General features: G+C 49.1%; 1 protein-coding gene across 1 annotated transcript; it reads left to right on the top strand.

The window, feature by feature from the left end:
- Positions 1–28,764: 28,764 nt before the first annotated feature.
- LOC129382542 (chitinase-3-like protein 2) lies at positions 28,765–55,476 on the top strand. The gene is made up of 6 exons (XM_055066687.2): positions 28,765–28,778; positions 34,664–34,950; positions 37,020–37,378; positions 41,568–41,804; positions 43,244–43,624; positions 54,886–55,476. The coding sequence occupies exons 1-6, from the start codon at positions 28,765–28,767 to the stop codon at positions 55,120–55,122; spliced, it is 1,515 nt and encodes a 504-aa protein (XP_054922662.2). The 3' UTR covers positions 55,123–55,476.
- Positions 55,477–72,089: the final 16,613 nt, after the last annotated feature.

Here is a 72,089-nt window from a genome sequence, read left to right as displayed (position 1 = left end):
GGGGATGGTGGAGTGGGGGGTAGAGCAGGGGTGGAGGTAGAGAGGGCTGCCTTGAGCTGCCTTACCTCATCCCGCAGAGCCTTCACGTCCAAGTCCTGGGAAGTCATGATGTTCGTCTTGGCAACCTTGGAAGCCCATGTAGAGGTAGACGGGAGGGTCGTGCTAAGCGGGGGAAAGTCCTTCTTGGTAGGGAACTTTGACTTCTGGGGCGGTGGGCTAAGTCGTTTGGTGGCGGTATTTCTTGCCTTGCACGAGCCTGTGCCCGTGAGGTGCTGCCCCCCACAGAGAATGCAGATCGGGATGCAGGAGGGAACATCTTGCAGCTCATGCTTGTCCCCGCACCGCGGGCAGAGACCACTCTTGGGGTGGGGGCACACGTCGTGTCTGTGGCCCGGTCGACGACAGTTTGTGCACGCGTCTGGACTTCCCTTGTACGCCGTGCATCTATGCACTACACTCATGTAGCGTATGGTGTGAGGGACTGGGCCATGCGCAAATGTAATCAATATGGAAAGGGTCCTACCCATTCTGCGGGCTGCGATGATATCAGCTTCCGGGTTGCGAGTCTGGAGGTCTTGTAGCATCTCTTCCGGTGTTTCCGCCCAGTAGGCTTGCGAGATGACTCCGCGCGCAGCAGCGGGCGGCGGTGCGATGTAGGCGGCGACGGGGTAACTGGTTTCTTGAAGGATCACTTCCTTGATTTGGACGAGGTGAAGGGCCGTTGACTCGTGAGGTGTAGCGACCGTGAAGGTGTTATTCGTCGGGTGAATCCGGAGGTGAAACTCTCCTAGGTCCCGGTCAGCGGCGGTGACTCGCAGAGCTTTCATGAGTGGCTGCGCCATGGCTCCGTTCAAAGCGAGGCCTCCTCTTGGTCGGAAGACTACCCTTATGGTGCCGGGAGGGAGTGAAGCAAGTTGCTTACTTCGCAATGCGATTGCGTGCGTCACGCGCAGCTGTTGTTGTTGAGCACGGTATGTCGGCTTGAAGGTCGCAGGGGCAGTGTCGGCCGGAGCACCGACGGCGGGCGCGGCAGGCTTATCTCGAACAGGGGCTGCATGAGGAGGCACAACCAGCGTTTCCGGGCTTGGTTTGCCTCCCTTGTACGCGCGGAGTATCGTGGTCCACTCACTGGGTCTGAACGTTGTCGGGTCGAGGTCTTCGCCTTGCGATTGCACCTCCATGGCTGTTGGGGGTGGGTGCGCTACCAGTGATTGGCCTAGCCTCTAGCGAGGCAATACCCAGTGCGGCGGCTGGCCAGGAGCAGACTTTCCGACATCGATACGGTCCAAAAAAGTTCGGATGTAGGTTTAGCGGTCGGCAGCGGCGCAAACGGAGGGGATTCGTGCGTATTCCGTGGTGACTGGCACACACAGCGCACGGCACCTCGGGAGGCCCGGGCGGGGGGCGACGGGCAAAGCTCGCGCCTCGGGAGGCCCGGGCAGGGGGCGACGGCCAAAGCTCACGTCGGATCGGCTCGGAGTGCGCGCCGACGGCACGTACGTTCTCTTCGGGCAGATTTCGGGGTCCGGAGAGCGCCGACGGCACGTCCGCTCACTTCGGGTGGCTGTGGTCGAGTCCCGGTATAGCAGAATCCGTCCTCGCGCGTAAAGCAAGTACTGGATGGCTGTACTGGGCGGGGAAACGTTCAGTTTCTCCGTTATGCAGCTTATTCAACGTGGGCGGCAAATAGGAACAGTTAGTTTGGCTCTTTCCTCGCTACAACGAATAAAGAAACACTTTGGTTGAAAGGGTTAACGAATAGAGGACTTCGACACATGTGCTTTAAGCAGGGAGTGTTCTCCGAAAATGCCGAGACGACGACGACGAAGAGTCGCATTATATATATATATATATATATATATATATATATACCTTGACACACCGGCTTAAGTGGACAAGTGGTGGTTCCCGTAGGAGCTATACTGTTAGAGTCGCGCAAGCGCACGGAACAATTACAGATTACAGGTCGATCTGGCCTCACTCTTTTGAGGTAACTGTGAAAAAAAAGAGAACAGCGAGAAACGAACGAATAGAATCTGCACACTTATCGAAAGTGGGCGTCCTCTGCTTGCAGCAGTGCGATCGTTGTGAGCAGAAAGCTCGTGGTACTGGAAGGTGACAATGTATACCACAATAAGTAAGCGAAAAATTAAGACGTCACCGCACTCGGAATGTTTTTCTGTGTAGTACTCGTGTTACTCACCTTTCAGTCAAACTAACAAAGAAAGTGAAAGAAAAGAGAAAAAGAAATCACCGATGATTACGATACTCTCTAACTCGAAATTTGAGCGCAGCTCTATTACGTGTTTTCATTTCGCGACATATTCCCGAGGCATCGCACCGATCACCGCACCGACTACCAGAGCCGCAACGCGCGGCGCTATATAAACACTGGCCGCACAGTTGCCGCTTCCCGGCGATTGCAGCTTATGCAACCGTAATCTTTAGCGAGAAACGCTTGCGAAGAACGTTATGCACGAAGGCGAACTTTCTGGTTCTTTTTTTTTTCTTTCCTCTAGCGCGGCCCGTGCCGCCGCTGAAGGGGATACGTAGAGGTCCTCGATAATTTCAAAGTACCGCCACTCTTTGAACTCTGCCGCCGCCGCGTGACCTCCTCGCCTCCTCCTCGCCTCCTCCTCGCCTCCTCCTCGCCCCTTACGCCCCCCCCCCCCCCCCGCAGCAGGAACCAGTTTTGCCGCCGTTTTCTTGCACAACGATAGGTGTCCTTTCCGTTGCCCTTGGAAACGCGCGGATCTTGCATTTTGCGTGTGTTTTTATTTTTTGTTGGCGCCATTTTTCTCCTTAGCTCGCGGCTGGCTCGCTGCAGCGAACGTTGCACGCTGTTTTTTTTTTTTTTCCTGCAGTGTTCTGCTGGCGCTATGCCGGGCTGCAGCGCATATAACTGCAGCAAGAAGCCTGAAGATGGTTATGCAGGTTTCTTTTTTTTTATACCAGAAGTAAAGCGTTAGGGCTTGCGCAAGAACCACTGGCTGCACAACATTGGCCGAAAGAACTTTGTTCCGACAAAGACCAGGGTTGTATGGGAGACAAAGCGCCTTTCTTATGTATCTCTTATCAAACAACCCCTAACGCTTCATTTTTTTTTCATTCTTCCGGCCGACTCATCAGCGTTTTCGCTGCGACAACTTGAACATTGCATAAAAATGGGGGGTGGGGGGGGGGGTGTCCTCAGTATGCTGAATATTCTGCTGGGACGCATCTCGGATGTCGTCAACTGATATTCAGTCGGAAATGCAACACTGTAGGTTCTGCTTTCCTCTGTGAACAATTATGCGTGAAGATACAGCCTCTCGGTCGATGTTTTAGCGATTGTTAAGATCCGTTGCCTGTTTTACTGAAAATCGAAACAGCGGCTTGAAGAAGAGATTTCTTTCCAGCTTACTTCGATGTGTGGTCATTCACTTAGATACAGTGAATGCAGGCCCTGAAAAAAAATTAAAGGCAAGTATACCGGTGGCACTGCGGGTGATAGGGCGCCTTAGAAAATGCACGGGAAAGCTTATAGTAGGGGTGATCCAACGGGAAATTTGGAGGTCGGGCAACTGAAATTTGGGTGTGGGCCAACTTATACTTGTGGGTTGCACAACTTAATCTTGGGGATAAGCCAAGTTGAAATGTGGGGGTGGGCCAACTTGAAATTTGGATGTGGTCCAACTTAAATTTCGGTGTAGGCCAACTTGAAATTTGGGGTGGGCCAACTGAAGTTTGGGGGTAGGCCAATTAAAATTTGGGGGTGGGCCAACTGAAATTTGGGAGTATGCTTACGGACAGTTAGGCAACTCCAGTAGAGTTTCTACATCATTTTTCAGTTCTTTAATTTGCTTTGAATTGGACTGCTACGAACGCACGAATTTGTGACGATTATTTGGTTTTCTCACGAATACGAGCAATGTGCAAGGGAGGGGAGGGGGGTTCGCATGATCGCGCACGCTTGCTCGCCCTCAAATTGCAGAACCATCCTATTCAGTTTCACATTGAGCTACATAGCTACTTTCACATTGATAAGGCAAAAACATGGACGGACGATGCACTCGCGACCAATTCATTACAAGAGAGCACGCTGAATACCTGAAGTGCATAGGCAATGAAAAAAAAATCCAAAGACAGAGGGATGTGTCACAAGCAATACTAGATCAAGTGTACAAAGTATATCACCTGATTATGTAGCAGAAAAAACGTCTGCAGAATAGAACTCGCCTCAAAGCTCCTTTTACATCGGTATGCCCTATTCATACGGCTTTAAGAAGAAACCAACCTCCTGATAAACGTTACCTTCAGCTTTCTCGATGCAGTTATCATCCTCTTTCGAAAATTTTTTACACTGCTGGAGTGCGCAAGTGGCCCAAAATCTGGCGTCTCCATGGAATACTGCAGCCCGACCCCAGGAGCCAAGGAGAAAGAGCGTGCCGTGCGCAGCGCGCGCTTCTGGGGCATGAGGGAAATGGAGGACGAAAGAAGCGCCGCGGGGGCGAGAGTGTCGCTACTATCAGATTATCAAAGGGCTTTAGGGATGCGAGGTATGCGTAAAGCCTCTTAAACTTCGTAAAGTAGCGCCACGCTTTGAAAAATGCCGCCTCCTCCTCGCGCGCGCTGGACGAGGCCGACGCCGCGTCGCTATTGGCCTAATAGCATCACGTGTGCCCTCGCTATGTGCTTCAGCGCCATTTTCGCTCAAGAAGCGTCTGCGGAGTGGCGAGGAGCCATGTTGGCGCCGTTGCTACGCTCGAGCAGTGTAGGCGGCGCCACGGTCGAGGAAGGAGCCTGAAAGAGAGAAGAAACGAGGAGGAGTGAAGGCGGAGGAGGAGAGTGTCGCTACTTTACGAAGTTTAAGGGAATTTAGGGATGTGTGGACGTGAGCACCGTCTGGGGGCCCTTCAACACTGCTTCCTCGGCTTTCCATCTCATTCTTCCGCTGCACCCTCTTCCTCAACACCCCCTCTCGCGCTCTCTTTGCTCTCGCCGTCTTTCATCCGCCGCTGCGCTCCACGTTCGCTCTTCCATCGTTCGCTGTGATCTTTCGATCGGTTAAGGTGGCGGGGGACGAGGCACGCCGGCGCTCAACGCAATAACGGGCGCCTAAGTGCTGCGCTCTAAAAAGAAAACGTCCTATGTGTGGTTGGAACTAGCCTGACCGCTTTCAACCGTATGCGTGGAAGTTAAAATACTTTGCCACTTAATCGTGCGTATTTTTATCGCTGGATATTTCCATGATACGGGTATGCAAGCGAGCGCTCGTAATTTGCAGCTTTTCAGATATGGCAACCACGATGACGACTAAGGCGGCGACAAGCGCTTACAAGAAAAACAGCGTCAGCAAGATTATTCATGTGTTTATGTATTTAATAAACATACTATGAGGTCATGAAGACACAAAGGAGTGGGATAATATACATTAAATATGCAGTAAACCACTGAAGAATATCACAAGACATCTTGTGAGGCGATCTTGAATTTTTCGGCGTTGGTTTTAGCAACGATGGAGGCGGGAAGGTGGTTCTATCCAGCACTGTTTTCTGGCGCAAGATATTAATCATACAAGTTAGTACGACCAGTTTGCAGAGGTACATTTTAACCGGGGTCACCTCGAGATAGTTCAGGTAGATTCAAGATTCTTTTCGTTGAGGAAACAGTAGAACGACGAGTGTAATTTTGTCAAATTACTCTAGTCAGCAATCAAGACGCGACAGGTCAGTAACTAACACACAGCAGCAACCAAGACAAGAACAATGACCACGGCAGCAACCACAGCAAAGACGACAATCAGTTACTTTTCAATGGCTAACACTCAGCTAAAGCAGTTCACATCTACCTCCGAAGAGCTCTCACAAAGAAACTACGATGTTTCAATTTACGACCTTCAATTTATTGACCAATTCTCACTTTATCGAGATGTTAGGCCATTAAATTTCTTTTCGTTGCTGCGAATCTCATTCTGTCCGGACTTACAATTTCCGCACACTTCCGCGCGACTCATTCTTAACTGTACCAGAACGCCGTTCAAAAAGTTAGCGGCCATCTTGCAACTATTAAGCGGCCCTAATGAACAAGTCCACAGTTAAGAGCTACCGAACACTGCGCAGGAAAACAAAAGAAAAAGAAAAGAAAATTTCTCCACACTCAGTTCCGCATGCGTTCAGTACGGCGAATTATTAAATTCAAGGTCAATTCTCATTACTACGGAACACACGCGCACGAGGGGGCATTTGCATAATTTCGAGCGCTGCGGCGTCGCGAAAGCCCGCCTGCGCAGAAGAGATAAGTCCGATCGCGGACGGTACCGTAGAAAAAAGGCTCTTCGTTCATATGTATGGCACATCCCGATTATTTTAAACGCATACCTGTCGAATTCGAAAGTACGCACCGTGACACTCGAACGTCGAAGCAGATGCGCGCGAAGAGCTCCGTCCGGCACTTCCCGGCTCGTTTTGAAATTAAATGCACGCGCCGCGTTAGGAAGTACGCCTACTTAAGCAGCGCGCCAGCAACGTCTGTGCCCCGTTTCTTATGCAGCATAAAGCGCTTGTCTCCGCAGGCCTGACACCTGCATACGCAGCTGCGAAACACTCTGTGCAGGAAGTAGGGAAATGGGGGATGGGCGGGTGAAAAAAAGGAGGCGGGTGGGGATGGTCGTAGGTGCATTAGGGAGTCGCCAGATCTTGTGAGGGAAATTTTCGATTAGCTCGAATGCCTCTCGTGTGTCCCGAGGCGCAATTATACATTGGCGGCGTGAAAACGGTTCGAGAGAAAAAAAAAAGTGGGCTCGCTTATCGAGGAATATTACATGAGGGGAGAGGGAAGGGGTAGCTGTAATGCGCGCTGTGGGATACGTTGGATTCAACAAATGCGACTACTATATTCGGCCATGTGCGGGAAGGACCTTGAATAGGGAGTAAAGGTAATAGAAAAAGAATGCTGACTCTTCCGTAATCGAGAGTAGATGCAAGCATGAAATGTGAACTTGCAAAGCAGATTGGTTGGAGACGATACTAGCCGCAATATTGAAATGGGTGTAGTACGTATTGACAACGGCACACCCCACCACACCGCACGACACCGCACCACACCGCACTGTGTACTGCTCCATATGGATGCTGCTAAGCCAGAAGAAGAAAAAATTGGCAGTGGCTTAGCTCGGGTATGCCAGGACATACGTAGCGAAAGCTAAGGCATAGCATGGTTAGCCTCGGTTAGCCTTGGTTAACAAATTGGCTAAATCAACAAAATTCCCGGACAAACTTTTATTATACGATGTTCGATCTCTCAAACAATACTGTCCACCTGACTGCATACAGTGGGCATCATTAAAAAAATCTTCGGGAGCTGCAGAAGCTAGAGGCTTCTCAGCTTTTGAAGTACAGCTATCGTCTTTCTTCAAAGGCCTTAAATCTTAGCAACTTTAAAAGGCGAAATGTTAAGCTAGTTCTACAACTCTTCAATGATTTTGTGGCCGAGGCGCTGGATGCCCACGGCAACTTTCTAGCTTTATGGCATGCCAAAGAAACTGCAAATTTCATCAGGGTAACTCGCCGCTGGTGGAAGATTCTTAATGTTAAGACACCACGCAAGGGCTATCACCACCGAGATGTTTACGAAGAGCCAGTTTTATGCCTTAATGGTGACCCTAAGCTGCTGTTTCTCGATAACTTCGTCATTTGATTAGATGTGTGGGTATCATACAAGTACGACAACGGCATTCTTACAAGACAAACTCATAATGCTCTAAGGCATTCTGCATATGCACTATGTGAATTCTCCAAGCACTGTCTCGGTTATAAATATATCCTGCTCGGCAAACTGCAAACAGATGGCCTGGAATATACATTTGGTCAGTACAGACAAATGGCAGGTGGTCATTACCACATTAGAATTAGACAGCTGTACGAAAGTGAATTGAGGATTCGCCTACAAAACACTCTTCGTGTATTGAGTAGTGATGACCCCATTAATATTGAGGCTCCTCCATGAGCCTCAATATTAATCAACATCTTGTGAAGAAGAGCCTGCCACAACTTGAGGAACTTGTAACCTCTGGAAACAGACACGAACCATATTTGGTGATAAATATGTTGACAAAACTCCCAACAAATGTAATGCTAAATAATTATTGCAAAGAGAGGAACGACGCTGCCGCTGTTGCTAAAGCAGATGCAAAAGCTGTTGGAAAACCGCGGAAATTGAGAACTGTTGTTCCAAAATAAAATGCTCCTGAATCACTTGTAATTGTCATTTCTATGTTTATGTACTTGAATTTTTTAGGTAATTACCTTGTGCTCTTTATTTCGTGCGCAGATTTCGAGTAAACTAAGTTTTACTACCACATTTCCACGTCATGCATGCTATATAGCAATACTCTATGCTATGTCTGCTTTGAAGACAGTCAAACGCCAGAGAAAACAATTTTGCCGAGAGCAATTTCTTCGCGTGACTGCATGCGATGTCGCGACACAGCTGCCTCACTGCGAGAGGAGTGCTGCAAGCGGAACGCCGCCGCACGACCGGTCGGAGGGGGAGTGATGACGTGGCTGACGTCATGCCACGTGATGCGCCAAACTGCGTGCGATGTCGCGACACAGCTGCCTCACTGCGAGAGGAGTGCTGCAAGCAGAACGCCGCCGCACGACCGGTCGGACGGGGAGTGATGACGTAGCTGACGTCATGCCACGTGATGCGCAAAACTGCGTGCGATGTCGCGACACAGCTGCCTCACTGCGAGAGGAGTGCTGCAAGCGGAACGCCGCAGCACGACCGGTAGGAGGGGAAGTGATGACGTAGCTGACGTCATGTCACGTGATGCGCAAAACTGCGTGCGATGTCGCGACACAGCTGCCTCACTGCGAGAGGAGCGCTGCAGCGGAACGCCGCCGCACGACTGGTCGGAGTGGAAGTGATGACGTAGCTGACGTCACGTCACGTGGTGCGCAGGCCTGAAAAATCTTTAGGAGGTGTTGGTTCAACCGCGGTTCCTAAGGCGCTGTGCCTTCGGGATTTTCAATATGTCTATACGCGCACTAATATTTACTTCGTATTCCTCAAGTGCCGCCGTAAAGACTAATGCCCGCAGTGTTTCTGAAGAAAATCTGCAGAACTTGCATGAACTATGAAAATATACCTAAATATGTGTGGTCAAAGTCAAATTTGCGTAATAATTATATCGAAAACTTCCCGCCTATAAAAGCGGCAAGGCCAGAAAACGAAACTAAGAGAATTATAGCTGATGTCATTTCTTGTGTCAGAGCTACGCGTGAGTTATGACAGATGCGTAGTGGAGGTCCACGCGTTGTTTTTACCCATCTGCGGTTCTTTAACTCCTTGTAATGTTTTCATTCCAAAATACATTGCTCACTTGAATTTAGCTATACATCTTGCCCGCGAGGCACTGCGACCATATATCGAAGAAAACGTGTAACTGGAAAACTAATACAGCGAGTACGGACGAGGTAACAGAATCGTAATAAATTGTGGAGTCCCGAACTCGCTGCGTATATATATTACGGGCATTGCATTCAACCTGACGATTCATTTCGAATCGATTCGCATAAGTGATGTATGCTACACACCAACAGCTGCGGCAACAATTTCGCGTCACTGACGTGACCATTCGCTCTCATGCTACAAATATAGGAAAGGTGTACTTATCCCTCATTTGCATGTTGCTCTCACTGTTCCTTTTTTTAATGTTTGACTGGTATTCTGTTGCGCGATATGCACTCAATGTGCATCCTTACAAAGTGTAAGTTTTTTATTATTCATTGTAAGTTCAGCCTGCGTTCTTTTCACTTACTCGTCATTATTTTGCAGATTTACAGCGCTCATGGTTACAATAATGAATTTAGCTGCGGTTGCTACAGCGAACAGTCAGGTAATTTTGTATCTTTTGTTTCTTGGTACACTGTTCGTTGTGAGTGCGGCCTGTTATTTTCTATTTCTGACCCGTGAAATTCTCCGTTCTGTAGATGAGATGGTGACAGTTGTGCGCTGCTAATGCGAGAGTTTTCAAGCACCCATCTGCAGGCTGCCTAGCGCAGAAGACCGCGCAGATATTTCTGCGAAACTAAAGCTCGAGTTTGAAAACTCGAACTCAGCTGGGCTACGCCATCTTAAACTTTTTTCGCAGAGATGACTGTGGACGTCTCTGAGCGTATGTACAACAACTGAGAGCGGGTGCGGAGAGCAACCTTACGCGTGTCTGGTTTGCAACCTCACCCACGGGGAAGGGCTTTAAGACATCCGCACAAGTCGCCCAAGGGTATGCTGCGCCTGCTATTCCAACAGCGATTCAGTTTGTTTTTCGTAAAGCCACGAGACGCCGCTGCAGCCGCTGTAGGTATAACTTAGTCTTGGTTAGCGTTTTCCACTTGATCATTCTTCTTGCACCTTCCCCACTGATATCACGGAACGTGTGAAGACGCCCGGCGTATCTGCTGGCCGCAGGCAAGTGGCATGCGCAAACTGAGGACGCTGTCAAGGCTGAACGATCGCGAGGTGGGGGGCGGGGAAGGGGGAGTGAAAGCAGGGCGAGAGCGAATCCTTTGCTGAGTACATTTTGCGGGTCGCGACTGCCCCGACGGGAGAGAGAGGACGCGACGCTTGAGGCTTCCCAAACTGCTCGCAGGCAACCTGAACCAATGGCAGAAGCCACTTCTTATCTTCGGTGTCTGTCACACAACGCCTTCGGGTCGGATTTTATGCGCAAACATCTGAGAACGACGGTGACGTGGGGGGCAGAGGGACAAGGATCGAGGCGTCTCGGATACTTTCTTTATTTTTCTCGCCTATCCGCAGCCGCGGCTTAGCCATTGTGATGCTTCATCGCACAGAACAAAGTCGCGAGTTTCATTTCCGGCAGCTCTGCACTCTGCTACGGTCGCTTTTACCCATGTTTTTAAAACCCCAGCCTAACCCATGCCTAACTTCACCCGCATCTAAACTGTGCTCCGCTAGCTCTGCAACTGAATTGATCAAAAGTGAGAAATGGGCTAGTTGTTATTAGTGGCCTAGTAACGGGGACTGGGGTTGTCATATATGTCTAATAAATATGAAACAAGGCACCAGTGAGGTGGATCCCTCTATCCTATCCATTACAGTGCAGACAAAGAGTAGCGCAAGCTTTCGCTGGCACTAATTTGATGGCGGCCTTCTCTCTCTTTCTCTCTATTTTATTTATTTATTTTTTTGCATGGTGGCGTCAGGAATGGACGCGAAGTGTGCTCTATTCCGTTCCCAACCTTGTGGCGGTACCGCAGCTCGCATAATCACGTTTGCCAACAGTAGCAAATAAAGAAAGGCTTTACGGATCAGAATGAAGAGAACTCGTAATTGTCAGAACTGGCGCCCGCGCAGTAAGGAAGCAGGTGGCGCTTTATAATAGGGTGGGGAGATCAGCGTCGCTGACGCGTTATTTAATTTTCGTTTGGGTTCGGGGCAGCACACAGCCAAAATAATGCACACAGTTGTACCTACGACGATATTTGTGAAGTTGTTGTTGGGAAACATACGACTGTCGGGCTTCAATTTTGCAAATATAATATCGCCTCTAAAATCGCCAATTAAAACTTTATTAAAATATTTGTTGTGACTTGCGAGCCATATTCTCCACGAATCCGCATTTGTATTGGCCGCAATACGTTAAGTCTTGCAGCAGCTGTGTATATGCGCTTATCACAATTTATAAGTGCAGCACCCTGTGTTATTTGGTGCAGAAAATAAAACAGCGTGTATACCTGCTGCATTTGCGATCTCTGGGAACGAAAGCGAAAGGGGGGGGGGGAGGGCAGATGGAGATGCGCGGTATCCAAGGCGGCCGTGCTGGTGCGGAAACATCAATCCCCCTCACCGGAAACGTTCGATATCCTCGCCTTCTAGACTACACCCGGCGGGGGGGGGGGGGGGGGGGGGGAGGGGTCGACAGAAGACCTATGGGCCCCGGGCGCCAGACGGCCTAGCTACATAACTGGTTGGTATCGCCCATGTTAGTATCGCCGTGTGCTGTCTTTTCTTGTTCCTTGGCTTGTGTACCCAGTAGTTCGCGCTCTGAATTTAGCCATACTCAGCGAAACGCTTCTCAACATGAAGCTAAGGGTGCCGCACGTAGCGATTCCCCGTAAAGGAGTCGCTAGCGTTTCCTTTCTTCTAGCAGTGTGACAGATGCACTCTCATGTTGCGCAGAGCGCCACAACAGCGGTGTGCTACATTTCAGTGGTCTTTAACAAACCCCGAACTATCTCAATTACCCGGGAGCCTTCGATTACGGCTTGCCAATCAAGGTGTTAGATTTGGAAAGTGAAAAGAGAAAGAAAATGTAAAGTCCATCACTCAGACGTTTCGGCTTTGATTTACTGCGCCCACGCCAAATGTTCATGTCGGTATCGGAACCGCAGTGTCTTGACTAGTCCACGTTTGATTCAGTGCGTTCTCTGCGATTTTCCACTTTCTTACATACGAAGGCGAAGACTTGGGGCCCAGACGTCACAGCCTTGGGGCACATACCTCACATATCATATACACATGAAATACCCAAGACGTGGGATCGTTCCCCACGTGCAGCAAGTTGTTTTTTCATCCACTTTCAATTCCAGTAATTTATAATTTCTTTATTTCAATTAGTAAATACAAATAATTTCCCCTGTGTTGTCCTTGATGCCCTTTTTTGTTAGCTTTACCTTTCCGTGACTCCTAGTGGAGGTGCTCGGTAAATCTACTCTATTACACAGTTATAAAGCAAATTTGCACCATTAGACGGTCCAGTATACGTATATATTCTTAAAAAATATTTCTATTCGCTCTACTTCAGTGTCCGCTGGAATTATGCGACAGCTTCCAGCCGTACAGGACACCCGACGCGTTCAAACAGGCATAGGCTTAGCGATATAGAGAGCTTCGTTTCCGCAACCGCCGAGGTTGGACACGCACAGCGAAGCGTCCACGTACGTAAACGCACAACGCCAGCTATACAGACACACACAACATGACACAGCCATCGCAGAGAAGTGCGCGTAGGGAGGGGAGGAAGGGAGAAAAGGGGGAGTAGCACGAAGACCCGCCGAGAGAGCCCAACGTAAAGAGTCGTGCCAGAGGGCGTTGGGGATGGGAGTGGAGGGTAAGAAGCGGAGAAAGCAGAAAGTAAAGGCGTGTGTGTGTGTGTGTGGGGGGGGGGGGTAGTGGAGTAGAAGTTGAGCGTACAGGCGTACCGAGATCGATGCACTTTGGATGGTCCGCTGACAGATTTATCGCGTGCCGCCCGCAGCAGAACCGACGTGCACGTTATTCGTCGACGTCGTCACCGCAGCCACAGCGCGTGGCTCTATGCGTGCGTGCGCCGGACCGGCCGAGATTGAAGAGCCGTGTTGCTCGATTTGTCCGCCGCGCATACACGGTTGGCCGGCAACGAGCAGGCACTGATAAGAAGGAAAAGAAGTGTAGTAACGAAAAGCAAAAAGACGGAAAGGAAGAACGATGTGCTCTTCATGAGCGGTAAATGCATGAATGTATAACGCGGCGTTGGTACGACGGTGATGATGGCGTGTCGATTGCGAGCTCTCTCTCTCCTTCTCTCTCGCTCTCGCTGTCGCAATAAAAGCCTCCCCGCCTTACGCCCATCTCGTCGACGTCCGCGCGTCCCCTGAGAACGGACGCGAATGCAAAAAGCTGTCCCGTGATATGCTTTTCCCCCACGCCGTAAACAGCCCGCGGGGCACTCGCGGTACGTCGTGTATGTCGGCCGCTCGAAGTTGGCGGCCCAAATGATGGCCCATGTTTGTTTTTTGTTGTTGTTGTTTTCGCGTCGTTTTGCCTTTATGTCTCCTTCGCTTGTTTCGCATCACCCCCGAACGAGCACGAACTGCGTTGGAAGCAGGTCGAATTTGCGAGCGCGCCAATATGGCTCTCGCGAGTAAGACAGGATCGGCTGCTTCACTCCGCGGTCTTCCTCAATTCTGCGCCGTTTCCTTCTCGCTCTCTCCTTCACGGCGATAGTAGTGAAGCCAAAGCTATAGCCGCAGTGACAGCTACAGTGATAGCGGAGTATTCTTTAGAGTCTGCGGTAGGCGGCATGAAGACAGCCGTCGTGCTGTCGTTGTGCCATCACCAAGTTCATTACTGTCGCTGATACCGACTCTAAGCCAGATACCGGTGATATTAAGTGGCACCAGATGCTCTCCTTAGAGCCGCCATGTATAATTTCTTCCTTTTTTTTTTCGCTAGAGGATTAAACTGGACCGGCAACACGTAGCGTTAACCCACTAAGAAAACAAGACCAATGAAACCATCTTTCTTTTTCTTTTAGAGCAGTTCGTGTCACTTAATCTCTGTCTTCGTCATCCTAATCGCTAAACCATTTGCCAAATAGTAGTTCCTTTTCCGTATTACAGCTACAAGCGTCGTTGTTTAACAGTTCGCATAAAAAGCTCCCTTGCGTCCATGAAAGCAAACACCGTGCAGAATTTCAACACGTTGAAGAACCGACAGCGGTGAAATTGTGATATTCCCGTACTTCTGTCGTGCTGGTTCGCATCACATTAAGCTTCTCACTGCCATTTTCTTTTGGAAGCGTGCGCGTACTATATATAAAAAAAAGAGAAAAAAAAAAGCCGCTCTTGTCACTTATTGTGTACGCAACGAACACGGCAACGTGACCACCAGGCCCCGTTTTTCTCAGAAACCGAGGTGCCTCGAAGACATTGAGGAGACAGTCCCGAGAGCGGCGGGCTGCATGCCTGCAGCCTCGCCGCCACTCCCGGTTCGACCCCCTTCTCTGACCGCAGGCATCTCCCTCCGCCTCGAGCCCCGCGTCTTACGACCCTGGCGGTGTACAGTAACCTGTGTCGATGAGAGAGTGACAGATTCGAGCTCGTGCTGCAGGGACTGGTGAACCATAAGCACCACACGCCTTAGCTAGCTACGCCACGCAGCCCACAAGTTGCGTTCCAAAGAGAAAGTTTGTGTGTCTGTTTGCTCCCCCAAGTTAGCGAGGCACCCTTTTTGCGTGGAGCAAGTGTACGCGTGTGCCTTACTTTGCGTCGCGTGCTTCTGGTTCACAGTGGCACATTCGCAGGCCGCTGTCGACCGGAGCTAGTTTTCTAACCAAGTGCGCGGTTAGCTAGCCGAGTCCGCGGTAGAGAACTGCTTTTTACCTTTTTTTTATTACAATTGTCGTATTTAGCAAACGAACCAAACGAGCAAAAGATTATCATTTCGAACATTAGTTTGAACTTTTGTTCGAACATACTTCAAAACGCCCGTTAATTAACATTTTCACTGCCGCAATTTCTTCACACTGAAGCGAAACTAATCTTAACAACGCCCGAAAACAATCAATACGAAGTCATGCAGCCTGAAGTGACCGCACTTTTCGACTCTCAGGGCTTTGGAAGCGCAGGACCAAACCTCTAAACACGAACGCCACTATATACAAGCCTGACTTCTATTTAGTCATCTATAATTAGGTGGACCACTTTTATACCTCATTTACCGTTAGGAAATGAACGCGTTTTCATGTTTCAGACATCACGTGTGCCGCTTGGTCGCTCGTCGACCAAACAGAGATATGTTTACTTATGCATTTACGGAAAGCGCGCTTTTCTGTTAGGCAGTCAAGTACAGAAATAGAGCCGAACGCAAAACCAGCGGCTTTCTGAAAACGGATATCGCTGAAATCTGACGTGGAAAGCCTCATATGTTTGTCTTAGGCGATACAGTTACGGCTATAAACTGCAGCAGTTAGCGTAACTGGCAACGCCCAGCGACCCTGAAAGAGTCACCAATGATGGCTTTCTTTGGAGAGTCTCACGCATACCACCATCCTTGACCAAGGCTGGTTTACGAGAAGCAGGCTTTTCTGTCAGACAGAATAGTGCACAGGCGGAGCCGAACCAAGAGGGGAGTAGTTATTGGTTTCTTTGTCGAGGTATAATAGTAAGAGTAAAGAGTTCCATTTTAATAGGTAGCCTTGACACTGGCTCAGATTGTGAGGAGGTGCCAGAAGCACGTGCATATGTATTCTGGATTTGTATTCGAGTGCGCGCGCGAATGACCGAAACTGGTATATTCCATCGCACACGTTGATAAAAGACCGCTATCAGATGAGTTCGTATTCAGCCCTTGGCCTGACGGAAACAGCGCAGACGTGATTAAATGAGAAGCTATAATCACTCTACAACCTACTAGGCTAGACACACCTCTTTAGAGATGCCGCAACGTAGGTGACTTGTATTATCATCTTCAACATCTTCAGCCTATATTTTGTGCACTGCAGACCGAAGGCCTCTCCCTCCGATCTCCAATTACCCCTGCCTTGTGCTAGCTGATTACAACTTGCGCCTACAAATTTTCTAATTGCAACACCCCCACCAAGTATTCTGTCGTCCTCGACTGCGCTTCCTTTCCCTTGGCACCCATTCTGTTGTTCTAATGGTCAAGAGGACCTACCCCACGCATTATATGACTTGCCCAGCTCCATTATTTCCTCTTAATGTCAACTATAATATCGGCTATCCCCGTTTTCTATCTAATCCACACCATTCTCTTCCTGTCTCTTAACGTTGCTCCTAACATATTTAGTTCTATCGCACTTTGCGCAGTCGTTATCTTGTTCTCGAACATCTTTGTTAACCACCAAGTTTCTGCCCCATATGTTACCACTGGCAGAACTCAATACTTCTACATTTTTCAACGATAGTGGTAAGCTACCAGTCAGGATTTGACAACGCCTACTCTATGCACTCCAACCAATTTTTATTTTTATGTACATTTCCTTCTCATGATCAGGGTCCCCTGTGAGTAATTGACCTAGATAAACGTGCTCCTGTACAGACACTAGAGGCTCACAGACGACCCTAAATTCTTCTTCCGTTGCCAGGCTATTGAACATTATCTTTGTCTTCCACATATTAATCTTCAGCCCCACTCTTACACTTTCCCGATTAAGGTCATTAGTCATTTGCAATTCGTCCCAGGTGTTTCTGAACAGGACGATGTAATCTGCATACCTACGGTGGCTGTGATATTCTCTGTTGATTCTCACTCCTAAGCCTTCGCAGTCTAGTAGCTTGAGTACTTCCAAGCATGTAGTGAATAGCATCGGGGATATTGTGTCTCGTTCCGCCATTTCTTGATAGGTAAGCTTCTACTCTTCTTGTGGAGAACCAAGGTAGCTGTGGAATTTTGGTAGCTATTGCCCAAGATATTCACGTATGCCTCCTCTACTTCTTGATTACCCATTGCCTCTATGACTGCTGGTATACTGCATCAAATGCATTTTCACAGTCTATTAAAGTCATATAGAAAGGTTCATTGTACTCCGCACATTTCTGATGACTGATTGATGACATTGGTGTGATCCATTGTAGAATAGCCCTTCCTAAAGCTAGCCTGTTTTCTTGGTTAATTGAAGTGTTGCGCTGACTTATTTAAAATTAACTTGATGAATATTTGATACAATATTGAAAGCAAGCTAATTGGCCTATGATCCTTCAACTCTTGAACGCCTCCTTTCTTATGTAAGTATAATGTGGAGATTCCTCTGCGACTGACTGTGAATGGCTGACTATTATTTTTTCTTTTCTCTCCTTATCTGTTCTGTCATTTTCTCCTCCCCAAGTGTAGGGTAGCCAACCGGGCACGCCCTTGGTTAACCTCCCTACCTTTCCCTCTTCGTTTCTCTCGCTCTCTCTTCGAGCTTCCTGGTAGATTACAAGTCGTGAGGCATTGCGTATAAAGGGCCGCAAGCTTTTCAAGCATGATACCTCCTCCATCTTTGATTAAATCGACTGTTACTCCATCTTCTCCTGCCGATTTTCCCCGGGTCATGCCTTGCAATGCGCTCCTAACTTCATTGCTCGTTATAGAAGGAATCTCTGTACCCTGTTCATCACTACTTCGAATAAGGGTAACGTGGCTGTTCTAGGTACTACTGTACAGATCAGTATAGAATTCTTTTGCTTTTACTATATCATCGAAATTGCTGGTAGCATTAAGCTGCTTATCTTTCAGTGCATACTGTTGCGACGCCTGTTTCTCGAACCTCGACCGGCGTTACTATTGGGTAGCGTGGCGATGTCGGCAAGCTGCAGCCGTCCGGTAGACCATGGCGACCAGGCAGGGACGAGATGATTTCTAGTGTGAAACTTGCACTGTTTATTCAATGGTTGGTGAAGGATAAGAAGAAGAGGATGAATGAAGTCAAAAAGTGCATTGCGGGGCCCCTTAAATAGGCCCACTAAAATTGTAGGCGGGATCTTGCTCACATCAACGTCACGTGACATGCACTGAGTCTGGTCGGGGATAGGCGGCTGATCCCTTCTCCCAGGTGACGTTGCACGTGCTTGCATCCTCTGTCGGCAACCTATGGAGTCTAGTCGGGGATGGGCGGTTGATCCTTTCTCCCAGGTGATATTTTCACGTGCTTGCCTCCTCTGGCGACAACCCGCGGGTCCTGTTTGGTTCGCGGAAAGCGCTCTGCGCTAGAGTTGGACAGTTCGCGGAGAGGGTTCTCCCCTTGGTCGCACACACACAAAAGGGTCCCGAAATCATTGCGGGGCGCCCACCAGACCGGCAACCACGCGAAACAACTATAGGAAATTAAGAATCCATCTTCCGTTTCGATTAGGCATGGTCATTGAGCATCCTTTTTGCCCGACGTGTTGCACGCCAACCGTAACAATACATCTTGCCTTATCCTATGCGAAGTTTCTTCTTTTTTTTTCATTGATTTCATGCTGCGGCCATCTATTAGTGCGTTCTCAGTCTTTCCCACTCTATAATTTCGAATATCCCTTACTTTCTTCATGTTGATTAGTTTTGGCAGTTCAGCGAGTTATATCTGACCTCTCGAGTTAGACACTTTCATGCTTGACCGTTTCTTTATTAGGTCCCTTGTTACTTGGGAGAGCCTACAGGGTAGCCAACAGGAAATAATCTCTGGTGAACCTCCCCGTCCTTCTTTTGCCTTTCTCTCTTACCTACTGGTTAACTTGTATTACATATACGCACTTCCTTCTATCATCATTCCTTTCCATTCATGTCCTTTTTCCCAGTGCAGAGTAGCGGGCTAGAGCAAGCTAAAGCTCAGGCTGACTTGTATGTTTTTTCTTGAAATAATTTGACCCCCCTCTCACTCTCTCTCTTGGGAGAAGCAACTGAGATGTCGTCAGCAGGGTGTGTCCCGCATGCCTTAGCAGAACGCGAAAGTTTAGCCTTAACACACCTAGCCTTAGTAAGCGCCGAGTCAAGAGTAGCCGCGCTGTGGTTATCTCCTGAATCTAACTCTGGCACGCAGTCGCAGACAGCAGCCAGGATAGGCAGTGTCCTTCGCGAACGCGGTGACAGCGCACGTAGCGGGCGGTATAAATATCTATTTGCGCACGTCGCGTCGAGCCCATTATGAAGGAAAGGGAGCTCGCAGCGCTCGCAGAAGAGAGCGGGAAAGGGTGAAAGGAAGCCCGAGACTTCTTGCCTCTTTTCGCGTTTACGCCCAAACTTTTTCACCCTCTCGGTGTTCCCTCGGAAGGGTGCGCCTCAAACCACGGACGGGAGGTCTCATTTCTCTTAACAATTCTCTTTGAAGTCGATCGTTTGGGTTTGCGACCCCTTTGGTTCCCGAGGTCATGTCGCAGGCCTTCGCTTTTTTTTTCTTCTTTCCGCTTCGCTTACAGTTTCATCGCTGAGTGTTCGAATGTAGCGTAAGTGTGCCGAATAGCAATTAACTTACGTGGACTTCGTATCCCGCTTTTTGACTTGACATTCGATCACTTCGCCTATGGGCGTTACTTTCTGTTTTCTGCTAGAGAAATATCATCAGAAGCACGGTAACGAGAACATGTTATTTAAGTTCTACCCTATTTCTTCTAAGGAATGCAGAACAGCGACGAGGGCACAGATACATAAGAAGGAGGGAATAAGAAGGAACATAGCGGACGCTCATGGCACTAATATTCTTCGACCTTAGCCTTCAACTAACTCACCCAGCAACAAGTTTTATAGAACGTTTTCCTTCCTCTTGGATAACCTTCTATCCATGCGAGCCATGGTGGAACATACGGACCTGGTTCGGGCAACTTGTGCTTCCAAAAGCGTTAAATAAAATGTAAGAGAACATGGTGCATTGCAACTTCCATTTTCACCGCAGTAGTGACCTTGGCGTCATCGTAAAACATAAATCAATAAAGCATAACGCGAGAAAGCTGCTAATCCTGAGTAAATACAAAAAACGCTAAAAAATGACGGTGACAAATTTTAGAACCGAAAGGATGAGTAGCTCATACGTGTATCTCATAGGAGTATGAATAGCTCGTAAGAGAAAAAGGTAATCAACAAATGTTAGCATTCCGTTGGGTGCCCTGGATTCATCGAAGTGAGCTATCAGCGAAGAAAATTGAAGGGCTGTGCAGCTGCCCGTTCAGAAGGTTTTTCAAAAGCCAACCTCAATGTTTCCTGGCCGGCCACGATGAACTACGCTTGTTCGTTATTTTTTTTTTTTCTAAAAAAAGCTTTCTTGTGCGACGCCGTCGCATTTAAGACGTCGTTCTTCTACATGCGCAAGTTGGCCGAAAATGGGATTGAAGGAAATAGAGAGGTGCTCACAAAAGAAAGATAAAAATTAATTTAGCCACCATAAAGGAAAAAGAAAACATGCGGCGGTTCAGCACAATGGCTTGTTTGGTAGATTGCTCTTTCATAACTATGTAAAGCAGTGTGCATGTCTGTGTGCGGACCTGTGCGATGGGGGGGGGGGGGGGGGGGGATTTTTTCAGTGTGGAAAGATAACTTACAGTTGAAGAAAATAACGAGTTAACGTCGCCGTCCCTGATTCATAGGCTTACCAGCCTGCGGCGCCGAGAATGCAACTGTCAGATTCCGAGGTTTTTGATAGTTTTGCATGTTTGTGTTGCTCTACGAGATAGGTCTGCCCATCTTTCTTTTATTTTTTACAAAGTGCAACGTCACAGCTTTTAAGATAAATGAACAGAACATTTCTGTTTGGGCGCAGCCGCATGTTATGGCAACAAGGAGGGTGGGGCGAGAATATTCAAGGTGGCGTTAGCACTAGTCTTTCCATTTTACGTCATCTTCTGGCGTACCAGGCATCAGCTCCCAATGCAAGCAGAGTAGTTTTATGACCTAATTGTCATCCAATCACTGTTATTTGCTACCCTGGTTGAAATTATTCTTTCACTTATGACAGCAAGTTTCACTTTCTGGAAAAGCTTCCTATTTGAGCCTCTCGCGTGCCATAAGTGCCTCCGAAATGCGTCACCACGGAAAACACCAATTGCGATAGCGAGTGATATTCAATGTTTACACGGGTTTTTTTCATCTTATATGAACGTTCCTGCGCGTCGCATCTAATGACAATGGTAAACGAAACAACAACGAAAGTTGGAAAAGCCATAAAGTGCGCGTACAAACCTTGGAAGCAACAGCCGTCATTTCCCAAGATAAAGCTAGATGGCGTCACAGTATCGCCTCGCCGCAAATTTCGCTACAAGGCTTATCAAGGCGCTTAGCATCTGCTCCTTGCTGACGCAAGTTAGTTAACCTGTGCTTCAAGCGACGATCGTTGAACAAGAGTGCATACTTTCAGGGGTACCACGTGCAAAAGGTACCTGAACTTGCTATCGCAAGTCTTCCTCGCATTTCTATGCAATGTTATGACCGACCTGTGAAGTTGTCAGGCGTACGTTTCCATGACAAGCTTATTTGCCTCGTCCCAGAAAAGGCTGTGACGAAAAGCCTGGACATCGACCTGTCAAGTGTGAGAAGCGTTTAAACGGGCGTCCCCCATGTCGACATAATTGCCCTCTTCTCCGAGACAGCGTCAACCCTTTTATTCTCCGAGCTGACACAAAGGGAAGGAACAAGGGAAGAAAATCCTAAGGTCAGGAGCTTGACGGCAGAACCTGACGAAAACACTAATACTTCCACAGGCTCCCGAAGAAAACGTCGACGACCACAAAACCGCAAGGGGTTATTTAAGGCCGTCCTGGCGCCCGTGTAAATCAGAAGCGCCCAAGACTCGGATGAGAGTCACAACCATGTACCAATGAAGTGAATACAATCTTTCCGACTTTTTTTTTTTTCATCATCACGATGCTTGGCTTCGTCGTCGTTTCCCGATGCTTGCGGTGAAGTCCCACCTCAACCGGTCGAGATTTTATCCGCAATGAGCCGTTAGTTTTCTGCTTTTACCAAACTGACTTACCAAACTACTTTGCCAAGCTGATGTCACAAAAGCGCAAACGAGCTCCGCACGGGATGTGTGTGTCTGTGTGTGCGCCTGTCTGCCTGTCGTTCTCGCTTCCTCCACGCAGACGCCGTACAAAGAACAGAGCCGAAGCTTGCGTTCGCACGCCCGTAACCCGGGTCTCCGACGAACGGTTGGGGCTCGCACTGCCGGCAACAGAGCACCAAACGTCCCGGGGTCTCGACTCCCCTCGCAGAGCCGCGGACGTGTTCGGAATCGGAAAGAAGCGACTTCGGGAAGCACCACGTCGAGGCCCGCCGAGGAGGCGGCGGATCGACCGAACGTATAAGGGTTGCCACCGGAACTTTCTTTCCCGCTGATATAGCGGCGCCCGCCAGTTTTAATGCTTGCGCTCGCACATGTGTTCCCTCTGCGCCTCGTCTCCTTCTGCGACTGTTTGGTCTTTTTCTCATCGCGTTATTTTTTTTCTTTCTTTCTGTATTTCCTCTTAACTCCTCTTTCGCGAGAGATTTCGCGTTGCAAGCTGTAGCCGTTCCGAACGGCTGAGTTCGGTTTTTTTAAGGGTTAAAGTGAATTTAGTCGCCGACGACATAGAAGGGTGAGGGTGTGAAACGCTCTTTACGGACTTACAGACTCGACCTCTATCATTATTTTTTAAATACTTTTTTTTTTTTTGGCTCGATGCTGCAGCACCGACGTCGGCTCAGCCCGCGCGGCAGCTGCTTTGACCCTTCGCCCAAATTCTAACGGATAGCAAAACGTACAACGATGCGTCCTCACCGCAGTTCCACGTGGCAATCCGCAGTCGAACATGGTGTTGTCGTTTTGATTCTGGACCGCGCAGCGTCGTATCGCGATGTCGGTGCAATGCGAGGATGACAGCGTTCGAATACTTCGGTGCACCTTGATTAATACCGACCTTCGACGGTGAGTATTAATCTCCAGCGTTCCATCGGCGCACCTATACAGTCCGCAGTGGAACCATTGAAATTAAAAGCAAGTATAATTTAGGTAATCTTAGAAAAGAGTAAGAACGTCGAGGACAGAAAAAAGAAAAGAAGGAAACAGCATCAGGAAGAACTAGAGTGGAAAACTTCGTCAGTGATACGTGGATGTCACTTTGTGGGAGGGTAACTGGTCGCCCCGGCACCTGGAGCGACGAATCTAACATAACGATTGAACGGCCGGCACAGCTGCACTTGCGCGAAGAATTACATTTATCTTAGTAATACCTTTATGAGGGCTGTTTGGTTCATACTTAGAACTGAGGTTTCACGGCGCGAATAAGACAAATACCACAGGCAAGCGCTGTCTGTGGTATTTGTTTCCTTGTCTTATTCGCACTGCTCAACTTCTGTTCTAAATTACATTTATGTTTGATCACTTTATATCAAGCAAACAGTTCCTAGTCGGCGCCTGTCCATTCGTGTACGCCTGTTTTGCACGAGAATGCACTTCATTCAATGTAGATTTACTGATCCCTTAATAGATCAACTGATCAGTGAACCGAAATTAAAGCGAACAATTCTTTGAGGCGGGCCATGCAACTTGGATCGCGTTCTTCAGCTACAAACTTGGTGACATCAATTTACGTGTGCTACAAAGCTTAATGCTCGTAACGACAATTTTGTCGTATGACGCGCCCTGGAAAAGTACCCTCATTCAACTCTGTAATCTAAGTATGCAATTTTAGGCATCGTGGTACATCCAGCCTTTTGGAACATTGTTGCAGTGCTCTTCAGGACACGGCAACATATTTTCTCGGCGAGTCAAATAATTCTGCTGCGATGAAATTCAAGGTCAATCAGCGACTTCTTGTAAGAAATATTTACAGAAAAATTCTAATCTTGTGATTTAAACATTTCATGAATACTAAGCGCACACCAAACATACTTATTAAACACTAATTAAATTATGGTGTTTTCCTTGCCAAATTTCCGATCTGATTATGAGGCATGCCATAGTGGGGGACTCGGGAAATTCGGACCACCTGGGGTTCTTTAACATTCACATAAATCTAAGTATACAGGCGTTTTCGCATTTCGCCACCATCGAAATGCCATCGCAGTGGCCGGGATTTGATCCCGCGACCTCGTGCTTAGCAGCATAACACCATAGCCACTAAGCAGCCACGGCGGGTAACATATTTATGCATACGGCTTACTCACTGGAAGAAGGAAAATAAAGGTTGCGAATACGTGAACAGTTTCAAGTATGTTCCTTTTTTTTCAATATTTTTCTTCTAAGATTTCCTGGCTCTCGTAACCTAATCTTTATCGCAACACCAGACTAACTTCTCTTTCTTCTTGTGAGTTGCTGACCGGGACAAGACTGGCATAAGTAAATGTAATTCCTAATCTTTATCGCAACTCCAGACTAACTTCTCTTTCTTCTTGTGAGTCGATGACCGGGGGAAGACTGGCATAAGTAAATTTTAAGTGATCTGTCTCCTGGAGCCCTCAGGTTGTATGCCCATTTGACGTCCACGCCTTCAATTTCATCGCCGGCAAAACGGAGTCAACATTGCGCCCGATGTCGCAGTTGTATCAAGCACTTTTCATCGGATTCCTACGTTATAGCTCTGCCGTGCTTTCTAAAACTTGCAAGTAGAATTCGAGCCCTTCAGAGCGTGCAAGCACAGGCACTGCGCATTTTCCTCAGCCTTCTGCGGAGCGCCTGAAAAGCAGGAACAGTTACAATGGCTATAGAGACTGTCCGAACACGAGTTACATTACCACCGACACGCTTAGGGCGCATATTTGCCACATTTCCCGGATGCACTCAAGCTATCTTGCTTGCCTGCCAGTACGGCGACCGCAGACTTCATTTTCCAACGTGTTCATCCGTCATCGCGGCCCCGTACCATAGGGATTCACACCTTCGGCACGTTTACCGTTGGTCTTGGGGTGTTTACAACAACCTGAAGCGCGCCTTTCCATTCTAGGGATAAGAAAGACGACTGACCTGCCTGCGTTGGCCTCAAAGCAAACAACTCTGGAATATTTGCATACTTTGTAATTTTACAGAGTCCACGTATTTGCGGATGGCTCGTCCGCTCAGACCAGCTTCACCGGCGCAGTGGTTATCCCATCACGACCAATAAACATCAGATACAAGATTTATCACGTCGCGGCATCGACCGGTTCGGAGCTTGCTGCCCTTCTAGGTGCCGTTAATTATGTTAACCACCAACCAAATAATCGGTGGGCAATATTCTGCGACTCAAAGGTGGCTCTACAATGTCTTTGGTAGCGCTTCGTCGCGGGTCCTGTGAACAGCTCGTGTAGGAGATACGAAAAACGTACCATCATGTGATCGCGAAAGGACACGACTTCGTGTTTCAGTGGCTACCGGGTGACTGCGGTATCTTCGGTAACGACCGTGCCGACGAAGCTGCTAGGAAAGCACACGAAAAAAACAACCCTTCTTTCTGTAGCTATATCGAGGACTGACGCAGCCCAAAGCTTAAGCAAGCTAGCGCACCGTACATTGGAAAAGTCGCACACACCTGAATTCACTCACGATCGATTGCATTCTCTCGACCGATCTATGCAACTGCGGCTGTTACCTGGGCTTCCGAAAAGTGAGCGTTGCACTGGGCGTTGCACTCACTCATGCATATACTAACTTGATTGGAATTGCCGATAGCGCTGTTTGTATTGCCTGCGGTATCGAGGAGACTATAGAATACCTCCTGTGCTACTACTGCCCGTACTTTGAAATGAAAGACATGCTCTCTGCACAGCTCTAAATCAGTTAGACACAAAACCATTCACCTTGAACAAGATATCAGGGCCATGGCCTCGCACATCGCAGCTACAAAAAGCCACAAAAGCGCTGCTTCGATTATTCAAGGCTACCCGACTGAGTGACCGTGTGTAATGCGGACTGAGTGACCGTCTGTAAAGCAGAGAAGAAAACTGTTACTACATCGTCGATACCGACAGCGGACTTTCGCCGCTTCTCTTAACCATTCCCTCCCATTTTCCCTTCCCCAGTACAGGGTAGTCAACAGGGCTCATTCCTGGTTAGCCTCCGCGCTTTTCATATATCACTTTCTCCCTCTCTTCTCTACCACATAGTACGGGCATGCGCAAGCACACCCAAGCTCACACTCATAATATATCTTACCACAAGACACTGGGAGACAGTGCAGTCCACCTCCGACTCGAAGTACCGGTTCAAACTGTTCGACTGAGCGAGAAGGGCAACTAAGGCCGCTGGACGACTGAGAAGACCACCCACAGCAGAGCGGAGGAGCCAGCCACTTCACCCGCGTGCTGTTCAAAATAAGGTTTACTTTCTCTCTCTCTCTCTCTCTCTCTCTCTCTCTCTATCGCGCAAAACCAAACGGTAAGCTAGAAGTAGCATCAGTATATTCGTCACCGTTGCCATTATTTCGAGCAAACCACAGACTAACCAAAAATTATTTGCGACTCCCTCTGCAGCGCGCTGTCGGTACTGCACCGTATCGTTAGCCGTCTCTCAGGTGCATCCCTCAAATAAGTACCTTGACGAAAACCTTACGGTGCAACAGACAACAGCAAGAAGAAGAAGAAGACCAGAGTCTCTTGCTGGAAAGCACTCGATGCCCAATACAAAGCCGTGACCTTTACTCTGCACAAGCACTCGACGAGGCCCTAATCCCGACCTCACTGTTTGCACCGACTGTATAGTCTCGGCACGCAGTGGCGCGAAACGATCGTCTGCAATTCGCGAGTGTCTGCTCCGGGCCGAGCAAGCGGCGCGAAACGATGAGAAGAGAAAAAAAAAACGAAAAAAAAAAGAGGCCGACATGAAAGAAGGAAAGCCTGAAGCAGGCGACCTTAATAAAGCGAGGCCAAGTCATCACGGGCGTCCGGAGCACGAGCCCTCAACAAGTCAGGCCTGCAAAAGGTAAAACCCCAATTATCTTGCGAAGAAGAGGAACTCATTGACCATTGCACCGGGGTGGGAAGGAGAGGTCTTAGTTCAGCCAAGTGAGGGCTTAGCTTCCGAGCCCGAGTCGGAGTACAGAAGGAAAAAAGAGAACATTGAACGAAACAGAAACTGAGGATACAAAAAAGGAAGAAAGAAAGGTGGGTTGGAACGGAACTCAAAGGGCCCTCAATTCAGCGAGAGGTTATTAGGAGCGAGGTAGGCAAGAGAAGAAGAAGAAAAGAAGAATCTGCTGCCGAAGGCTCATCTTCGTTCCGCCGTGCCAGCAACACTGGAAGGGGCGGAAAGATACGAAGGCAAAACACGAGATGTTGTTCGGCCATCTTGAAGCGGTGTTTCCTGGTCGAAGCGAGCCGTGAGGTTTTCGGTGCGCGAGCGGTGCTCGAAACCCGAGGATTGTGAAAGGGAAAGCCCATAGCCCCGCTTATTACGCGCATAGATCTCTTCCATAGCGCGTCTGTCGATAGACGTCATAGAGCCCCGTGGGCTATGCGCTTCACCGTGTAGCCGCCCCTCTTCCTACCTGCTCTACACCCCCTGTTCGTTCAACCCTTGCGCTCGATTGGGGAGTATTAACTTTTCCCGCTCTCGCACTTCTGATGAGGCCCACCGGAATGGCTCCGAATATCTCGCCGGCGTTTTAACAGCCATTAAAGTTTGTATCTCCCAGGTCGCCTTTGAACCCAAACGGCTGATAGGATACTCAACCATCTTCTTTCCCAGACTACAGGCCATCATAGCTGGAGAAATAGGTAACATGGCTTCGTCGCTTTCTTTCCTTTTATTTTTCGTTTTTTCGCACGCTTTCACGTCGCCATCGACCTACCGCCTTGAGGCACTTCAGGTCGTTAGTGAGCGCAACGTCGAGAAGTACTGGAAAGGGAGCGAGTAAATATCGAAGAGCTTCTATACCGCTACCAAAACACTAAGCAAGCAGAATTCAAGAAAAAAGGAAACAAAGATAGAAACAGAGTGGCGTTGTTTATCACCACTCTGGGATTTCGTTGCAATATATGGTTGCCGTTCGCCTAAGCTGGAACGGCATTCGCAACGGCGCCCTAATTAGTCATCGATATCTAGAAAAAAAAATATGCAGAAATCCGAGGCTGAAAACGCGTATCTAGAACACACTTTATCTAGAGAAACCGCGAGGAAGCCGCGGCTGGAAGAAAATAATATTTACCCAACGACACGGCGTGGCCAATCGCGCGGGACGAAGCAGGTTCCAATTCCAGCGGACGCCAGAAACTCCGCCGCCCCGCGCTAATGCGGTCTCATCTGTCTCACCGAAATACCTCGACGCCCATCCGCTCGCGCATTTTTTTCTCTCATCGCGCGGACACGGCATTCCGATTACAGCTTCATCTCGGGCGCTTTCGACATTTATGCCTCGCTGATCCAGAGAATAACCGACTCGAACGAACAAACAGAAACGTCGAGATGGATTCTTAGCTGGTCTGGCGCGGCGCAAGCCACGCGACCGCCGGACCTTGACGCACCCGTCGTTTTCATTAACGCGTCCCAGAACATCGCACGGCGGAGACTACTATCTTCGAGAAGTCCCGTTGCTTTTGCTTACAGCTTGATCACGATCTCCATCTTCGCACGCCATGGCGAGCGCCAAGTATGTTAGAGACACGAATCCCGTTCCGCTACTTTGCACTTGGGCGAACGAGAAATCACTGACCTTCCCTTCCCACTTCTCCCCCTGCGCCTTTCCCCCGCTTCTTACAGCATCCGACTTTCGTACATCTCTCACCCACACGGCTCTCTCTCTCTCTCTCTCTCTCTCTCTCTCTCTCTCTCTCTCTCTCTCTCTACCTTCGACCGTCAAGCATGCGCTAACTAGAACGCGAGATCCGCGAAGCAAGCAAGCGCTCACCACTTTGCTGGCGCTCGCAGACTCTTTCCGCGAGCAACATAAGCCGGGCATTAGTGAAACACGGGCACCCGCGCGGACCGAAGCTCGACCAAATCGAGTAAGCACAAACGAAGTCGTCCTGCTGTCCCCAGCTGCCGGGAACACGCTGCGGTCTCGCGAAGAGGCAGTCGCCGCGCAATCAAAAGCAGAAAAACCGCGAGCTGGTGGTCCCTACAGGAAAACCGAGCCGGCGCGGCCAAAACAAGAATTTGCGTGTTGCCGCACCGTCGCCAGGTCGTGATTACAAACGGAAACCCGTGGGTCGGGGCCCTCGTGCCCGCGACAAGCTCCAGCACACTTGAGGAGAGAGAGATAGAGAGGGAGAGAGAGAGCACGCTGCTGGGGCGCGGGCAGGAATTATTACGCGCGGTCTGAGCTAACAGCGGCGGTGGCATCGCGGGTTAGTGAACAAGCTGGCAGGGCGTCGCGCGCCGGCACCGCCACCGTGCACCGCGGTAAAGCGGGTGAGTAGTGCTCCAGGAGAAGCATTCAGGAGGAGCGTGGCGAGGCGACGGGTCGGGCCAAAACGCGCTGCGTCATAATTACGCCGCGCGCGCGGTGCCCCTCGACGTTCCACTCGTAGCGGCAGCAGCCCACCATAAACAACCGCACCCCCCCCCCCCCCCCATTTCTTCCCAAAACGAGAATCTCTTCTTTCCAGCTCCTTCGTTGCTCCCTTGTTTCGTGGCAACGTCACGCTTTTTCGCTTACGTCGCGACATCGCTCTTCCCGTTTTGGGACGGCTGTTTCGGGAAGGAAAATGGAGGCAAGAAAAGCTGCTCGCTGCGGGCGGGCTGTAATCTGCACTCCTAATCAAGAAACTCGCGCAATCTTCGTTTAGGTTCGAGGACCTTTCCTGGCTGTATTTACATCGGCGTTCCGCCTTCTGCTTACTCGGTCGAGCCGAGCAGGTCAGGAACGCTAGCCCACGCTTTTATTTACGCGTTCGTTCATTCGCGACGTCGCAATCAGCGGTTAAGGGAATGTTGATTCCGCTGCTGGAGCCAGGCTTAATTCCCAATCCCGAATGTCTCCCTTGTGTCCCCTCCCCCCCCAACCTCACCCCCCCCCCCCCAAAAAAAAGTGACGAAACTCGGTGCCAACCTTTCGTGGTTGATTGCTCAAGAGGATGGGTTTCGAAAAATACAACTGGATTGCTTCCTCGCCGATCATGTTTGAGGCACATCCTGATAGATTGAGGTGCGCCTCAAGCCGCGATGCAAGCGCAGCAAATATTAATACGGGCAATATGTGGGAACGTACCCACAGGCGTCATCTTGGCGCCACGTTCAGGATCGTCGCTCCAACAAAAACGCTTCGAAGAGAGAGATTCTCGATGAAATCTGTCAGAAGCTGGTGTACCGAGGGAGTGTCAGTGAATATTTCAAGTAACTAATTCCCTAAAGACACTTATGCAGGAATTACGACGTTCTATTTTCACGCCACACATTGTTATCCTTTGTCAACGCGAAATATCACGGAATAATAACTGATTAATTCTTTAGGCTACCTCCCTAATTGTGTCACGCGTGACAAATTTAACCACAGTGTTTAACTAGGTTTGACATCTTACAAGGCAAGCTGGTGCGGGAACTTCACAGGGGCGTCGCCACCTGTCTTTCTTTCTCGCGCGTTTTCCAGGTTATGAAGTCTCTTCTCATTGGCTTTCTTTGTATTGCCGAAGTACAATTTACCAATAGAGTACGAATAATATTTCGCTTCAGCCTCGCCTTAATTGCTTTCGCAGTAAAGAAACAAAAACAACACTATTGCGCTTTCATTGATTAATACATATGTATATATAAAAAATTGCTAGACAATAAAACGATGTTTAAAAATTCCCCGGCGGTTACGATACTCCATAATGCGAAATTTGAGCGCAACGGTACACTTGAAAGAGGTATGCGGGTCAATATTTTGTATTAGGATTACGTAGGTACACGGTTTAAATTAGAAAGAGAACGCGTGGATAGCGTGGCTGGCGCAGACCATCTGTCTCGTGCGGCACACTGCAAACGGAGCGAAGTGTGGCGCGACTGGCTCGCTAATCAGGAGATCGCACGAGGTAGCGAGTAGGTGACATATACACACACACACACACACATTATATATATATATATATATATATATATATATATATATATATATATATATATATAATGGCGGTTGTCGCCGCAGAGCCCGTCTTGCGCGGCACTACGCTTTTCTCACGCTTTCGCTGCACCCTCCTCCTCCACTTTCCTCCTCCCGCTCTCTTCGCTGTCGCCGTTTTTCATCCCCCGCTGCGCTCGCAGTTCGCGCTTTCATCCTTCGTTGTGCTCGTTCGCTCGGTTACCCCAAGGGACGCCGAAGCTAAACGCAGGAACAAGCTCCTATGAGCTGCGCTCCAAAGACAGGGAAGCTATAACGCTGAAAACTTACTAGAGGAGCTTACCTGAAAGTTTATCTCCTTCATACCTTGAGGAAGACGAAGCAGCGGTGGCGGTTATAACTTGAAATAATACACCCATTTCTACGCCAACGCCCAATAGTGGGTGCGAGCCACTTGCTCGATAGGCAACAACGTCAACAATAGCGTTGACAGAGGCCGCGGAAACCCGTTTTACGTCCATTGCAAAACGAGGGCCTTTCCCAGTGATCTTCAATTACTTCTGTTTACCGTAACTACCACAAGTTACTTGGAATTCGCTGAATCCACGTCACGAAGGTCACGAAGGCGTCGCATTCTTAGGATTAGTATATGATAAAGTTTTATAGGCAAGCGTACCCTTCATCCTTACTTTCACGGATACCTCGTGCATAGCCTGTAAGCAATATGTTTTCATTAGGCTGTTTACCTGTAACAAATGTAAGCAACTGCTCAATAATGCTTAATAAATTTTCTCGCCTCATACGTTACCTATTTCCTTTCTCTTACATTCTTTTTTTTTTTTGTTCTGCCGTGCAGCAAGTGGTGGCTCAGTGGCTATGGCGTTCTGCTGCGGAAAACAAGGTCGCGGGTTCGAAATCCAGCAGCGGTGGCCGCATTTCGACGGGGCTCTAAACACAAAAATCTAGGCAGGTAAAGCATCATATATACATTACGACGTCTGGACAGCTGCGATCCCCGTACGATAGGACGAAGCGTTCTATTGCCCCTGTGCATCCTCCCACGTGCCCTCAGTGCTCACTCTCTTCCTCTTTCTATTCCCCTTTTCCCTCCCCTGAGTGGTGTAGGGTAGCAAACCGGATGCTCGTCTGGTCGACGACCCTGCCCTTCCTCTTACTTTCTCTCTCTCTCGGGTGACTATAAGTGACCTTTCCCTTCCTCGTATCTTCCGTCTTTTACAAAAAAATGCGATTTCGTGCCCACTGTGAAGCGCTCGCGTACGCTCAACACACCCTAATTTTCTGTCTGATGCCTCTAAAGTGGGCGAACGCTACAAAGAAACGCTTGACCGATGGAAGCATGGAACCTATGTCTCCCGGCACAGCCCAATGCTCTAACCATTGGGCAACGATCGCACGCAGGCTTCTCTCATGCCAAAGTAACTCTTTCGAACGTCTGGCACGCGCGTCACGTGACAGTTTCTCGCGTTCTTCTCTCGTGGCAGCTGGCGCTTTGAGACGCTGCCCCAGGTTGCACTGCATTCGGTGTCGGCCCATAATTTTCTTCAGACGGATGCCTAAAATGTGGGTGCAGTCTGTCTATAACGTTATCGCATTATAAAAAGAAAAAAGAAAAGAAATGCGAATCCCGCGCGCTGTGGCAATCGATTGAAGCGAAGCTCTCATTGCTATTTAACATAGTTCTTGTTTGGCGACCACTTGCTAATATACCAGGTGGTTTTTTCTTTTGCTGCACTAAATTTTTAAGAATTGCCTGTGGCAGTTACAACAATTATAAACATTGAGCTATATTACTCGATGAGGCAGCCATTACTTCTACGAGAATTCAAAATGTGTAATCGAATAAATAATTGCACTATTTACCTTTCTAATCAATTACTTTACGGCACATAGTTCAATTCGCTAATTGAAGCCGGCGAGTTTGCAAGGCGTATCCACTTCGATCGAGGTCTTAGGACTACACCAGTTTCAAACTATAAATTTTCAAGGTGTCCGACAAAATGCATTGGCGTTCCAATTACTTTTGCACTTCAATGCATAAAACTACCATTTGCATAGAAAAAGATAAGTGGAACAAAAGTGAATTATTACCGCAAGCTTGATGCTGCATATATCGAAACCGGTGCCACACTCGGAATTAGTTCCAAGTGGATATGCCTCGCGAGAGCACTATTTACAATTCGTAGATTTAAATACGTGCCGCAAAGTAATTAATCAAGAAGTTAAATAATATGATTACGTTGATTACCTACACGGGCAACTTTTTTTTAATGTGGTGCTGCTAAAACAAACAGCCTATAGAGGGCACGATTAGGTTGAACACATCTTCACAGGGAAATACCTCACCCAGCTTAAACACTTCGCCGCGCGAATTCTACGAATGTTGAGGACGGTATGAAGACGACGGTATGGTGACAATGGAATGCCGACATTGCAGCGATGGCATGGCAACTACTGTACAACGATGACGGTATGATGATTATGGCATGACGCCAATGGCGTGACGACCGTGGTATGGCGAAACTGGAAACACAAGGATAGACTGATGATGTAATGATGACGACGGCACGACGCCGGTTGCATGACAATGACATAGTGACGATAGGGACATGACGATGGAATGAAGACGACTGTATAACGACGACGGCGTAGGAAAGACGACGGCATGATGACACTGGGTGACGACGTTGCAATGACAGTGATGTCACGAAGATGGTCCCGATATGATGGCAATGGTGTGATGCAGACGGCGCGTGATGATAACGATACGACGACAATGAGACGACCACGCCGAAACGACGATGACAATATGACGACGATAACGACAAAAAAACTGCGAAGCTGTAATGACGACGACGGAATGACAACGCTGGAACAACCGCGACGGCGTGACAATTGGATGACGACGCTTGCGTGATAACGGCGGTATTACAGTGACGGTATGACGGCAACAAGATGACAACACTGGAACGACGACCACGGCACGACAATGGGATGACGATGCTGAAATGACGATGACGGAATGACAATGGTGGAACGACCGCGACGGCATCATAACCACAGTATAGGAATGCACGGTGACCACTGTATGTCGACAACGGAATGACCACGACGGCATGATGACGAAGGAGACAACGGAATGATGACGAAGTAATCATGACGACAGCGCGACGATGGCGAGAGTGACGGCGGCGTGACAACAAAGGAATGGTCACATGAGGGCGTTGAAAGGATGATGACGGAATGACGGTGATGGCGCATTTGTGTTGGAGCTCATGCCCGACCTTGCGTGCATCACGTGCCGCCGTGGACCAGGTCGGTTGCCCCTATATCCACTGGTTGTTTGCACTTTATGTCCGTTACCGGTCAATCATGCGAGGCAGCAGGCAGAAGCTGAAAAGTTGGGCGAAGAGGAAAAAAAAAATAAAGGTTCGCTTTAACGTACCCCATTCACTCATTCGTACCCTCTCCTCTCACAGATTGCCTGGCCAATCACCCGTAGTGGGTGACCTCCATGGTTTAAGGAGAAAGCAAGCAAGCAAGCGAGAGGCGGCCAAGGTTGAGGAAGAGGAGGAAGCACAAGGACAGCAGGCAGCCGCCGCTGCCGCCGCCGCCGCCGCCACCACGGCGTCGTCCGAGGAGCAGCTGCTGCGTCGTCGACGCCACCTTCGGATGCGAGTCGACGACCATGTCCTAAGGACCTCGCTGCTCTACATATGCGGTTCCTGCCTGATACTCATCATTGTCTTCCTCACGCTGCTGCCCGGTCAGTGCTAATTACGCTGCCTCATACGTTCATGTCTCGGACGCAGCTTTACGTGTTGCTTCGCTTCAGAATGACAACCAGAACTTCATTAGAGGTTTCAGTAAAGTTACAAGCTACTCAGAATACAGAAAGAGGACCCGTGGTTAGGCACATAGGTTTGGGTTTTGATTTCAATCGGTCCTTTTGAGAAAAAAGTGTATGCAAGGATGGAGAACCGGGCGAGCTGGAATTTAGCCATGATGACAACGCGGAGGGAAAAACAACAAGGAAAGGTAAAGACGGAACAAGCGTGATCCAGTCTTTCTGCGTTGTCGTTTACGGCGCACTGAACATCACGAACATTTTGGCAAGTTGACACTGTCGTAAAAGCTGTGCACACTTACTCGCGTCTTTTGTATCCACCCGCGCCATTACGACGCGTGAAAAAAAAAAATTGAGAGACGAGAACAACGCCCTGTGTCGCGTAGCAGAGCTCGTCCATTTACGTTAGTCAATGTTAGGTGAAGATTGCAGCGGCAAGTGCAGTTCAAAGGGAACGTACATTTCCTTATCTTTCTTTAAAGAAAAGCTTTCTTTGCCGCTTCTCCAGGCTCTCCGGGCGGTGATGCTGTGCCCTCGCTCGCGCGCACCACTAGGTTCCTTGCAACACTACCAGATGGCGCTCGCCTCCGCGCATCCCTGCCCGCGCCACCGCAGCAGCATTTCACAGTTTGTGCGCACGGCATGCACTGTGCTTGCTTTCCTATGCGACAAAAATGCAGGTGCTGGGCTGTGGATGCCGCGTACTGGGCTGTGAAAGTGTAAAGATTACAATCGTCCATGGCCTGAAGAGGGCGCTTGTGTAGTTGGCGTTTCAACAGCGTGCTGGCCACGTAAGCAGAAGAGCACGTAAAGACGGGTCAGCAAAATGGCTACAAAGCGCGCATCATCGCCTCCTCTAGGAGGCGATGCGTGCATTCAGCGTCGAGGACGGCAGTGTAGGCCAAGAGTAGAGCGCTTGTGCGTAGTGAGGGCCGATCGGAACGCGGGCGTCATTGAAAACTACCGCCAACCAAACAACGCCCGGAAACGCCCGGCAACCATGGGTAGCACCTAGTTCCCAAAAATCAACGCGCAGATGGTCCTCAAAATAAAGGCAGAACGAGACAAGGGCAGCGTGAAAAGTTGTTGCCATGTATGTATGCATGTATGTATGCATGTATGTATGTATGCATGCATGCATGTATGCATGCATGCATGCATGCATGCATGCATGTATGCATGTATGCATGCATGCATGTATGCATGTATGTATGTATGTATGTATGTATGTATGTATGTATGTATGCATGCATGCATGCATGCATGCATGTATGTATGTAGATGGACGATGTTATCCTTTATCTCATAGATTCGCCACAGGTTTCGCCAGATTCTGGTCACAATAAACACATGCCGAGCATTGCGTAAGCAGGAGAGCCAGGTATACAGGACTAGTACAGCGAAACCGGATTGCCGATTTCCGCAAAGTTTCGAGCCTTCACATTTTGCAGTTTTAACTTAGCAACACGTTTGTATCATTGCTTCCCTTCTCGTTCGAAACAAAGCTGAACTGCGTGTCATCTATGGCGACGCCTCTTTAAAAAAAAAAAAAAACTCCAGGTGTCTTTAGCGATCGCCTAAGAGACGCGAAGGCGAAAGTTTGGTAAAGCCTACTGCAATTCCCCTTAATCCAGCTTAGTCTACCTTAATTGACCTTAATCAACCTTAATCCTCCTGAATACACCTTAATCCACCCTAATCCACTTAGATCAAATCACTGATCAATCATGAATGAACTTTGCTAATCATTAATCATCTCTTATACATGGCTTGACATGCTTTGGTTCGCTTCTGGCCTTCCTTCGGTCAGGTGATATTTTCTGTACCTCACAACGCGACCATGAAACAGGTTTAAGGCTTTCGCCTAAAAAAAAAATTAGATTACGCTGCAACGAAACAGCGGTGCCATCTGACACAGCCAGCTACGTTAAAGAGACGTCTGTGTCCGCGACATCTCTTTTTTTTTTCCTCGTTCCCGCGGCACGCAGGGGCCCTGCTCAACTACCTGCGGCGCATCAACTTCCTCAAGGACGTGGTGGCGTCGGACATCGAGATGGACAGCGAGGTGGCGTTCCTGGCGTCAGCGCGCGGCGGCCGCGCCGCGCTTCTGGACAGCGGGAACCCGGCCGTGTTCTGCCACCTGAACCTGAGCGCCTTCGCGAGGCCCGGCAATTACCGGTACACGGTGCACGACGTGCCGGCCAACGTGTGCACCCACGTGGTGTTCCCGCTGCACGCCCTGGACGACTGGTTCGACGACATGCTCAACTACGACGCCTACCAGCGCGCCCAGCACCCGAGCCTGTACGCGAGCATGGAGTATCTGAAGAAGAGGAAGGCCCTGCAGGTACGGCCGAATGAAACACGTTTTCTTCTTTATACGTTCCCCTGCGGTGTGGGAAGGAAATTAATGACTAGAGCACCGGTGACGTGTCACCGCAATTTGAAGAGCAAATGTGAAGGAAAGGCTAGTTCGTCATAGCTTTACAGAACAGGTGCCAATGGGAAGGGAAGCGCAGCTCAGGCTGACCGGAGAACTAGGTGGTGTGCCGAAATTAGGAAATTTTCGAGCCCGATGATGGAATTGGTTGGACACGAGATCGGGGTATAGTTGGAGATTCCTGGGAGATGCCTTCGTCCTGCAGTGGACATTGTTGTTATCTCGTAATTAGGAGCTGAAAACCACGCAGCGAGCGATTGAACGAGAAATCATGGACGTAATTGAACAGACAAGGAGACAGGGTTATGTAATAGAGAGCCAATGAGTGCAGCCGATATTCTAGCGGAGATAAGAGGAAGATACGAAGCTGGGCATCGTCTGATGCGTAGAAAAGATAGCCAGTGGTCTGTTACAGTGATTACAGTGTTACAGGGAAGGGGAACGCAGCCGTGTACAGCGAAGAATTAGGTAACATGATGAAATTGGGAAGCTTGCAGGCATAGTACGTAGTCGGTTGACCACAGGCAGGAGTGACTGGAGGATTGCTTGACGACGCGTCGCGATGGTCATAAAATTCCCAAATTAGACTGATGATCAACGATCTCCAGACCGTTCAAAATTTCTACTAGGCTGACATCATCTCGAGCAGTGATAGGCCTCAACTCCAAAATCACAACAGGTTTCTCTGAGGTCATCGCTTTTCCTTCGGGCAGCTTTAGGGAGAGTAAACGACTGGCCCTTTACCGAAGATCCTGGTACCGTGGTCATCGTACGTGTGCGCTGAGCACAGCCACAAAAGCGCTTCTGCGTTGCTTGAGATACACCGGCTTGTGTGACAGCTTGTAACGAACTCGGCCATTAAGGCGCCATTGCGCGTGTCCGTGCATAATGCGATCTCTTCCTTCCCATATTTCAGTCCCATTTGATTCTTACCCAGTGCAGGGTAGCCAATCGGGCTCAATCTAATCAGCCTTCGTGCCTTCCCTTATAACTTCTGTATATCTCTCTATGTAAATAATCAGTTAATCAGCGGTGGTCGCACATTTACCGGTGTGAGACGGCGTCGCAACGTCCCCGGCCCACAAATAGGCAGTATATCTACACAGCTGTGTTTTTTCAAGAGAAGTGATTCTTTCTTTTGCAAGCTGAGTGAGCGACGTGACTTGATGGCGTGCGCCATAAAGGTGCTGTGGCCAGGTTGCAGGATGCATCTGTATAATCAAACTTGGCGGCGTGTCATCGAGTCATGCACCGACTACATGTGCCTACACTGCTCTCTTCTAAAGGGTCGGTATACGTCAGTTCTGCTAGCAAAAAGCACGTGTCAGACGAGGGTATTCAAAGTGAGAGCACATCGAAAGACTATTTTCGAACTTCTCCACCAAAGTCCTACCAGGTGAAGGCTCGGAGTTGGACAAAGAGAAATGTATACACAGAATACGCACGTGTAGCCATAAGTGCATCGACTGGGGCGGAACTCGGGCCGACCTTTCAATAAGATTGGCCGGCACGGCTTTAAAATGCTATTCGAAATTATCGAAATTGCTTCGCGCACGCACTCGCCGGTACATTCTTGGGTGCAAGAGAGGCACGCGCATAATAATAATCCTGGTATCCTATGTGACGTTCCATTGCCGCAATATATATATATATATATATATATATATATATATAAATGAACAGTTGACTTTCCAAATGCGTCTTCTGGCTTTGTTGTCCGCTTGCTACTGTGGCTGTAAGAAACAAGTCTTTGTAACGAATATATATATATATATATATATATATTCGTTACAAAGACTTGTTTCTTACAGCCACAGTAGCAAGCGGACAACAAAGCCAGAAGACGCATTTGGAAAGTCAACTGTTCATTTAAGTTATTGTGTAGAAATAATAGAGAACACGGAAACGAAATTGAACGAAAAAAAAAAAAACTTCCAGCAGCTGGTTTCCCACGTGTCTTGCTCTGCGCACGCGCGGCCTTAATATTAAGCAATCTTCGGCACCATCCTTCCGTCTACTTTCTTAGGTATTTCTGTATGTCTACTACGGCTACATAGCTCTGGGAATGTTAACCAGCGCCTCTCGCGGCCCACACGGCGGTCGTTAGCGTGTGCGAGAGTCTTAACAAATGCGTGATTGACGTCGTGCGCGCCGCTTCGCGCAACACAGCATGCGTAGCCGAATAACAAATCAAACACGCGCGTACACAAATGATTATCAGACTGCTTGCGGGAAAACCCGCATGTCTCCCGACCACAAGCGTAAATTTCGCGAAAGTCCGACCTCACGGAGCCGCGGCCTCAACTTCGATTTGATCCCAACCGCATAATGTGTGAGGCAACGTTGGCAAGGCTAGATATTTTGCGAATGACGTCGACAATTTTGACCTCGACCTCATCTGCGGGTTTGTGGTCGCGTGAGGCCAAATGCTCGGGGATGTCAAGTTTCCAGGTTAGAGATGGCCGTGGTTGCTCAGGAGTGCCTTTGTTCTTAATGTTTAGATGAGTCCACGTTATCCGCGGTATCTTGGAGACGTTATTTTGTCTGTAGAGATTGTTGTCTCTTAAAAATACGTGTACATTTAGGTGTAGGTTACCCAAGCTACAAGAAGTCTTTACAAAGCATGCTTTGCAGCCGAAACATTGTACTTACCAAACGTTTCACGAAGAATTGCACTTATTCCGCTGAGTGACAGCTGTAAGCCTTCTGCATCAGCGGCATCAGAACACACAACGTTTTATACGTAGAAAGGAAAGGTAACAAGTTATATTTTGCATATAGTTTCAGGCCCCGAACTCGAGAAATTAGCTTAAACTATCTTCCGACCGAAATCTCCACATAGAGGTTGACATTCAGTATCACGAATAATATTGAATTCTCATAGAAATCTCAATAATTACGGTGAGATGAGGACGAGATGAGGTCGTTGTTAGCCGTTGAAAGCTGAAATTAGGTCTCATCAACGCCTATTAACCTCGTGAGATGAAGAGGATCAGTATGGCCCTCAAGTAATATTGAAGGCCAAGCCTTGTAAGGTCGTTCACCCACTTTTGCTGCTGACAGCACGGTTTAGTCATCGGGCACAGTTCTGCTCAACAATGTGTGCGGATGACGCGCTTAAGTGTAGCGCGTTAACGCGATTTGTTTACCTTCGGCGACAACGTTGATGACATATGATATCCTAGTGGTCTGCGAATAGGAATATTTGAGACTGAATGAAATACGAATAGAATAGAGACAGCAGCGAATCTACTTAAAAATTCTTCGAATTGTTTTCGGATAATGTATAGCCTTTTCAACGCCACTATTAAACAAATTTCACATATTAGTATTCCCAGAAATAAATTGCTTCTGCCATTACGCTGCAAATTACAAAGCACAGAAGGAGCGTTAGGAACAACTAAGCAGTTTGTTGTTCGCAAACTCGAAGCTCTTCAGAGCATACGCAGTCGTGCATTGTCATAGAAAGCCTACAAAGACAGCCTTGTTATCCTAGCTAATATGTTTGTATACCTTCGCGACCAAATAAAAAATTCGTGCCGTCTTCTGCATATGTAAATAGTGCCAGCAGTGCCCACAGCCCATGCTGTGTCTGCACAATACCTATATTGTGAGTGATCTTGTTTAGTCGGGAAAGCCTCCCTGTGTGAGCGACGCAGCGCATTCTATAGTGCGTTATGTCCATCCGTACATGGGACAAAAAGTTATCGCATTTCTTGCTTAAATTTCGTGTTTCTTCGTGTATGTTTTTTTTTTTTAGTCGACGACGCATAGTATTCGAAAGACATCCGAGAAAAAAAATATATATATATATATATGTATATATATATATTTGGGTTTTAGGGATAGTTACTATTCGGTTCGGGGACCAAATCGAACAAGACAAATAATCGACTCCATGTTCGAAATCTTCGAATATTCGCACACATCTAAATGAATAGGGAATGACGTTCGGGATGTCAAGTACTCGACTACGCCTCCAACCCCCTCTCCCCCCCCCCCCCTTCAAGAAAGTAAAGAATGAATGAAAGAAAGGAAGGAAAAAAAAAAAGAAAGCTCAGCGAGAACGACGTTCCGCGTCGCACCCATCCGGCAGGTGCTCGTGTACGTTGACGCCGAGCAGGACCAGCACGGGCGCCGCCACATACTCGACTGGATCGACAGCGACCTGAACAACGAGATGCTCGCCATGGTGTTCGCGCGAAACCTGGTCAAGTGGCTGCTCTCGAACCAGCTGCACGGGCTAGTGGTCGAGGGCATGTTCCCCGTGCCGGAGTCTCAACGCGGTGCGATGATCCGGCTGCTCAAGAAGATGCACACGCTCTTCAAGCAGGTACGCGCGCGGCGAACCATTCCTCTCAGATGCTCGGCGTACGAAACAGTTGTACGGCCCACACTGGAATGCGCATGTATAGTCTGGGATCCGCACCAAGTGGGCTTGATAAGTAAACTGGAACGAATTCAAAGACTAGCCGCACGGCTTATCTTTAATGCTCATCAAAAGACGCAGTCTGTCTCTGCGTTATCACCTCGTGCCGGCTTGCCCGAACTCGCAACGCGCAGAAAAATAGCCAGGTTTAAATTCTTGTACCAACTGTACAACAATAAATTCAATTTGGACTCCAGACTATACTTGCGTCCCCCTGGACGAGTGTCCCCACGTACACGTCGCCCTCATGCTGTAATGCCCTATGTGCTGCGCGTTGATGCCTTCAAGTTTTCCTTTCTGGTGAAAACTATAGTCAATTGGAACAAACATGACGCAGATGTGTTTATTGAAACGCACACAACTGAATCATTTGAGCGTAAACTGTCATGCGTTTGCTGAATGCATTGTTTGCTTATTTTAAAGAAGTTTAGTATTAAAAAAGAAGACACGCAAGCACAAGAAACAAAAGAAACGGACAGGGATGCGGTCGTTCCCTGTCAATCTCTTTTCTACCTTGGCGCGTTTGCGTTTTTCGTTAACTATGTGAGGTGGATAAACAAGTTTCTGTTACACGATACGGAGAGGCACGAAACCGTGAGGAAAAGAACGCGAGAAAAATGCTATGCTGCTCAACAAATACGGCGCGCTGGCAGTTACAAAGCGCATCCCAATGTGGCCTCCGAGATTTGCGCTCACCGAGAGGCAAAAGATAAACAAACCAGCAGGCGCGCGCGAGTCTTGGAGGCCATGGTCACAACGCTGGTCCGCTGTGGAACGCCGGCGTGGCACCTCGATAGCGCACGAGATGAGGCCAACGGGAAGCCATAAGGATTAGATAGACTTAGTTTCACATTCACCTTCCGTTGTGCTCACATCAGCTCTGGTTCAATGGTGTGGTGGTATGCACATAGGTGTTCAGCAGGAACGGTAATGCGTGTGTGCTTACAATGCTCGTACCGGAAGAGGAAGCCACAACGCTGCCCTTTCCATGGCTTTTGGTAGAGTTAATGAAAGAGCGAACGAAAAAAAAAAAAACGCGACACGAATACACGAAAATAAATAGAGGGTCCGGGGCAGAAAAGAAAGGTAAGCTCTGACAATGGAACGAAGAAAATGACGCAAATAATTCAGAAATATCGTGAAGTTATGCAACATTGCAACATTTCTAACGCCCCCAATTTCAATAGTTATGAATACATATATCGCACACGTCGATCTTGACATCTTTCGCGTCGATTTTGCTTGACACGCCTTGTTTTTAATTGTTATTATTCGAAGTTCACCTGCCTACAGGCCCTGATTTGTGTTCATCCCCGCTTTCGAACGGCCCTGATTACGCCCAGGCCAACCTGATTCTCGTGGCGGTGGTGGAGGAGTATTCCGCACTGACGCACCAGAAGGCGTTCGGAAAGCGGCTGAAGCCGTTCGTCGACTTCCTCGTCATCCGGAACCGGAAGCAGCACGAGGCGTTCTTCCACCAGGTCTTGGAAGGCCTTCCGGATGCACCTGCCGCCGCCGACGTCACCCCGGAGGCGGGCCTGCCGCTGGAGACGGTCCGCCAGGCGATCATTTCCGGGCTGCCCCGTAGGCAGCTGCTCGTCTCGCTCGAGATGGACACGGCCACACTGCGGGTCGAGTCGAACACGACGTTGCCCGGACTCGAGGGGCCACTGACCAATACGCCAGGACTGCTGGCGTACTTCGAGGTGTGCACCCTATTCAAGGTGAGGCGAAAGGGATTTATTTATTTATTTATTGAAATATAGTCAAGTATATAAATGGATAGACTGACTGATTGAGTGGTTGAGTGATTTGTTGATTCATTGAGTGACTGATTCTTCGAAATGTGCACCTATTCAAGGTGACGCGAAAGGGTTTCATTAATTCACTGATGGATTGGCAGGTTAGATTGATAGATAGATTGATAGAGATAGATAGATTGATAGAGATAGATACATAGATATAGATAGATAGATAGATTCATAGATACATAGATACATACATAGATAGATAGATAGATACATAGATATAGATAGATAGATACATAGATATAGATGGATAGATACATAGATATAGATAGATAGATACATAGATATAGATAGATAGATAGATAGATATAGATAGATAGATACATAGATATAGATAGATAGATAGATAGATAGATAGATAGATAGATAGATATTCACTTGAACCGAAGTACAAAAACTTTTTTATTTAGCCCCCAGCAAATGGAAGACATCGAAGTCGAGAATTCAACCCGCGACCTCGTGCTCAGAATCCGAACACCATAGCCACAGAGCGACCGCACCGTGTAGGTGAAATGAGGAATCTACAAAACGTAAACAATGGCACGCTAGCAACTGCTTTAGGAGTGACTGCATGAGCAATAATTGCAGGGGAAGAAGTAGTTTTCAAAAATTATTTCTGGGGTTTTACGTGCCAAAACCGCGATCCGATCATGGGGTTCGCCGTAGTGGGGACTCTGGAATAATTTGAATCACTTGGGGTTCTTTAACGTTGGCCCGCTGCGCGGTGTACGTACGTTTTCTCTTTCCTATTTTTTATTTTTTGCATTTTGGCTTTATCGAAATGCGGCCACCATGAACGGTACCTGATGATAAAAAAGTTTGTTTCATATCTGGTTAACCTGAGTGTAATGTCTGTTTGCTTTCCGTGGTTTGCACACGACTGGACGTCGAGACTGTTTTATTGATCTTTCCCGTGCGTACCACGCTGGTCATCACGATAATTAATCACTAACTTTGTTCGTCTTTCCCCTCACTGAGGAATAGCCGGCAAGTGTGAATGAGTGAATTCACAGTAACTTCGCTGTGGTAGCTAGTCGTGTCACTCGACCTGTGACTAACCCCATTTTCCCGAAGTGCACCTTTACTTGAAGCCCATGCTTGACTTGGTCTAAATGACGCCTGTCGTGAACGAGCCGAAGAAAACGCAATGAGCGTCTTCGGTACGCTCCACGCCAGGCGTCACGTTAGTCGAGGATGGATGCGTTTCTGAATACCGGGGTTAGTGATTTGTGTAGTTATGCATGGATAAAATTCAGAGCCCCTCCACTATGTGAAGATGGAAGACCACCGAAGCTGTACTGCTCAATAGCGATACGAAGTTCTATATGGTGGTTGTGCTATATGGGTTGAATAAAGGCACAAGCACGTAACTTCGCAATTTGTTTCATCTTTCCTTATCTTTATTTTTCGTTTCCTTGCTTTATTTCCTTTCCTTTATATTTTTTACCTTATACACCGACGTTTCGACATGCATCGTCATCGACCAGCGAGCCCACAGGGGTATGTGCCATTGAGCTTGGACCCTTTCTTCACGATCACCAGGATTGGCCCACATGATTTAAATTTGTCACCATCTCGGACAAGTTTTGTTTCCCCCAGATCCTTGCAATAGACAGCTTCGCTGTAATATATATGGCTGTGGCCATGAGACAGCTGTGGCCATGATGATGAATATATACAGACATAGACGCCAACTACGAGGGGGGGGGGAGGGGGACGTCGCCGGGGCCTGAGCCCCCTCCGGAGTTCAGAGCCCCCGGTGATCCGATAAATGTCCAATCTTGCTGAAGATCCGTTTTACTTGGTTGTGTAGTGGTACGCAGCTTCACCACTAACATGAATTATGACTTTGGGCAGTTTTTTTTTTTTTTTCAGATAAGCTTGGTGCTCTGCCAGCACTAGATTTCAAAGGGAAAGCTCATAATCTTGATCCTCACAGGCTAACGGAAGTGCCTTATTGCCTTTAATTCACATCATACTCGTATGCTTTTTGCAATGGTACGCCGATGCTTCACATTAGCTATAATGAACGACTTGATAAACAAAATGTGTATCAGGCAAGTATACAAACAGAGACCCCTTGGATCAGAAAAGGAAGCTGACAAGGCAAGGGCCACAGACAAATAACGAGTGGACGCCCTTCAATTAATGGGAACGCCCAGAGCCAAAGTCGGAAGGGATCCCGAACAGATGCGCGACCATCACTGCGGAACCATCAACGAGCCTTCTGAAGGAATCCACCGATTAAACGAGGCCAGCCAACAAAAGTTTCATCGAAGAAGTGATCACGCCCTCAGCGAAACTGATGCCAACAACCAGGTGAAATTAGAGAAGTCGCAGACGCGTACAACAAATAGACGTGCAGCCACATACATGCAGCAAAACACACACGCATGCTGATGCGAACACATACGCGCGCGCAACTTCGCAATGCGAACCAGCATCAGCATACCATTACGAGAGCACAATGTGAATTAACGTGCACTAAGCCCGATTGACTGAGCAGCGTACCACAGATGAGCCAGCGTGTTACGTAGAATTGTTTTGGTCCGCTCGTGAAACGGTCACGGACTGTCAATACGAGTCTAACGTCCATGACATAACTACCGGGCCGAAAGGACTCTCGCAGGGATGTCGTCGCTGTTCGCCTCATGCCGTCGATGTGCAGTGTCGTCGAAGAACCACGGAGCACGAGATGGACTTTTCATGCAGCTCAACGTCATCGGGCCTAGCATTGTGATGAACTGTCGCGAGTGCAGGGCTTGCTGCACTACGGTGAGCACTAGATTTCATCGCCTACTCAGCAGGCGAGACAGATCTTGACGGGCGGCGGATGTCGAGACAAGGGTTGCCGATTGAAACGACAAAATAAAGAAGAATGCGTGTTAATGAGCCGTCAGCACACTGTCGCAGTACAGGTCGGAAGGACTTATTTACTTGCGCAAAGTCGACGTACTGCAGGACCGGTAGTGCAGGTTTCTTCATTCCCCAGGAAGCCAGCAACTGTGAGGCTGGAGCAGAAGTGCACAGACGGTGGGACGACAGGCGCTGAACGTCATGCGTGTGGGGCGCAGAAAAATCCGCCGCACGTGACTGATCGCTAAGGCTGGGGAAATAAAACAACGAGGAGGCGCCGTGTGAAGAACTCGTCAGCGCGCTAGCACAGTAAGGGCCAGAAGAACTCGGATTTACTTACGCAAAGTCGACGTACTGCAGGGCAGGTCGTGCAGGTTTCTTCACTCGCCAGACAACCAGTAGCTGTGAGGCTGGAGCAGAAGTGCACAGACGGTGGGACGACAGATGCTGCACGCCATTCGTCTGGAACACGGCTCGGTGCAGGGACGTTGCTGGAGTGGGCCAGAAGCTTAGGCCTGGGATGCGTACCTGAAACTTAAGGGACAACTATTCTAATTACGCATATAACCAGAAAGTGGGTACTCACCATGACGAGCGCCATCGCGCGAGCCGTGGTGGGAGATGAACTCGTCAAACATGGTCCGCGCGTCGAGCGACAAAAACACAGCGTGGCACAAGGAATAGAAAAGAAAAAAAAAATTACCGACGATTACGTTACTTCCTAATGCGAAATTTGAGCGCAGCAAATAAGTCTCGACGGCGGCGATGAGCCTCCGCTTCGGCGGCGCGAACTGCAGGGTCTTCTCGGCGGCGGCGATGAGCTTCTGCTTCAGCCTCGCTTACTGCTGGTTGCTCTCGACGGCGGCGATGAGCCTCCGCTTCGGCGGCGCGAACGGCAGGGTCTTCTCGGCGGCGGCGCTTAGCCTCTGCTTCGGCGACGCGTACTCCTGGATCATCTCGACGGCGGCGACAGTAAGCTTCTGCTTCGGCGGCACGCACCTCTGGATTCTGACGGCGACGGCGCTGGGCCTCTGCTCTGGCAGCTCGTTTAGCAGCAGCAGCAGCAGCAGACGGAGGACTTCCATCGGTGGTCTCGCTCATGGCTCAGAAAGAACTGGCAGATAATTTCGCAGTGGCGAACGGCAGCGGCAATTTCGGCTCGGGCGGTGCACATATACAGATCCGCCGCCACCGATCTGGCTCTCTGATTGCCACCGCACAGGGCGAACGGCAGCGGCAATTTCGGCTCGGGCGGTGCACATATGCAGATCCGCCGCCACCGATCTGGCTCTCTGATTGCCACCGCACAGGGGTTGCATTGGAGGAGGAGCGAAGAAAGGAATTAAGTTCGAGCCGGCGCTTTGACAACCGGAGACTCGCAGGAAGAGGGGGGAGGGGGGCGGCGTGTACACCCAGCGGCAAACAATGGGGGCAGAAGCGCGCGCAGCAAGCGGACAACACGATAAAGGGAGGAGGGAAGAGATAGCAGCGACTGACTGATGCCGCTGACGCCGATAGTGAGTCAACCCCAGCTGCGGAGTTGGTTTCAGGGACAACGCCGCCGATGCCGACACAAACAATATGATACCCTCGCTTCCGCAGCGCTAAGAACCAGGTCTAGCCGTGGGAAGGTGGTCACGTATTCGTCGACGTGCCGGGGCCTACGTGAAATAACCGGCGCGTCGGCAACTGAAGAGCACCCTATCCGCCACACAAGAACAGGGGAGGGGGGGACCCTTTCCTCCTCTTTCTGCATGGCGGCGACGGTGTTCTATGCAGTCACGTTATCTTGACTCTCTAGCGGCGTCAGCGGCATCCAGCGGTATCAGTCGGTCGCTGCTAGCGCTGGGGGGATGAAAGGGGGGCGGAGCTGGTTACGAGGCCGACGACAACGCCGACGACGACGCGAAACCCAGGAACGGACGCCAAAGAGCTGCGCTCTAAAAAAAGCGGCCACGTAATTTGGCCGCAACGCGCCGCGGAACGAAGGCAACGTCCGTGCTTCAATGTAGCTGGACGAACTGGAAGTAATGCGCCACTGGGTTAGCCTGGCACTATTTCCGGATGCCACCGACTTCCGCGATTCCACATTTCGCGCTCTTTCGCGCGCGTGGACGCGAAACTGTGGCCGGGAAGCGACAGCACTCGGAACGGGCCGATGGCCGTGTCGCAAACGAGAGAGAGGACCGCTGCCAGCTGTGGCCTGCGCAGTGTCAGCTACCTGCCTAGTGTTAGCTCAGCCTGAAGCTATAGAATCGCCCCACCCCGTCCTCTTCGCTTCCGCCACGGCGACGACCCGATGTGGCTGCGGCCGTCCAAGGAAGCTCGTGCCTAATTAAGCACTACAGTTAACTGCACATAATTTGCCAATGTTGTCAATTAGTTTTGATGAAGTTAATGGCCGCGCCACCCTCGCAAGCTAAACACTCCCACCTCGGAGATTAGATGCCGAAGCGACGCGGCGACGACAGTTGTTCCGTTGTCCGTCAGGGTAGCGCCACGGTCACTTGGTTGCACGAGCTTCACCTACGATTGGGAAGAGAAAAAAAAAAAGCCGTGACAAGAACGGGCGTTTTGCAACGTAGCGCATTCGCACGTAAATAATGCGACCACGAATACAAGGGGATGGCGTAATACTTTCGGCCCCAGAAAAGGAAATATAACTATGTATATACATGTATGCATGTTACAAATATAACGCGAACTGACGTCTCAAAACGAAGTAAACCCGCCGTGGTTGCTCAGTGGCTATGGTGTTAGGCTGCTGAGCACGAGGTCGCGGGATCGAATCCCGGCCACGGCGGCCGCATTTCGATGGGGGCGAAATGCGAAAACACCCGTGTACTTAGATTTAGGTGCACGTTAAAGAACCCCTGGTGGTCGAAATTTCCGGAGTCCTCCACTACGGCGTGCCTCATAATCAGAAAATGGTTTTGGCACGTAAAAACCCACATTTTTTTTTTAAACGAAGTAAGAGAACGGGCTCAGACGTCTTACTGTCGGCGTGAGCGGAGTCCTTCGTTGCTCCAACTAAATTTATTGGACAAACAGCGCCTCAAATATTCCAGCGACAAAGTGTTTCGCGGATTGCGCGGTGACTGACCGCGCGACTTCGAAGACCGCGCGAGGCGCCCGCACACATCGGCGTCAGTTGCCTTGCTCAGGGCTGCGACAGTTACACCGCGAGCACATTCACGCCGCACTAACGGCGTTGTAAATCTGAATAAGGCGCAAAAATACGCAGCGGCAGCGGGCAAGCAGAGCTGGAGTGCAGAGGTGAGCAGCCTTGACCAGAGCGCGCCGCCCGAGTCCTGCGGTGCAGGACAGCACCGTCTAACGTTAGCCGCTGGGCTCGAGTTGTGCTGCGCACGCGCGAAAGAAAAGAAAGAAGAGTCGGGTGCCTCATCGCCTTCGTTGTCCAGTTCCCATATTGTGCGCTGGCTTCCCGCCGCCACGGTCGCGCTGCGTGGGTATGTGGTTTTAATACGAGGCGCGGTCAACCGCCATCACTCGCGCTTACTTGCGTGGCCGCCGTGGCAACGTCATTTTAAAGCCACGATAGGAATCGCCGCGATAGGAACGCAGCGCGGCCACGGCGGTACGAAGCAAACGCACGAGGTGGGTATCGGCCAAGGAAGCGATGAGCAGGCATCCGACTCTTTTCCGCGCGTGCGCAGTGGAGACCAAACTCGAGCCCAGCGGTTAGCGTTAAGACGAGCTGCTCCGCAGAGCCCCGGCGGCGCACCTCCGTACGTAACTGTATCGAAGACGATATATTCCTGCAACGAATCGAAAGACTTCACCACGGCGCATTAAGAGGACAGAAATATCAAAGGGGGGACACGATATATTTGGAGAAACACGCTAGTTTCGCGTCAACGGCTGAACATAGGATGAGGCCGTCATGCAGTTATAAAAAAAAAGAAAGCCACGCCACTGTAAGATATAGGGCCTCCGAGTTAACGTTAGCCAAGCTGTTACAGAAGAAAAGCACAGTGCAAGGCGCTTTTAAGGCTACGGTGTTAGGATGCCAGAATTCTGACGATGGAAGACCAAAGGTTTTATCTTATTTTACACCGTGAATTCTTCACTTTTTGTTTTTAAACAGCTTGGATAATCTTAGCTGTGATGTAGAGTGCATACGCATACACAGTGGCTCACCTCGCAAGGTAGTTGAAGCGCGTGGCGACGACAGTTGCCTCGTTGTTCCTCGGGTTAAATGACATGGTCAGTTCGTTCGTGAGAACACGCGCACAAAAGAAAAGACCACGGCAGGCGCCACTTCAGACTTATCAGCGGAGCGTCGTGGGCGTCAGGAGCGACAGCTCGTGCGCGAGAACGGATGCAATGGCCGCCGCGCGTCGCATACGCATATTCCGTGAGCTCTAACGGGCCGTGCGAGCATTCCGGAGCAAAACAGAGTCTCGTAAACGCAATTGCAGAAGTCCTGGCCACAAGTGGAGCAGCGCCGCGACTTAAAGCTTCGAAGCACAGCAGAAAGGCAGCGGCGGGACCCATGGCTGCTTCGGGGGTCGGTGAAGTGCTGTATACATCGCGCCTAACGTCGACAATCGTTGCAGGAGCATGTGTACAAGACGCAGAGGTTCAACTGACACGGGCGACTGCGGCGTCCAACGCCAAATGACTGGCGGGTCACTCGGCGGCCGCTTCTTAGAGCAAGATTTGAGCGCAATTATCAGCTGTCGACGCATGCGCTGCTGTGCCTGCTGGCGTCTTTCCTTAGTTCGCCGTATACGTCATCGCTCGTCGCCACGCTGGACCGCAACGGCCCTTATCGCCGAGATCAACAACTCGGCTCAACCGCTGCTGGTCTGCAAGGAAAAAAAAAAAAAGAAGAGAAAGACCGAGGAAACTGAAGGAAAATGATCGTTGCCATAATGTGGCCTTCCGTAATCCGCCGGTTTGGGAATGTTCCAGTAGCGTTCACTTTGTTCAATTGCGGCTGCGTGCTGCACCGAGGATTGTTGTACTGCCATAGAGAAAGGGCTGTACAATTTCTTTCTCTATGGTTGTACTACCGCCCACAGCCGCATCGTCTGTCGATGGGGCACACGAACGCAACCGCCGCTCCGAACACGTCACGCCGACGTCGTGTTTGCGACGCGCTGTCACAAACTGCGTGGACGCAAAACACGGGCGCGCACTATACGTATCGTGTCGGAACCCCTTTCGAGTTTTCATTATCGATTTCATTTTCATTCGCGCCGTCTCGTTGGGGACTGCTAGCGACAGTGATTCGCCGTTCATTTGACGCGACTCCGCGTTCCAGTTGTTTCGATTTCATATCGCGCGCGCTCATATCGTGACGCCGACCGTCGTGGATATGCTAGCTAAGTCGCCTGACCTGTCTCCACTAAATTTATTTCTTTGGGGTTGCGTGAAAGATCGTGTTTACATGATCGATACGGACGTCGGATGAGCTCAAGGCAAGGATAACGGACGTCTGCCGTAGAATTCCAGCGTCGGTGATCAAGAAAGCCACCGAAGACGTGACAAAGCGGAATCAGTAATGCGTAGCTGCAGGAGGAGACCTATTCGAACACGTCCTCTAGGCAGAAGCTGGTGTTCAACGGCGCTTAGGAATTCATAGATCATAAGGGCACACTGAAATCTGGTGGCTTTAAATGCGCAAGCATTTTTATCCTTACCCAACGGCAAAATTGTCCCTCCGCCCGTCCCGTGAGACGATCGCTTTCAACACAGCGCCCGCCGCAGCGAGCGAATTCACCTTCGTGCTGCCTCTCGCTTCAACGCCAACGAAGCGGCGAGAACACATCGCTCACGGAGCTGTCAGCACAGGCCACACACTGCTGCTTTGGCAGATCGTTTCGCCGCCGGAGCAGGGTTGATCGCGGTTTATAATGGTTCAGTGCACTTAATAAATGTTGCATATATTGCCTTCATTTGCTGTATCTCTCTGCTCATTTCATCCCACGTCCACATCCGCTGCGGGCCATCTATATTACCAGCGAACATTGCTTCCAATCGCCTCTTCGACGTCGTCTCTTGCGGGTCTCACTTAACGGTCAGGTTTTGCAACCGCGATTCGTTTCACGGTTCTTTCGCCGTCGTTCTTGCAATTATACGAAAGACGCCAGCATAATACCACTAAACACCTCGTCAGTAATAGGAAATGCTTACGCATCATTCAGATAATCATCAAAGAGGAAATGAGACATTCACCCCGATGTAGCTAATTGCACAAAAAAGAAAGCCATACAGGTTCCTCGAAAGAAAAGCCTCGCAGTTGAAGAGAAATTCATCCTGGTCCGGGACTCGAACCCGAGACCACCGTTTTTCGGGGCAACACCTCTGCCATTTGGGCTAGCCAGGCGGCTAGCAGATGGCAGGGCGAAGTCGATCAACAACTCGGAAGAAAAGGCAAGAGTTTGACCTAATAGTTCTGCGGAAAACCGCAAGTTGGAGATAAATAATTAATAAACCTTCAACTGCGAGGCTTTACTTTCGAGAAACTCGTGCGGGTTTCCTTTGTGGCAATTAACTACGTCTGGGCGGATGTCTCCTTTTCTCTTGATAGATTACTTCGCTCCACCTTGCGGGTTTCCGCAGAACTATTACGTCAATCATTCAGGTAAATCCCAGAAAAGGTTCTGCGTGCATTTGTTTTTTCGTTTGGACGTCCCGATTGCCAATTCGGCTTATTTATAAGCGGAACATTTACTTTCTTGAACGCATTGGTTTTGCCTTTTTTCTACACGTGTGTCACTGCCCGGTCTGTTTATTTCGCTTTTTCTTCTTCTTTTTTTTTGCCACGATCCTCTTTTTGCAGCGCGTATACAGTCTTATGAGAAACAATACCGTCACTTTAATTTAGCTTTGGTCCGGAGCAAGTTTGTGGCGCGAAATGTAGCTGCGAAGCCGCGAAGCCTGATGTTGGTGCTCCTTCCGTACCATTATCAAAATGATGCGCTGTCGGGTTAGCGACAGGCAAAGCAGTTGCTTTCAATCTGCTTATTTGAAGACGCTGCTTTATGGTGTGGTCGGGAGCGTAGTCACGTGGTATTTTTCGTCCTTCGTGGTGTTTCTTGACCAGTCGGAAGAAACTTTACGCAATTAGTACGTCGTTGAAAACACCGCAGTTAAACGTCATTTGGAGGTGCCTACAGATGCCTAATTGGCACTTCGATAATTACAATACTTGTCGAGTTAGATAATTAATTATAATTACCTAAATAAATCTCAGTAACGAAAAAATTATTGCGGCTACTCCACTTTACTGGAAACAATATGCACTAAGTTTTCTTCGAGTAACGCAATTGCTCTTTCTCTAAGTCTTGGTGCATGATAGTAGGGAGAACCTGTATAAATCACTCAGCAATAAAAGTGATGGCAAGCCGGATCAACTCGAAATCAGAATAAACAGCAGTCATGCACAGCAACACTTACACTCGGACTCAGAGAAAACAGAGAGTGAGAGAGTGATGCTGCAGTTTCTCCGGAAAGGCGAAGCAGTATTAGTGATAGCGAAGTATAAAACAATTTTACGGAGGAAGATTACACCACCGAGAGAAGCCAGATTCTTTGTGGCGAGAGAGGACTCAGGCTGTGAAATTGAACTGTCTTCTACTATGAGATCTTGTATATACTCATATAAGACCGTCACTTCAGTGAACAATTCTTTGAGGTCACACGAAGTTTCTTTCGCCCCTCCTTCCCCGGAAAAATTAAAAATGTCCGACTGCGTATACAGAAGAAGATAATGAAGGAGAATATATATATATATATATATACGTGCGATATATAATATATGCGTTGAATGTACTCATAGCGTGTCCGACTTTAGACCGAAAGTATAGGGCTGCACATTTCTTCCTTTTCTTTTCCTCCGAAACATTTCCCTATTTATTTCTATGTATTCCTGAATGATGCATCCGTTGTTTCGTCGCTTCTGCTTTCAGTGGACTTTTACGGTTATCTCTGTATGTACTCTATCCTAAGCGTCACTGTTACATGCTTTCGGTGTACCGACGGTTTGCGATACTTGTTCGTCACAACTACCGTAGTTGCCTTTACTATAGCGTACGCTATAGCTACCATTGTCTACCGTGTTTCTGGGGCACACATCCAGCCGAGCCTTCTACAGCGGGCTGTATGTCCGCGCCGCAAACATCCGTTAGGATGCCAAATAAAGATTGATTGATTGATCGATTCATCAGTTTGTTGGTTGATTTATTTATTTATTTATTTATTTATTTATTTATTTATTGATAACATTCCCTCGCTCTCTAGCACGCGCACGCGCACTGGGAAACCATTACACCTTCTTCTCTGGAACGTAGGACAACAGCTGGAGCAACGCGAACGTGACGGAACTGGGCAACCCGGTCGCCTTGAAAGAGAACGAAGCCGTGAGCTACGAGAATGCGGAAAGCGTGCATCGCAAGGCGCTCCTGGTCCGCAACTACACTCTCGGAGGCATCATGATGTGGGACGTCACCAGCGACGACTACAGAGGAGTCTGCGGCGTAGTGAACCCGCTAAGCAGAGCCGCTGGTGCCGCGATGGCCGGCGCTTAGTCCGTTTCTTTGGAAACCGCAGCAACAGCACGCGCAGGACCTCTGGTCGGGGCATCACGTGATCCTGCAGTGTCCGCAGCAACCACGCGCTGCGGGTACCGGAGCCGGGACTTTCGACCTATGCCACTATGCTGGCAGCAGGGATGCGACGCAATGGTACTGAAGCAGGCACGGATGCCGATGCGAGCAGAAGCGGTCATGTGTGGCGGCCTGGCAAAACTGACTCCGGGAAGTTGGCTGAAAGCGTTCTTTTTTTGTTTCTTCTTTTTTTCAGTGTACTAGAAAACGCAGGATCAATCCGCACACTGAGGCCTTGAAGGCCTCAGTGTGCTTAGAATATACAGAAAGAGCAGATTTGTGGCGCCTTGCTGGTTTTGCGTATTTTTTTCGCCGTGAAATATGCGAGACGGCAGTGGTCGATCGGCACGAACCTGCCTAATAAAACAACTGTTTCTGTGAACAGATCTCGCTGGTTATGTTCGTAAACGTGTTCAGACTGAGCGAAGACGCCTAGTAGCCATCTCTCCGTCAATCTTTCCAGCAATCCACATGTCTAAACTTATCTCACCAGATTCGTCCGATGCAGCGAAAATTGTGTGCCGTCTCATTCGAACAGGAGAGAGAACGAGCGTCTGCACAATTGGTGAGCCTTCCGGACTTCTGAGAACACGCAGCCGATATTCGTTACTGCTTGTATGGTACAAGCCACAGTGGAACTGCATAGAGCTGAGGAGACGGAATAGAGCTTACATATTTGAACAGTGCAGTGACCAGCTTTTTGAAACGGCCTTGTGCGGTGCGTTACCCAACTGGTCAGGTCAGCATCCTTTCGAAACTTGCTAGCATTTCATTATCCGATCGCTCGTATTTATTCAAGTACTTAATGTGTCACAAATGTACTTATAACAGCGAGGAGCATATTCGCAGACAACAGAGCTAGGCGCAGCATTCATTATGCGGTACTTTCCGCTATGGTAACACGAACTTCAACCGGAGTAACACCAACACATCGCCACCTTGAAAGCTGGTTTGTCCTTGCAATCACCCTTTTAGCGGAGAAGCCATCTTTCCGATCAACAGCCTTTCTAAAACTCTCGAACGTTTTGGCGAGCAACGAATGTCGTCAACATCTCACTCACACCAACAACCCCTTCCGCGCTCTCTAATACCCTAGTTACACGGGCAGCTTAACCGCGGTTAAACTTAACCGTGGTTAACTTGCTCAATCGTGGTTAACGTGAACCGTAGTCCGCCAGGGTTAATCGGCCTATCCCGATCACGGTTAATGGTCTGATGACGGGTCCCGTGATCTCTTGCGAACAGGCTTCATTGTGAATAATTTTTCTTCGACATTTGATTTGAGTGGTATAAAGATATTATTTTTCAGCGAAACAATTGTCATATTCGAGAATTTGAACATGTAAGACTGCGTTTTTCACCTGTAGATTATTTATTTTCGAAAACACTGCTCTTTGTTGTGAGCATGCCTGGTGGGTAAAGAACTATATAAAAAGTCAGAATTAAGGATCACAAATGGGTAAATATAAAATAAAGACCACTGAACGAAAAGGTAAAAAAAATATTCTTAATGAACAAATGAATGTTTCAACTAACAAACATTGGTTACATAATTTAACGGAGTACAACTTAAAACGAATGCACTTTGGAACTATACGCTTGCATTTACAAAAAAAGAAGAAAAAGAAGAAAAGGCAGCGCTTACGGGTGTTAATGTATGTACACTGCGATTTCACATTACGCAAATTATCACAAATAGTACATGTTAAAGATACTGAAGTTATAAGTTTGAAAGCAGCGGCATCAAACTGGACATGAAAGTGAGACGCGCACAAACACACAGCGTCTGTGTGTGTCTCACTTGTCCAGTTTGATTGCGCTGTTCTTAAATTTTGAAATTTGTGCTTAGCCGTCATCTCTGCGTAGAGGCGCGCGTTTCCACTACTTGAGCTCAGAGCGGCCAGATTATCTTCCCAAATGCGTATCAGTGCCTCAGTTGTCGCGTCAGGCCAAATAACACGCTTTTTGGAAGATATTTGGGAAGCGCCAGCGCTGCACTCGGGAGAAGTACCGTCCGCCATTTTGCCCGTTTCCGAAACGTCGGTACGTCGGCTACACTAAACCGAGGTTGCCAAGCTCGGTTGGCGGACAACCGCGGTTAGCAGCCTAACCGCAGTTTCGCCTGCCGTGTAACCGTGCTAACCGCGTTTAGCGACAACCGGGGTTGCGTTAACCGCGGTTAAGGTCGCCCGTGTATCCCGCAGTCCTCATCACGCCTGGGTTTCAATGCACAGCAAGCGGTTTCTTCACTAACTGGCGACGCGCTCGTGGGGGCCCTTAAGCGTGAACCCAGTTCTGGCGTGCACCACTTCAAGCATGCTCCTCAGGCGTTTAAAGAAAACACTATAAACACTTTCCCGTCGTACATCATCGTCCTCTCGAGACTGCGCGTAACGCACTGCATCACGCCTTGGTGGCTCAGGTCGCGGGCTACCTTCCGCCTCTCGCTAGCTCTCCGACGAATCTATTAAAGAAAAAAAGAAATCTCGTTCTTTGTGGTCCCCGGCTGTTCATCCAATACCGCAAAGCTTCGTCTTGTAGCTCTGCCATCTGCGCACCCTCGCGGCAACTTCATAATGCTTCGCTCCGCGGTGACTCCACTTTAGGAGCGCCCGAAACTGCAGTGTCCTCTGACGCGTGCAGGAAGGAGGCTTGCTTACCCCGTCTCTCGCCTCGTTCTAGTTGACGCCACCATCGCCCGTCGGCGTCCACACCACGACACGGGCAATCTGTTCACGGGTGGGCGGATACATGCGTGTGTGCCCTGAGGAACGGCTGCCAGAAACAGGGGGGAGGGAACCTCGTACAAGGCGCGGCCGCGTGAGAAATTAATTACCCTCCGCCCCCCTCTTGTTCGGCCCGCACGCGCGAGCGCCAGACGCGGATAACGACGCCGCGTTCTGACAGAAAACTTCCTCCCCGCGTCTGCAAACACGACGAGGGCTCGAAAAACGACGGGGGAAGAAGAACCCGCTGTGTCGAGAGTGGCCGCTTTCAGGCCTCCCACAAAGCCGAAGACGTGTATGCACGCGCCGGCGAGCATCGCGTCGCGAGACAAAACCACCAAGCGCGCTCCGTCGTTGCTCCCGCTTTCGTTTTCTCGTTCTCCGGGCGACATCCCTCGAACAAAGCCGGTCGGTGTTAGCGGGTCCTTTCGCGCGGCTGCGGAGACAATGGACGCCAGTTAATGGCGACGCAGTAGTTAAAACACTCGGTCCGCTTGGTCTCCGCTCGCTACAGGCCAGCTGTATGGCGTGGGCTTATACAAGCTCAGGTTTTTTGGCGAGCGGCCGAAACAAGTGGCCGCCGCCTCTCTTGTCGCCGAATTCAGCTTTGCTCCCGCCGCGGGCGACCTTGTGCGCCTGGAACTAGTGGTCGCTTCGCCACAGAAGTTCATCTCGCTCGCGAGTTCGACGTCGGTGTTGGGAGTAACACAATGGGCACGGTGGGGAAGAAGGAACAGTGGTACGCCTCGAGAGTTCGGCGGCGCTGTTCCCGTGTTCGTTCTTTCGTTCCTTATTTAGAAAACGAGTAATTTCGCAGGTATGCTGCAGTGGTTCTGTATTTCTGGATTCTGGAAGCAGCCCCAAGGGAGTCGCGACTAGTCGACGGAAATTCAAAGCCGTGACCGGCGATCGGCCCTCCTTCCGCCACTGCCAGGTCGATATTCCTTCGAAGTTGTTTTGAAGGACAATCGACAGACAACGTGACGCTTTCCAGCGCCTCTCGGCCATCTTCTTTACCGCTAGGCGAGCTCTTGCTTGCCGTTTACTCCTTCTCGCCTTGCTTCGATTTCCGACCTACAACTGTGGGCTGGTGCCGCCATTACGTTTTCTACAACTACGGAACACTAGTAACGCCTTTGCGGGCTGCGTTACAGTGCCCACAGAAACAGTTCATGTGTGTGTGTGCGTGTTTGTTTGTTTGTGCGTGTGTGTGTGTGTGTGTGTGTGCGTGCGTGCGTGCGTGCGTGCGTGCGTGCGTGCGTGTGTGTGTGTGTGTGTGTGTGTGTGTGTGTGTGTGTGTGTGTGTGTGTGTGTGTGTGTGTGTGTGTGTGTGTGTGTGTGTGTGTGTGTGTGTGTGTGTGTGTGTGTGTGTGTGTGTGTGTGTGTGTGTGTGTGTGTGTGTGTGTGTGTGTGTGTGTGTGTGTGTGTGTGTGTGTGTGTGTGTGTGTGTGTGTGTGTGTGTGCGCGTGCGTGCGTGCGTGTGTTCTTTGTTTTTTTTATCATTTTCTATCTCTCTTATCACATCCCTTTGCCCCTCCCCCAGTACAGCGTACCCACCGGAGATAATCTCTGGTTAACCTCCCTGTCTTTCCTTTGCCTTTCTCTCTCTCTCTCTACAACTATGGAGAAACATCGCTTTCTGCTTCGGCATATTTTTTTTTTACAGTTCCAGTGATTCCCTTGATGGTGATCACGACGTCGATGATTACGACGATCTCGAAGTCAGTCACCTCGGGCATTCGGATTCACCGAACTTCTTCACTCTCGACGCATCAATCGTTATGTCCGTGATACGCACAGCGGCGCGCACCGCAGGGCCTCGCGAGCGACGCGCGGCCTCCTAGTGCGTTCGTGACATGTCGCTGTTCAACATGGCGAAATGTTAGGTGCGAGTGGCATGCTACGCGCATGCTCAGTCTGCTTCTGCTGTTCCAGTCCGCTTAATTGCGCGCACGCGAAGTGCTCCATGCCGCAACCCTGCGATGTCCGTATGGCGCAGTATGTTGCCTTAATAGTTAAGATAAGGTTGGGTCAGGTTGCTAGCGTGCTTCCGCTCCTCCCCTTTGCAATATACCCGACTGGACGTGCTCTGAAAAGACGCTCGGTTAAGTTAGCTTCAGTTAGGCAAGGTCAGGTTGCACGTGTGCTTCCGCTCGTCGTGTTTGCAACATACCCGACTGGACGTGTTCTGAAAAGACGCTCGGTTAAGTTTGCTTGAGTCAGGCAAGGTCAGGTTGCCCGTGCGCTTCCGCTCATCGAGTTTGCGTGCGCACGATGCACACCGTGTGCATAAAAACTGCGCATAATCCCTTTCTTTCCTTTAATTATATGATGTTCCTCTAGTGGCATCGGCTATACTCCTTGCCTGGAAGAAAATAAATTGTGCGCGTGGTGGTTGATTGCACACTTTGCAGTTTGTTCTTTGTGGAAGTTTGATTTTGTTGCTAGAACTTTCATCGAGTGTTGGCTCGTGGAAGTAACCGCTGCGCTGATTTGAGTGCTCCTATATATATATATATATATATATATGTGCGTGTGTGTGTGTGTGTCGTCAAGCTTAAATCCAGAGAGGCATATCGAAGTGCACGAAACTGTACTTAACGAATATATAGCCTGCGCAAACCAATCATCCACTGCTTTAGGGAACGAGGTGAGCTTGACTGGACTCGTGCAAGTGTATACTGCTAGCAGAAGTGTCAACCTCCATCAGCCGTATGAACGACGAGGAGCTGAAGAAGTGTTGGGATTACGTGTGACGACGGCCTCTTGAACGGACGCTAGAGAGAAAAAAAAATCTAATTTGAACTCTATTAATAAATTACGCTTCTCTCTCTTTCTTTATCGCCCCTAATCCTTCCCCCCGTGCAGGGTAACCAACCGGAACTACCTCTGGTTAACCTCCCTCCCTTTCTATGCATCATTTTTTTTTCTTTCCCTATCTCTCTCCAATAACAAAGTGGGCAACTCGCACTGTGAAGAAAGTGTTGGCAGAAAAGGCGCAATAACAAAAGGCGGGTGGCGATCACGCCTTAGAAATTCCCGCACCTGTTCGCCATTACGTTACGGATTTTGGCAGTGCCTGCTTCGAGTGTAAGTTCAGTTTTAGCCCTCCCATACCGATGCACGAGAAAGTTAAATTCAAGTTTACAAAGGAATTAGAGTGAACGTGACATGTCTGAATAACCATCCTTGCGTCGAAACGGCCGAAACACAAGCAAATGGATCGAAATGCGTGACCTCGCGCTGACCCAACGACGCTTAGTTTAGGGCGCGAAACTCAAGAAAGAAAAGCCTTACCTTCATTTTTTTCTCTTCCAGTACCACCCAATTTACGCAAAACGAATGAAAACAGCAGTTTGAAATGACACCGCGAGTATAAACTGATTCAGTAGTGAGCGTTAGTAGCCCTTTAAACAAGAATGCACGCATTCGAGACAATCTGAAGCACAAGAGCTTCTTCCGTCAGTGTTCAATGAGAAGCCGGCAAGTGTTTCATGCGCGTATTACCAGCCGCAGCCCACAAAGGAAATTAATTTCCTGAGTGATCCGTGGCTGCGCGCGCCCTAACGAGCGATCGCCCAGATCGGAATCGCCCAAGTTGCCTCGTCCCGAGATACCTCTTACGTATACGATTCCGATCTCTCTCCCTCTCTCTCTCTCTCTCTCTGCAGGCCGACCTAATCAGAAAGAAAGGAAGCGGCCCGCAGAGGACCGCGCAAGTTACTCCACTCCTCGCAATCGGCCGAGCACGAAACCAGCGAGCCATCAATCGCAAACGCAGTGCTCGTTCCCCATCAATGCACCCTCGCATCCACCCCCTTTCCTTTCTCACCGCCTTCTTTCCTCAGCCACCGGCGCACGCAAAACAGCGCGGAACTTTTCCGCCACATCTCGCTCGCGCGCGCGAGGACAAAGTGGGGAAAATCCGCAGGCGCCACACCTATTGGACGCTAATCACCTGGAAACAAATTTCCATCCACGCCTAGCCTCCTGCTCCTCCTCTTCTTGCCGCCTTTTCTTCTTGCTCCAACCCCGCAGCACACACAAGCCGTGGCTAAGAGCCGCTGCTGAGGAAGCGTTCTCTCGTATGCCTATACCATACACATCTTTCTCTGCTCCTCTCCTTCACCGATTCAGTTTTCTTCTTTTTGCCACCTTTATCCGCTACCATTCTGTTCTCCTTTCGTGTTCACCTACAGCACGCGGTTCCCGAACTCCGTGCATTAGACAGATGCCGCCGCCTTCACATTGCCATGCAATCAGGGCAATCAAGAATCCCCGCTGCCGGCACTTTTTCTTCTCGTTCCCCTTCTACTACAGTTCCTCGGACGAGACGCAGAATGCAAGGAAATCACGGAGTAGTAGGTGGTGGAGAAACGGGGGCGCGGGGTGGGGGTTTCCATGGGGGGGGGGGAGGGGGAAGGGGCTGACAAGGCCCGCGCGCGCGAGCGTGGAACCGTATGCTTGTTGTGTTAGGCTTAGCGCGGCGATGCCCGCGCTTCTTCTGTCTTCGTACGGGCCTGCGGCGCTGAGTTCGCGGCCGAATTCACCTCGCGGAATACGCGAGCGGGCACCGAGCGGCGGCGATGTGCGGCGGCGAAAAGGCGGAACGAGCAAAAGCTGCGGCTTCGCCGCCCGCCGAAGCCGCCGCCTCGCACTCTTGCTCGGGCCATTCCTTTTGGTTAATCTAATCTGGCCGCCATTTTCTTTTTTTTCTTTCGGCCACTTCTAGGCGCTCTCTGCTTCCGCGGGAAGGGCCGGGTTGCCCCGAACGGCGGTAATCAAAATTAGTGGCGTCCTTCGGCGCCGCTTTGTGTTCTCCTGTTCTTTACTCTCTTTCTTCTCTTCTTTTCTTTCTTTTTGCATTATGCTTTGTGCGTTTCGGCCTTACTTTCACTCGGTGTTTTCTCCCCATCGTTTACCCGCAGGAAAACTGTGGGAGGGGGAAAGGGGGGTGTTCTGTTTGCCGCTATATTTTTCCCGGTGATATCCTCCTCACGGTACTCGCGGCGTGCTTCAAAAGCCACGCCTGTGTGCTTTCTTAGCTCCCTAGGAAGAACGTTCCTCACATAAGGTTTTTTCGCAGCAGGGTTTCCTGTGAGGAGGAGGCAACTTCACACTTTTACTTCTTTTTGCACGTGGCATATTTGAAGAGTCTTGGTGTACGTGCGTTCGTGTGTGCGTGCGTGCGTGCGCGCAAACACGCACGTACTACGTCATTTACTTACACTCTCTACTTACACGCTATTACGTCACTTACACCGGTGCCATCTTAGGCCTCACCTCCCGCAAGCCTGATATTACGAGACTGATTTTTCTTTTTACTTCTACCGATAAAGAAGGGCGATATTTCATACGGACTCAATCATCTGAAACAGACCACGATCTAGAGAGAGGGAAACGGTGAGGAGGCTAGCACTGATCTTGTCCGGTTCGCTACTACCCAAACCAAGTGGGGGATCTCACGCCGATCGAAGGGCGAACTACAATAATCTCTCTACTAGCTGGTAAGGAGGACTGCATTCGAGCAGCAAGAAAGCTCTCATCTCATCGAAATATATTGGGAGGGATACAAAATGTTAAAGCTTATAGGCGCTGAAACCTACGCAGTGCTAAAATGACATAACGAAAGGCACGAGATTCGACGACGATAGTGGAGACGGGCAAGAGATACAAGCGTGATCTAAAATTTTCACACGAGTGGGATTCAAAGATAGACCAAAAAGAAAAAAGAAAGCGTCCGCTCATAGGAGGCGGACCTGAGTCGGTTACAAAGCTTCCAGTTTTGCGGCACGGACAAGAGAAGTAACTCGGAAGATAGGATGTGCAGAACGCGTCTTTTGTATTCATCCGAAGCTTCCTCAACACAGACCGAGAACGGAACTCCATCTCGTAAATGCTTAAGTCCTTCTTCACAAAAGCCGAGACCTTTCGCTTGCGTTAGAGAGATATGCCATTTCGAGCGCCCCCAAACACTTCCCCAAGTCCGTCGGTCGCTTACCTCCGAAACCGTGTCACATCCGACGCGCGTAGGGAAATGCAAGTGACGACTCTTTGAGATACGAGAGAAAGGCAATAAAAAAGAAAGAAAGAAGATACGGGAAGGAAGATCCGACGAAAGGCGTGGGGCGCTGGATGATCGGAAGAGGCGCTGCGCGAAACATAAAACGTGGGCAAGTAAGAAGGAGGAAAAAAGAAACGATAAATAAAGACGACACCCGAACAACCCCGTTGGCACACCATTGGCATGCACCGTGGCGCGCTCAACCACAACAAACTCGAGGGGGTTGGTACGGCCGGTTCGTGATTAGTTCCTTATCGCCCTCCCGAGATGGGGCACGAACTGGCAGAACATGCTGTGAGGCAAAGGCACCGCGCAGGAGCCGAGTTTTTTGCGAGAGGGTAGCGTATACCCGAAGAAATCGTTTTGAGAAGGGAAGAGAGGTGGAGTGGGAGGGGGAAGAGCCTCCGTAAAGACAGTACGCGGCAGGGGGGGGATGGAGTGTAGGGGGAGGGGGGTGCCTTCAACGAGCCCCGTTTTTAGGCGGCCGCGCCGCACCGGTGGCGAAGTGGGATGCCGCGCACAGGTCTCATCTCTATTCCTCACGTCTTCCGCCTCGTCAAAACTGTGCAGTGCGTGTGTAAGCTGGAGGTCGGAGAAAGCTACAGAGGCGGGCATCGACCTGCCAAGCACTTTTTTTTTTCTTTAATATTTCACTTCCAAGCAAAGACGTTCAGAGTAGCATTTAATTTGCCAAAAAGACCCTTTCTTGATTTTCTTAATTCGAAGATTCGCTGCTCCCCGTTACACTGTTGCCAAGGCTAATTAATGTCAAATCACGGGGTATAGCACACGAAGTCTGCAACTTGGTGAGGTTTTTACGCCCATCGTCTCAATAAAATATGTGCACGAGAAAAGATGAGATTGTAGGTTTGGATTGTAGACTCTTGCGAAGAAAGCTTAACGCTTTGTAACAATCCAGTTTTCTAGTTTTTCTACTATGTTGTGCTTATTCCCAGCGTAAACATTTAGTGAATCACAGCTCGCCCCTTGGCTAGCGATTCACATGTCTGCATACACTTCTTTATGCGCCCCATTGGATGCCCCGTAACAACAGGGCTGAAAATGATGTCAGTGCGACAGCTAACGTGCGCCTCCGGTCTGCAGTATTGGCTATGTTGCGATTATATCCCGTTGAGGACGGCCAGCTGCAGTGCAAGTTTTGCCGGCCAGTTGCAACAGTGGCCGCAACTTTCCTGGAGCGCCGCCGCCAACCTCTAGCCACGGCGTGACTAAGTCGACTTTGTGTCGGGAACAATACGCGCGTCCTCCACTCTCCGTCGCTTCAGCTAGGATCCGTTTGACGTAGCAGGCTTTGTGCTGAAACCGCCACCGTTACGCTCTAGCCTCGTCGCCGTTGTGACTGAATGAGTTCGGCGGGCCAACTATTGTTGCCGAACTCCCCAACGCGGACCTGATCTGCTATGAGTGGGGGAGTTGCCGCGGGAACGTCGACGAAGGCCCCTTCCCACGCGCCGACCAAGACGCAAGACAATGTGCTACTCGGGCGCGCTACCCGGGTCAGCTCCGAGTTCTACGAAGCCCCTCTGACGTCGGCTCCGGAGCATGCACCTCTGTGTGTGTGTAAGCCGTCCCGGGGAGAGGCGGCGTGTTTACAATTACTGGACGAACGTTTCTGTCCCTTTGGAATCAAGGGGGGACCGAGTGTTTATAAGCCGCTGTTGTGCGGATGCTCGACACACTTTCTTAAGCAGTCATGTTAGACTGTTCTGTTCTGCTTTCTGCTTAGACGGTCTGTTCTGCTTACCACGACAGCTGCATTCCAAATGATGTTATTGGAATGAGTCGGTTTGAGTCACACAATAACCACAGGGCCTTCGCAAGGCCACCAACGTCTATAATTTCCTGCAATACGCATTGTAACCGGATAAGATAAGACACTGAAACTAGATAAGATTGTGCACTTCTACTCGATTGACACTATTGTGAGCTGACAGATGTGTGCAGAGCTTTCAAATGCATACCTGTTGCGAGACCTTGTCCACGCTAGGTGGAGTACGTAATTCGCCCTGGAATGCAACATTAATGTGGTCGTGGGTGATCTTCCAACTGATACTAAAGAAAGACGAAAAGACAGGTCTGCAGGAAACTTTGCAAAAGTCGAGCAGACCCCGTCGCTCAGATGTTAGAGCGAGCCTTAAATATAGCCCGTGGTGAAACCTTAAAAATCCCGAACTAATCACTAAACCTTCAATAATCCCTTAGCACGCGATGCAGAGTACATAACGAATTTACGAGTGTTGTTTACACAATTTTGCAAACGACCGGAACAGCCAATATAACTAGGGCAGCGTGCAGAAAGTTAGCTCATGACTAATACAGCCTATGTATAGTCAAGACGTCGATGGAGTCTTGTCTCGTAACATGAAAATTATTCTTAGGAGTAAAGCAGGTCAGTGACCGTAGTAAAAAGGATATTTCGGCATCGATACGGTTCCCGAGGGTTATTTTTGTTCTGACTACGGTCAGTGACCATGCTCACACGCAACTACACTCCCTAGGTGCGTATTTATAGAAGCATTTACCGTTGACCTGTGGAAACATTAGCGCCTTAATGGCTCTTAACTATGTAACTTTATTTATGAAATTAAGCGCCGGTACCCTCTCTCTGCTTCACTACAACCGATAGCATTCAACCTGTAGAACGTTTCAACGTCACTTAAATACTGCGCAGACATTGTCGAAGATTTCATAACGGTACAATTAGAGAGCGGACGCTGTTCTTGACGTAGATATGCCTAACGAAGGGTTTTTCATATGTACTTTTTTTTCTTCTTCTTTCTTGATGCCCTGTCATGCGATGATAGGGGCTAAATTCGCATAACTTTTTACGTGTAAGTGCTATTTGCTACTGTACGGCAACCTTGGGTAGTATGTCCGACATACTTAGACCGCATACTTAGATTAACATAGACGTTAAAGTATCCGAGGCGTTCACAATTAATCCGCCTTCCCCCACTGCACTACGTGCCGCGTCAACCGGATCGTGTTATTTCAAGCGTAATAGCTGTGAATATATATATATATATATATATATATTTATATATATATATATATATATATATATATATATATATATATATATATATATATATATATATATATATTCACAACAGCTGTTCCTAAGAGCAGATGCAAACCAACAGCCATGCTGGAATATTAATCACACACACACACACACCCGTGTGTGTGTGTCCGACATTCCAGCATGGCTGTGTTCGTTTGCACCTGCTCTTAACAACAGTTGTAGCGCAAGAACCTTCTGTTGTTGTTGTTGTTGTTTTTTTGCGAACACGGATCGGGCATTTTTTTACAAAGCACTACATTCAGGGCTCGCCACGTTGCACGCTTTTTTCACGAGACGGAACGCGCACCCATCGTCGTCGTATCCGCGCTCGATGCGAACGAGGCGAGCACGTCTATAGTACACACACCGCGTTGTGCTGCGCGCTCCGTACGCGTCGGCCGTACCGAAACCGGGTCGGGAGCTACACGAGAGAGAGCCCAATGGAGGGCTGGCTCGCTGCTTCTTCTCGGGCCGGGACCCCAGTCCGGTCACGTCTCGAGTCGGCAACACCCGAGGCGGCCTTCGCGGCACCGATATGGGACTCGGCCGAGCGCGGAAGGCCCTTAGGATCAGCTCCACCGGACACACAAAAAATATACATATATATATATAAAGAAACAGTACGTTCCTTCAGCGCGCAGCGCGTATTTGGCGGTTTTCCACTGCTCCGTGCACTGCGACCATTTTCCAGTTTCTTGCGCGTGTGTTTTCGCCACGCTCTTCCCACCATGTCCTCACTTTTGTTTATTATTCTGATATTACCTTGTGCCATGTTGTATATATATATACATACACACACACGCACAGGGTCGACTTGTTTCTGTTGACAGGTCGACCCAATATGAGCGCCTCTGTTACGCTGGCACTGTTTTCGACCTAGTACTCGTTTGCTTCTTTCTTGCCTCACGTTTCTCTCTTTCCGGGCCACGTGACGCGTGAGGGTACAGGAGTGAAACAGCGCTCTGGCAGTGTCGGCGGTCAGCGCGACGTCAAACGAAGATGCCGCGGACGCGTCCCCTCCTTCGTCGCTGCGTCGGTCTGCGGTTTAACCCTCTGCGGAAGAGTCCCGCCGGTCGTTCAAAAAAAAAAAAAAAATATCCGCTGCGACTGTTTGTTTTCGAATCTCGGATATTTCCTTTTTTATTCCGTTCACTTATATACTCACGCTAAGTTTTGGTTGTTTTAGTCGTTTAGTACAGTCACGTATTGAGTGACGTATATACAGCGTGCTTTTCATTTTCTTAATTAAATTAAATTATGGGGTTTTACGTGCCAAAACCACTTTCTGATCATGAGGCACGCCGTAGTGGAGGACTCCGGAAATTTCGCCCACCTGGGGTTCCTTAACGTGCACCTAAATCTAAGTACACGGGTGTTTTCGCATTTCGCCCCCATCGAAATGCGGCCGCCGTGGCCGGGATTCGATCCCGCGATCTTTTTTTTTTCCCCTTTTCTTGAGCGGCTTACATGTTTTTTATTTTAATTTTTAAATTTCCTGTGGCAGATAGCACAGTTCTAAACCTCGATGTAACCTACTCGATGAAGCAGCCATTAGTTCTACGAGAAGTCAAAATCACTCATTGAATAAGTGAAATTATTGTGCTAGCATATACCTTACGGTACATATTTCGATCCGCGACTTGTAGCTAACGAGTCTGCAAGGCACATCGACTTAGAACGAATTCTCAGGACTACGCCAGTTTCAATACATTAATTTGCAAATTCCCCGACGAAGTGCATTGGTGCTTCAATTACTTTTGTGCTTCAATACATGAGACAGCGTTCTCTTTAAAAAATAATAATAATAAAAGCATGCGGAAAACGTTGCAAGTTTCGCAGCGCAAATCTCTAAATCGGTGCCATTCTGAGAATTCCTTCCAAGTAATTATACCTTGCATACTTACTAGATTCGTAGATTGAAATATGCTCTGTAAAGAAATTAAAATGTTACTTACCGTAGTTACGCTGATTACTAAATCACACATTTTGATTTTTCGTAGGAGTAATGGCTGCCTCATCGAGTAGTTTAAATCAAGGGTTATAACTGTGTTATCTGCCACAGGCAGTTATTTTTTAATTGGTGCAGCGAAAAAAAAGAAGAGGACACCCTACATAGGAGTACACTGACGATATTGTGCAGTAGCTCCCGAGGTGTCAAAGGGGGCAAATGACTAAAGAAAGGGGGAATCAAGAATCAACAGGCTCACACATTTTTTTCAGAAAGAAGCGTCTTGATTTGAGGAGAGCCACAACGCGCCACTTGTGATTTAGACGAACTACGAATTAAAGGGAAACGCATAAAAAGCTTTCTTGACCATGCATAGTTCGTTAACACTTGTGGGGACTGATGCTATGATAGCCAGGTTTGAACAGGCGTTGTGCTGTAGTCTTTCAGAGTCGAGGAAATAACTTTTATTAACCTTCAGGAGTGCCGAGTCACCTTCAAAAATCGCGAAACTAGATATAAAATATGCCTATTGTACCGATGAAGCTAAAGCCGGCATGATCACATGTTGCATTCATTTATGTATACGTCAGGAAGCAGTTGTCACTACGTTAATATTGACTCTGCGCCGATAGCAGTGTCTATCATCACCGTCAAGTCTCTCAACAACACAACCTCCTAATTCCCTTCCAAAGTTATGTTTAGCTGTAGGGAAAGCGCAACATCCTGTCAAAAACAGCTTGCGTCCACTTTTGGGAAGCACTAAAGAACACGAAACCAGCTTCGGCAACCACATCATACTTTCAAAACTACAGTTCCATTCTTTTGGAGGTTAAACGTTAATTAACCCTGGAGAAAATGAAGGCAAAAATTTGTCTTCTTGAATTTCCCGACGCGACTTCAGTGTAGGTTTTTCGGCATGACGTCACGGTCTTCAGTGGACTCTGGCCATGCCGGAGCAGAAAAAAAAGAGATTAATCAAAAATAAACATAATGACTTTGCCACATGCCTTCCTAATGATTGCGTTCAGTGTGTGCACGAAAACCAATAGTTGCGTCCACTATTGCACTCCGATCTTGGTCCCATTACTAGCGTTTGGCTACTCCAAGCACATCATGTAATTACATCGTACGCTTTATGTCAAATGAAACTAATCCTAGTCGAGTTTAATTGAATTGAACTACGCCCTGTAAACACCATCAAAATGGAAGGCCTCACGACGAGCCGGTGTCACAAGTGCACAACGGCACCGCCACCTAACTCTCATTTATGCATCTGTTTTGCTTCACCAAGATTCCTCTTGTGATGACAGTGACCTTATTTGTTACAGCGGACGCATAATTTACTGCTACAGCTCAGCTTAATATTCTTCTTTAGCAACCTTCTACCACACACAAAAAAGAGAGGGAAAAAAACGTGTCACCTAAAATAATACGACGTTTACGATTAGGCAGAGTTGAGTCACTGAAGCGTAACGTTCAAATGAGGACCCGGCGTTTCTCATTAACACCATGTGCCTTTCTAATTGATGCTCCTCTCAAACGTTCAGCAACGTTCGGAAAGGACAAAGCTTTGTCCTATCGTTTCCAAAAGCTCGTAAGCATATACCCATGGCTCGCACAATTCCAATCTTCCAGCGAATCCTTCTGCGATGGATACACGTTCTCCCAACAGCAGCTACACCCCCCCCCCCTCCCCTTTGGAAGGTGCCCCCATGTCAACGGTTTTATTTTCACAAGCTGTTTACGGTGACCCCAAGTACACAAATAGAAACACCCATACGCACGCAGAAATCTCCTGCACACAATTCTCAACAAACAAATACGATCCTCTGTCGAACGCGAAACCATTGTCTCTGCTCCCTCCAATCCTCTCCCCCCCTTCGACCTTCTTTTTCCTATCACCGCTCCCGGGTCGTCTTTCTTTTCGAAGCCGGCGGCTCGCCACCGACCCTAAACACAATATCTTTTCCCAATTTGCAGCGAAGCTTGCGCCAGAATCGAAGGAACAAAACGGTTCGGTGAGGAACAGGGTCAGGAGAATCGGAAAAGAGCAAGAAAATTTTTTTAAACAAGGCAGCTAGACAACAGACGGGAAGAGACGACAACAACTACGCAACAGCAACGACTGAGTAGGTGGGGAATAAGGGAAGTGATCGGGGACGCTCATCAGGACAACCCCAGACTGCATTTATATACACCGGCACTGCTCTGCACACGGTTTTTCTCTCCCTACGCCCTCCTCTTCGTCTTCCTTATTTTTAGATCGACATTTATTACCACCACCCTTTCTGCTCTTTTTCTTGTTTCACCACAACCATTCTTTTCCCTATTTTCAACGCGGATCCTCTCGTCGTTTTCCCATCCGTCGTCGGGTACGCCGGCTCCTGAACTCCCTGTATAAACCTTCCGGCGCGGGCCCATTTGTCGATGCCCACACACCGCCGCCTCGCCATCTCAGCGCTGTACGGCTGTGGAACAGAGGCAGTATTTTACGCCCTATCCCCAGCCACCGGTGTCTCTCCTTTTTTTTCTTCCCTAAACCTCTGGTACTCTCCATCCGCTGCCGAGCTACCCCTTTCCCCCATTTGTCTCCCCCCGTATATTCCCTATCCGCAACCACCGGTTCCCCTTCCCCCTTTTACTTCTCCAACCTCCTCGCCGTCTGCCTCACTCCCGATCTATCCTCCTTTCCCCAATTTGTTTTTCCACCCCTCTGCTTCGTCCTTCGCGAGCGAGCGCTCTCGTCGAGTTGAGCGGCGAATAAGTGAAGCGCGAAAACGATCCGATTGCCTCGCTGGCCTTGCGGGAACATCCGGGGGCCAGTATCGCACCGCTGCGGCCGCCACTTTCTGCAAAAAAAAGCAGTCCAGCCGCGAAACTGCGACCGACGAACAGACAGACAGTGGAGACGGACGGACGGGCGGCCGGGCGGACCGACACCGTGAATTGAACGGGCCCGGGAACGGATCGGTTTAAAACACACACAAGCACACACAGACACGCGCACTTAAAACAAACGGGCGTGCGCGCACCCTGTCACATATGGGCCAGACGTGTAAAGACGAA

The sequence above is a fragment of the Dermacentor andersoni genome, chromosome 6 (genome assembly GCF_023375885.2).
Source record: "Dermacentor andersoni chromosome 6, qqDerAnde1_hic_scaffold, whole genome shotgun sequence".
Taxonomy (NCBI): domain Eukaryota; kingdom Metazoa; phylum Arthropoda; class Arachnida; order Ixodida; family Ixodidae; genus Dermacentor; species Dermacentor andersoni.
The sequence above is the reverse complement of the archived record's forward strand: the minus strand, read 5'-3'. Positions and strand labels throughout refer to the sequence as shown.

What these genes read in the sequence shown, in the direction of transcription:
- LOC129382542 (XM_055066687.2), top strand. An exon ending in AGAAGAGGAAGGCCCTGCAG is followed by an intron (nt 37,379 to 41,567) that starts GTACGGCCGAAT and finishes CCCATCCGGCAG; the next exon opens with GTGCTCGTGTACGTTGACGC. An exon ending in TGCACACGCTCTTCAAGCAG is followed by an intron (nt 41,805 to 43,243) that starts GTACGCGCGCGG and finishes GATTACGCCCAG; the next exon opens with GCCAACCTGATTCTCGTGGC.